Source organism: Lathyrus oleraceus, chromosome 3 (assembly GCF_024323335.1).
Source record: "Lathyrus oleraceus cultivar Zhongwan6 chromosome 3, CAAS_Psat_ZW6_1.0, whole genome shotgun sequence".
NCBI lineage: Eukaryota > Viridiplantae > Streptophyta > Magnoliopsida > Fabales > Fabaceae > Lathyrus > Lathyrus oleraceus.
The window spans coordinates 501,024,134-501,096,222 of NC_066581.1; the positions used below are offsets into that span (position 1 = coordinate 501,024,134).

The 72,089-nt window shown below is 37.9% G+C and overlaps 5 protein-coding genes across 6 annotated transcripts; 3 read left to right on the plus strand and 2 right to left on the minus strand.

Moving 5' to 3' along the window:
• The first annotated feature begins 16,050 nt into the window (after positions 1 to 16,050).
• On the plus strand, positions 16,051 to 19,553 carry LOC127128387 (probable disease resistance protein At4g27220). Its single transcript, XM_051057642.1, has 3 exons — positions 16,051 to 16,199; positions 16,380 to 16,628; positions 16,832 to 19,553. The coding sequence occupies exons 2-3, from the start codon at positions 16,388 to 16,390 to the stop codon at positions 19,492 to 19,494; spliced, it is 2,904 nt and encodes a 967-aa protein (XP_050913599.1). The 5' UTR covers positions 16,051 to 16,199; positions 16,380 to 16,387; the 3' UTR covers positions 19,495 to 19,553.
• Positions 19,554 to 19,912: 359 nt separating this feature from the next.
• Positions 19,913 to 22,335, minus strand: LOC127128388 (protein WHAT'S THIS FACTOR 9, mitochondrial). Of its 2 annotated transcripts, none has more exons than XM_051057643.1 (2): positions 22,168 to 22,335; positions 19,913 to 21,404 (listed from the first exon to the last, which is right to left on the minus strand). In XM_051057643.1, the coding sequence occupies exon 2, from the start codon at positions 21,299 to 21,301 to the stop codon at positions 20,066 to 20,068; it is 1,236 nt and encodes a 411-aa protein (XP_050913600.1). In that variant the 5' UTR covers positions 21,302 to 21,404; positions 22,168 to 22,335; the 3' UTR covers positions 19,913 to 20,065. The 2 variants fall into 2 exon arrangements, with proteins under 2 accessions (XP_050913600.1, XP_050913601.1); XM_051057644.1 differs by lacking the exon at positions 22,168 to 22,335 and adding an exon at positions 21,916 to 22,149.
• A 506-nt stretch (positions 22,336 to 22,841) lies between these two features.
• On the minus strand, positions 22,842 to 28,948 carry LOC127128389 (protein CROWDED NUCLEI 1). Its single transcript, XM_051057645.1, has 8 exons — positions 28,445 to 28,948; positions 27,318 to 27,527; positions 26,915 to 27,168; positions 26,542 to 26,812; positions 26,365 to 26,448; positions 23,885 to 26,037; positions 23,633 to 23,780; positions 22,842 to 23,455 (listed from the first exon to the last, which is right to left on the minus strand). Exons 1-8 carry the CDS (start codon positions 28,637 to 28,639, stop codon positions 23,204 to 23,206), a joined length of 3,567 nt encoding a protein of 1,188 aa, XP_050913602.1. The 5' UTR covers positions 28,640 to 28,948; the 3' UTR covers positions 22,842 to 23,203.
• Positions 28,949 to 31,679: 2,731 nt separating this feature from the next.
• On the plus strand, positions 31,680 to 32,528 carry LOC127131841 (uncharacterized mitochondrial protein AtMg00810-like). Its single transcript, XM_051060735.1, has 2 exons — positions 31,680 to 31,810; positions 31,871 to 32,528. Exons 1-2 carry the CDS (start codon positions 31,680 to 31,682, stop codon positions 32,526 to 32,528), a joined length of 789 nt encoding a protein of 262 aa, XP_050916692.1.
• A 2,869-nt stretch (positions 32,529 to 35,397) lies between these two features.
• On the plus strand, positions 35,398 to 36,867 carry LOC127131842 (uncharacterized). Its single transcript, XM_051060736.1, has 2 exons — positions 35,398 to 35,883; positions 36,082 to 36,867. The coding sequence occupies exons 1-2, from the start codon at positions 35,398 to 35,400 to the stop codon at positions 36,865 to 36,867; spliced, it is 1,272 nt and encodes a 423-aa protein (XP_050916693.1).
• Positions 36,868 to 72,089: the final 35,222 nt, after the last annotated feature.

Sequence of the window (72,089 nt, forward strand, 5' to 3'; positions counted from 1 at the left end):
CATACATGGGATTTTCAAGTTCTTGGACTTTTTAGAAAGGTGAGAACAAGATCTACAACTTTCATGTTGAACAATTTTTCATTTGAAGCTTCTTTGGACACGTGGTCTTGAGGTCAAAAACTTTCCATTTTTGGAAACTTCAATTACAAGTCACTTTCTATTTTTGGCAGTTTTTGTCCTGACTTGATTTTCTTCATTCTTAAGCTTTGAGATGTCAAATAACACTTGTTCCAACATGAATGAAGTGCATCTAACTCATTTCCACCTCCAAATCCATCAGATCATGTACAGTTGACCACAGTTGACTTTTTCATCTGATAGATGAATCTGGCAATGCATAGATCAATCTGAGCTCCAATCTTCAACTGAAATGGCCCAAGGGTGAAACCCTAGCCTCAATAAGCACAATATAACCATAGAATGAACCCCATAACCATCATAGACCCCATCTCCTGATCATGCCCTAATTGGCCCAATGCGACTGATTAGGGTTGACCAATGGTCAAAACCCTAATCTCAAGGAATCTGCTTCAACACTCCTGATGAAATCAAACCATGATGATGATGATGTATCATTGCAATCAAGATGAAAACCAACATCCATTGAGAACCATGAAACCCTAATTTGACAGCCCAATCCTCAGATGGCCCATGATCAGTCAATAAAACCCTAGGCTTGCACTTTTGACTTCTTCATCTTCTGATCAAGACTTGGGATAGTGGCTTGCACAATGTAACCACATGATATGCAATATGCAATGCCTAATGACCTAAAATGATATGTACAATGATAATGCTAGTCCCAAGAGAAGAGGGCAAATTTTGAGGTGTTACACCAGGATCGATGTTATGCGCCTTGATAGGGCCGCGTATGTGTTTGCTGCTGAACTGGTAGTCGATGACAAGCCCTGGTATCACGACATCAAATGCTTTCTGAAGAATCAAGAGTACCCTGCAGGGGCATCCAACAATGACAGAAAGACTTTGAGAAGATTGGCAGGCAGCTTCTTCTTGAACAAAGACGATGTGTTGTATAAGAGGAACTTCGACATGGTTTTGCTCAGATGCGTGGACAAACACGAGGCGGACATGTTGATGCAGGAAGTTCATGAAGGCTCCTTCGGTACTCACGCCGGCGGACATGCAATGGCTAAGAAATTATTGAGAGCGGGTTATTACTGGATGACCATGGAATCAGATTGTTTCAAGTATGCTCGGAAGTGTCATAAATGCCAGATTTATGCTGATAAGGTGCATGTACCGCCGAATCCTCTGAATGTGATGTCTTCGCCGTGGCCGTTTGCAATGTGGGGCATTGACATGATTGGAAAGATTGAGCCGACTGCTTCCAATGGGCATCGCTTCATCCTTGTTGCCATCGACTATTTCACCAAGTGGGTCGAAGCAGCATCATTCGCGAATGTCACCAGACATGTGGTTGCCCGTTTCATCAAGAAGGAAATCATTTGTCGCTATGGGATTCCCGAGAGAATCATTACTGATAATGGTTCCAATCTCAATAACAAAATGATGAAGGAGTTGTGTCAGAACTTCAACATTCAGCATCACAATTCTTCCCCCTATCGTCCTAAGATGAATGGTGCTGTTGAGGCAGCAAATAAGAACATAAAGAAGATTGTGCAGAAGATGGTCGTTACGTACAGAGATTGGCATGAGATGCTACCCTTCGCCTTGCATGGGTACCGCACTTCAGTACGTACATCGACCGGGGCAACCCCTTACTCCCTTGTGTATGGTATGGAAGCAGTCCTACCTGTTGAAGTGGAGATTCCTTCTCTAAGAGTCCTGTTGGATGTCAGGCTAGACGAAGCTGAATGGATTCGGATAAGGTTCAACGAGTTGAGTCTTATCGAAGAGAAGCGAATGGCAGCCATTTGTCATGGGCAGTTGTATCAGAGTCGGATGAAGAGAGCCTTTGACCAGAAAGTGCGTCCTCGATGTTTCCAAGTTGGAGATTTAGTGTTGAAAAGGATCCTTCCTCCTCAGACAGATCACAGGGGCAAGTGGACTCCTAACTATGAGGGACCGTATATCGTCACCAAGGTTTTCGATGGTGGGGCCTTAATGCTTGCAACGATGGATGGTGAAGACTTCACTTCCCCGGTAAACTCAGACGCAGTTAAAAAATACTTCGCATGAAATAGACCCGCTGGACGGTAAAAAGAACAGTCCAGGCAAAAATGGGCATCCTGACGAACCAAGAAAATGAAAAGGTTCGGGCAAAAGTTAAGGATTAAAAATGAAAAGATCGTACACCCGGTAAGTTGAAAACCTGAAAAGGCAACTTAGGCAAAAATGGGTATCCCGGTGGATTGAAAACCCGAAAGGGCGATCCAGGCAAATGTTAGGGATTAAGCGAATGACTGCGTTCTGAGTTAGTTCTGAATCTCATCTTATGTCGATGACTGAAAACTTTCAAAAGGGGAGGAAACAATCTAATCACCTTTTCAGAAGGCTGATCATCTGGAGGATCGTGAAGACGAGCGAGTCATAGCAGAATTGGAACCCGATAGAAATCCATTTCACATTGCCATTAATTTATTTTCTGTTTTTTATCTTTTTTTGCGATTACCTCTTCCTAGGGATTGCTTCCTGATGTAAATGCCTATTCAGAGGCCATTCAATCAATAAAATCATGTTATTCAGTACATCTCTGTGTTCATTTTCATTTTACTATTTTGTTTGCAAAAATGACGTCCGAATTTTTGATAAACATTGCATCATGAAACATAAGAGCTTTACAGGTACATTCTCAATGAACATTTAAAATTGCTGTAATTTTTAACTACTTTGAATCATCTATTCAGAACAGGTACACTCGAGGCATTTCCTTAAGATTCCCAGCAGGTTCTCACTACTGTACTCCCCAAGCGGTTGTTTCAGACTATACACTCCCTAGTAGAGTTAACAGTGCCAGACTGTATATCCCCAGCGGAGTTGACAGTACCAGACTGTAGCTTCCCAGCAGAAGTAGCTGCTCCTCAGAGTTCGATGCCAGATCGATGTTTTCAACCCCAGATCGATGATCTCTCTCCTGGAAGCATAATCTCGGTACCGTATCGGTGTTTGCCCCCCCTGCTGAGTCATCTCTCGTAGATTATGGTTGCCAGAACCACTATCACTTCCCCCAACAACAGGTTTTCAGTGCCATTCTCTCCCCAGTCAGAGTCTCGGTATCTCGCCATTGCCAGAACACCGCGCGGCCGATCATTTCCCCAGCGGGATTCCTTGCTTTAGCTTGGCATTTTCCCCAGCATTTCGCATCCCTGCATGTAGAATCATATTGCATTGCATCCTCCCAAATCGCGTAGCATTTCCATTCTCATGGAGCATTACGTCATTGAAAAATTCAAACATACGCATGTAAGCATAAAACATTCTCGGTATCCCAAGTGATAAGCCAGAAGTTTGTTTCCAGTGCTCGGACTGAAGGTTGTTCATGACTTATTATCCCCGGCATGGGTCGTCGGCCCACGTGCCGCCTCAATTATCATGTTCCCTATTTCTGCCGATGCTGACAGGCATGAAGTTTCCGATATTCAGATCGAAGAAGTTTCCGACATTCAGGTCGATGCAACTTGTGGCATTCAGGCCAAGTTTCCGGTATCCAGACCGAAGTGACATTCAGGCCAATTTTCCGGTGTTCAGACCGAGGCGGTATTCAGACCGAAGTGGCATTCAGGCAAGTTTTTTCCGGTATCCAGACCGAAGTGGCATTCAGGCCAGTTTTTTCCGGTATCCAGACCGAAGTGGCATTCAGGCCAGTTCCCGGTATCCAGACCGAAGTGGCATTCAGGCCAGTTTCCGATATTCAAATCGAAGAAGTTTCCGACATTCAGGTCGATGCAACTTGTGGCATTTAGGCCAGTTTCCGGTATCCAGACCGAAGTGGCATTCAGGCCAGTTTCTGATTTTCAGATCGAAGAAGTTTCCGACGATCAAGTCGAAGTACTTGTGGCATTCAGGCCAGTTTTCCGATTTCCAGATCGAAGTGGTGTTCAGACCAGATTTCCGGTGATCAGACCAACATTGATACTCTCATATTCCAATGCTTAGTGTTCAGACTAATGTGTGGCGTTCAGGCCATGGGTATTCCTGTGTTACCATTTATTTTGGTATCCAGGTCAACTTTCTGTTTCGGTACTCAGGCCGATTTTCACCGTACCAGACGGACTCTTCTTTCGAGATTGCTTCTGACAAGCATTGTTAATTATTTCATAGGGATTCAGGATCAAAATCTGGGTCTTCTTAGTATTTAACCATCTCCCACTATGATCATATGAAGAATATCCTGCTTCATATTCTCTAGTTGAAGACGTTTAAATAGGGGCAGCTGTCATACCCCGATTTTGGTCCTAAATTTTTATGTTTGTTTGGCATGCTTGGCCTAACCTTATGTTGGTTTTATATGAGGATTGGTTTTGATCCAAGGTCATGATGTTGTGATTGTGGATACATCTATGGTCTTGGTCATCTGAACGATCAAGCTTCTTGTGTTTCAAGCCACTTGCTAGTCATGTTATTGGTTCATGGATACTTTGTCAAAACCCTAGTCTTATACCATCATTTCATGGCCCTGTTAACATATATTGCCTGTCAAGTCATGTTCTTTTCAAAGTCAAACATTCAAGTCATAAGGCAAAACAATTTGGAAACCAGCTTCAAACCATTTGTTAATCCATTTCAATCCATTTCATGTCATTGAAAACCATTACATGTGAGTCAATACAAGAAAAATACAAAATTTGGCATTTTTGACCAACTGTTGACTTTTTGGTCAACTTTGACCAAAGTCAACCCAAATTCTTTAAACCCTAAATTTCACCCTAACCAATAATTTCATTTTCCATTTACAAAGAAAATACAAAAAAAATGCATTTTTTGACCAATTGTTGACTTTGGTCAACGGTTGACTTTTTGGTCAACTTTGACCAAAGTCAACCCTCACTTGCTCTTGCCCACCCAACTTGGCCTGACCTTTTTCTTCAATGTGTCATCCAACCCTCATGTTTATTTATGTTCGTTCTTGGTAGCTTCCATCACAAGTAACACATGTGGTGCACCTTGACTTTGTAGCTTTTGAACCATTAACCATTCGCCATTGGCCTGACCCTAACCATGGACCAATGAGCCCCTAACAGTTCAACCATTATCCTTTGCTCATGCCCTTTGGATGCAACAAAAACCTTATACATGTGCAACAAATCCATGGATGCAGATGGTCTAGCCAATGCTGCTGCCACAATCATGTCACATCCTGCTTTGCAACAGCACCATACCATCGTCATCATGCTGGCCTGCTACAACACATCTGCTGCCACAAACTGATCAGGAAATGGCCATGGATTAGCAAGGTTGCATATCATTCATATCAGTCTGCAAAAATATAAATAAGCCCAAGTTAACTGGCAGTCATGTTCATTGCTTGGTACCACATTAAGATACCAAAACCTGTTGCAGCAAACCAAAGCCATGCTAGCATCTAACTGCTTCAACCCAACCTTAAAAATCTGCATTGGAATAACACAGTCCATTACAGTTCAAAGAATCATGGAAGGCGGTTGCAATGCAATAAGGACATTCACATACACATGTACTTTTCAGCAACCACAACACCATGTTAGATTAGCAAACCAATTCAGCAAACAAGAAGACCAACCTTTACCCTGCTAAACTGGCCCTGCATTCACCACAAACAGGTACCATTATCACATAATCATGTACTGTGCTTACATTGTTTGTTTGGACAAGACATTTCAATTGGATTTGGCCTTGAACTCCTCTTGGTAAACATCCTGCCATCATAGTCCTATAGCAGGCCTGACCAAAGCTGATCTTGCCATTTGAGGCACTGTAGAATCACATCCAGGCCCTTGAGAATTCCAGCTTAACCTGGACATTACCTACAACATGTGAAGTATGTCAAGTCACAGATGGACATGGCTGTACATCATTCATTGCAGCATGACCATCACTTGTTATCTGAAGCAAACCCTACCAGTAAGGGAACCAACCAAACATGACATTACCTGCAGCAACTCATCATGGTCTTGCATCCTGCAGTTAGGAAACCAGCTGCAATCTTGAGGCTCTACCAAACCAGCAGGTGAGAGAAGTGGTCAAGTGTGGATGAAATTGGGCTAGACACCATTGGTAGCTGCAACATTCAGAAGGAACCAATCCTGCACCAAAACCAAAACCCGCTGAGAAAAGATCATCCTTTTGCATCCATAGAGCAGTCCAAGACATGGTATGAATTAGCTTGGTCAATGCAACTCAAAATCCATTAGCAATAGCTGACCATTAACCTTGCCCAATGTAACATGCAAAGGTTAAATGTTGCAACCAATGAGACCAACCCCAACCAACTAGCCTAACACCAGCTGCCACTTGACATCACAAGCAGGAAATGCAGAAGAATAAAGGATGGTACCTGAGCTCCTTGTTACCATAATCCTGTTGAACAACAAGCAACTCATTAATTGCCATGATAAGTGTATTGAAATACTACCTGCAACATGTTACCAATCCAATGCCATTTGACCACATTCATCAAAAAAATCAGTTGGTTCTTGTAAGCATCCTTCCTGCAGTGTTGTTGCTTATCACCAAGCTAAGTTAGTAGTCATGATGGAATTCCTGTCAGTTGGAGCAAGTCAAGAGAAAACACAGAAATACAACAGTGAAATGGAGACTTAGGGTATATCAACCATACCTGCAGAAGTATGAACCACTTGTGCAATGAGATAATGGGATGAGTTGTTAACTGTTGCACCATTGCCTTGAGCTATGAGCACAGTAGGTTTGTTTGGCATTGAGAGAAAATCCTGCAGCCAGCATTCCACACTCTCATGTTGCATTGAGAAGGGTCATAACAGGGCACACTTTGGAGCCAAGTGATGTCCAAGGTTGCAACACACTTTACCATGGACAAACCTTGAGTTAGAATAGGAGGAAAACAGGTGAGGGCAAAGGGAAGTTATGCCTTTGGAAACATTGATCCACACACTGCAGTTAATCACCATCAACCAAACACAAGAAGTGAAGATCAGGGTATGTTGCAACAGCCAAACTTGGGCCTGCAGCACACAATGAGCATCAGGATGCTGCAGCAATAAAAATACGCAACAAACAGTTACAGCAGGCCACAGTTCAATGGACAACAACCCTCCATAACAATTCAACAGCAGTGCAATGGCTTACCATTTAGCAGTGATAACTTGGAACCAGTTGCAGACTTGATGTAGTCAATAAATTCATGCACAAACCTTCCACGTCAGTCTACAACCTGAAGCAACATCAAGCTGCGACAAGGAAGCCTCCCTGCTCACAGTCCAACCACAAACCTAGCAAATGTAACACAAATCCTGCAGCAAAACCATAATCTCATGTCAGTTCCATTTCTAGCCTAGTAGGAAGCTCCAACAGAACCTGCACTGCAAAATCACGCAACAACTTGAGCCAACAACATCTTTCTCATCATTAAGCCAAGGCATAGCAGCTGCATTTAAATTCTTGTTGAAAACAGTCAGCTGAAGCAAATTGCCAAACCTCCAAAGCCATCAACTCAGGCATGTGCTACAGCAAAAGAAGGCAAGTGGGACCTATGGAACATCAACCACAGCCTGCATTAACAGAATATGAGCATACCAAATGAACAACAAATCAATGCAATGTAACAGGGCATGGTTTACAAGACCTACCAACTCAGTGTGCACAAGTGCTAGCCATTGAATTTCCTAACTAAGCGCATCACAGGCCATGAACAATTTGTCCCATGAAGTGGATTCAGTGGACATCAAAACTGCAGTAGAAAACATGTCACAAAGACACAATTACCATGATCCTCATACCTGCTGCTACAGTATCCTGTCAACAAATTCCTACAAAGTGATGACAGCAGTCTGCAAAACCAGTGCACCATAAGTCTATGAGGTTGTTGTGTAAAGATTCATTTGATTAAGCTAACAAATGCTCAAGGATTTTCTAACCCGCAATGAGGCCTTTAGACCAAGTCACAACAGTTAGACATACCTCAAGGCCTGCAACAAGTCAAACCAAGCTCACCATTTTTTTTACTGCGGTAAAAAAGGGACACATTAATCAGTCAAATTGCAAAAACCTAAAGTGCAAAACTATTAACCAACAGTCAGAGGGCAAAGTCCAAAAACATCCCAAATTGGTATGAGGTCAAAGCAGAGAAGAAAGTTTGTGAAGGATACCTTTTCTTGAATCTAACATGAAAAGGTCAATCCAATTTCTGAGCATCCAAAGTGCTTTGTAGAGTTACTTTTGAACACAAGGGCACCAATTTGTAACCCTAATTCACAGAATATAAATAGGGAGAATGAATCAGTAAACAAAGAACCTAGAGGCGGAAAAGAGACTAAAGAAAACCCTAATCCAAGAAGAGGAAAGCAACAAAGACCTGAAGGCGAAAATCTGAGAAGGAACCCTAAGATCCCAAAATCAATTACCTGGAGGCCAGCTTCTTCGCGTCCTTCACCACCACCGCCGCGACACTTTGTAAGGACTCTTTTTCTTTCTTGTTATCCTTCTCTTGTTTTGTTGTTGAAAATATTTGTGAGAGTTGAGAGAGTTCGATTCACTGAGTTGGAGAGCGTGAGAGGGTTTTGTTGATGTCATAAGAGGGACGAGAGGTGCGAGTTCGTGAGATTGCCATTGTTGGGGGAAGGTTGAGTTTGTGAGGTGGGAGAGAAGAAGACGAGCCTCTGTTTTCTTTTGTTTTCATTTCTTTGTTTTCATTTCTTTTTTTAATTTAATTTTTTTAATCAAATTTGTTTTGTTTAACAAAGATAAAAGATAATAATAAACAAAAACATAAAAAGGTTTTATATGTTAGTTTTGTTCTTAATCTTTTTTTATTTATTTATTTTTTCATTCCGGTTTATATATTTAAGGTAGTACTTCAGTAGCAGATGATCATAAGTGGTCTGGTGGAGAAGGGCAGTGTGTATATTCTTGAGTAGGGTGGATTCAATACTCATGTGTGGCATTTTTTGGCATTTTATTTCTTTTAGCTATATTATTTTTTTTCTTTTAGCATTTTCGTTTCTTTTTATGTTTATGCCTTTATTACACTCATATGTTCATTTTGTTAATAATGTAAAGTTGTGGTATTTTAATTTAATTCAAAACCATTTTAAAACTATAAAAATCATATTTTTCTCAATTTAATATCGAGCCCATTTTTTACACCCTTGTAAGTCGATTGCTTTTTAAGCATCGCCATCGACCTCACATAGCTTACTCTTGGGCTTTCTTACAATGAGCCGGTTCCTTTGCACTTACACTCATACATTGTTTAATGCTTCATTATTTCATTCTTTGATTATTTGATTCGATTATATACTTGTTTATACCTTACTTGTTTGATTAACTGTGGCCTACTTGTATGGTGTATGAGGCATGTATTATTATTGTTTGTTTGCCATGAACAATCCCCATTTGACAAAATGTACCCCTCTCCCATGCAATGTATAATATTTATTCTTTCATTCTTTATTCGTCTGTAAATACAAGAATTAAAATGAGCATTCGATAACCATTTCAAAGCAAGATCAAAACCTCGATCCAACGTCGAGTAATCATTTTTTCAAAAACCTAACAGAACCAGCACGTATTCATCCACCCTTTTGTAAGCCGATTGCTTTATGCATCGCCATCAACCTTATAAGTCGATTGCTTCATGCATCGCCATCTACCTTTATCCCTAACACTTCTCCTTGCTCCATTCGTCGATTCTTGTTCTGATTAGGTAGCACCCATTAGATAGAACCCTTTGTATGATAACATAGGTAGGATTCCCATATCCTTTTTGTATGATAACATAGTTGGAATCCCCATTTCCTTTGCATGCTAACATTAGGTAGATATTCCCATTTGTAAATCCTAACACTTAAGTACATATTGCATGACAACTCTAGGGCAGAGCTTCCCCACTTCTAGACCTTTCCGAGCGTCTCCGATCTTGTGGCATGTAGTCCGTTCTATTGCAAAGAGGTAACTGCCTAAGACTCGATTCAGCGAGCTGCGACACCTACTGCCAGGACGTGAACACATTGCCCACTCTCCTTTGACACAACTGGTGTCCTCCTTTTGTAAGTCCATGTTCAGATGGCAATCCCTATGTAGGGGAACTACGTCGCCCTGATTCTCATACCAGATGAGGTACGTAGGCAGGAGATCGTGCGAGATCTCTCCGAGCGCACTTTTCTTTCTTTTTGTGTGTGTGCTTGACAGTTATAGGCTTGAGTTCCCGACTCCCTATTAACTTGTTTGGTTGTTGTGTGCTTAGAAGCTGATGTAAGTCCATCGAGTGGCATTCGGGTTTCAGTGTGCGTGTGTTTTGGTTCGGATGCCGATGTAAGTCCAGTGATTGGCGTTCGGGCTCCACGTTTGCCTTTTTGTGTGTGTGTTTTGGTTCGGATGCTGATGTAAGTCCAGTGATTGGCATTCAGGCTCCATGTTTGCCTGCTTGTTGTTTGTTTGTTTGGCGTGCGTGTGGCCGAACAACGGCAACTCTGATTCTCATGTTCAGATGAGATACGTAGGCACAAGATGCGATGTCTTGTCGAGTTTGACTAACGACTAGCAACTAATCCTTGTTTGCTTTTGCCCTTGTTGCGATCCTTTCTCTCGCCCTCGTTGCGATCGAGATCTTCCCTTTCTCTTGCCCTAGTTGCAATCGAGACCCTTATTCCCGTAGTTAGCTGAACTACGTTTTGCTCTGATTCTCATTCCCGATGAGATACGTAGGCATAAGACGCGACGTCTTAGCGAGCACACTCCTCTTTCACCCATAGGTAGCCGAGCTACGAAGACTCTGATTCTCATTCCAGATGAGATACGTATGCAGTGGATGCGACATCCGTGCGAGTCATTTTCTTTGACCCCTTTCTTTTAATAAATAGTACATTAGATAATGACACACCCTTTAGACAAGAAACAAACAAGAGTGGATCCCGTAGAGTACTACGGATGCGTAGGGGTGCTAATACCTTCCCTTCGCATAATCGACTCCCGAACCCAAGATTTGGTTGCGAGACCTTGTCTTTTCCTTTCCTTTCTCCAAGTTTACTTCGAGCATTTCCTTTCCCTCCTTTGGGATAAATAACGCACGGTGGCGACTCTTCTGTCATTTCTTTCTCGCCGGTTGTTTTTTTCGCACCTCTGTATTTTTCGGGCTGCGACAGCAAGCAAGCACAAAAAGATGGCCGCCACCAGCCTTTTGAATATTTGTCAAGGCCTATTTGAGTCTTTAAGAGAGTACCTTACCCGCTTCAATGAGGCGATGATCAAAGTCGTCCACCCCAACTAGAAAATGTTTGCTGAAGCATTATAAAATGGGCTCAGGACAGGACATTTTAATATTCTTTTAGTATAGTCTTTTATCACATCTTGCATGGAAAAATACCTTTAAAAAGAATGTTGACACTTAGATAATTAGGTTCATTTTTTTTCTTTACCATTTAGTCCATTTTCAAAAAATACCAAAAATAGTTTAGATAATTTCTTGATTAGATCAAAGTTTTAATTGGATTTTTTTCTTAAAAAATGATTCAAAGTAGAATTAGTTTAATACATTTTTTGATTAAGATTTGATTAGAAGTTATGCAATTTCTTGACTTTTAGCTCATAATTTTCTTCATACAGTTCTCATATTTTATACCTTTTTACATCATATTGTGCAGTCCTTGGTGTATGTTTATTTGTGGTGTATGCTTGTGAGAATTTTTCACTTGTATGGTTTATGCCCCCCCCCCCCCTTTTGTTAAAATGCTCCCCCTATATCGTGGACATGTAATAGCGTAGGATTTACCTTTCTTTACCGCTTTTCTTTGTATGTTAATAAATAAGATAAAACCAAAACGAATAAAAATAACCTTTTTACAAAAGCACAAAAATTCAATTGAACGCAATGCGAGTACTTGATCCAACGTCAAGTACCTCTTCCATTTCATTCACACAAATTTCAATTTCAACCTTCAAAACACTTGATCCAACGTCAAGTCATTTCCAATTTTTTTTACAATAAATTGGATGAAAAAGGATGAGGTATATGTATTTGTACACACCATTTCTTAATTACTTGGGTTGTTAGGCCGTACTTAGCTTGTGGCTCAATGCTTGTCTTCCATTCAAAAACACTTAACAAATAAACGAGTTTAATTTGGTCCCCTTAGGACGAAAAAAAGAGGTTGGGATGAATTATCCTCTCAGTTCCCGGGTATTCTGATTGTCGGTCGTACTTACCTTATGGTTAGATGCTTGTATCCCTCTAAGTACCAACGATTAAACCCGCCTCACAAATTTCATAAACAAATTTTTTTTGGATGAAAAAGAGAGGTTATGACGCAACTGTCCTCTCAGCTCCCAAGTACTCAGATTGTAGGTTGTACTTATCTTGTGGTATGATACTTGTCTTCGACTCTAAAATCAACCACAACCAATCAAATTCAATTTTCCACCTTAGGGCATTCAAAAAAATTTCACAAAGGACATGTTAGTTCTGTTCTACTACAATACAAACAATGATTAAGCCTCCCATGCGCGAGCATACTTGTAATGTATTCAAAACCTTTTCACAAAGGACATGTTAGTTCCATTCTACTACAATACAAACAATAATTAAGTCTCCCATGCGCGAGCATACTTGTAATGTTTAACTACAAGAATACGATCCAAGCATATCCATTATACTGCAAACAAACAAATGCTTAAGTCTCTCATACACGAGCATACAAGCAACGTTTAACTGCTAGAACACAAACATTAACATCTTCCACTAAAAATAACCAACACATCTGTATTTTCTACCACGAACTACGGAGTTCTGATTTCCTTATTGCACTATAAGGATACGTAGGCACAAGGATCTGAATCCTTGGCGAACACGCTAATAAATAAAATCACTTTCCCCTTTTACCATTCGCAAGTAACCTTTAGATAATAACACTCATTTACACATAAGACAAACAAAACAGTTCTCGTTGAGTACAACAAATGTGAAGAGTGCTAATACCTTCTCCTCGCATAAAATACTTATGAATCCGCTCTTGGTTGCGACAACCATCTTCTAAGAGTTTTATCGATATTTTCCCTTTCCTTTGGAATAAATAAAGTTCGGTGGCGACTCTATATTTTTTGCAACGCGACAGCTGGCGACTATGCTGGGGAAAATCTCCTAAGAGATTCAAGCCCAATTTTGTTCGTTTTCTTTTTGTGATTTGGGTGTTATCTTTATTCTACTTGCTTTCATTTATTACATCTATTGTTTTCTGGATATATCTGCTATATTCTCTATTGTGGGATGAGTTTCTATTGAGTGATGAACCCACTATTCATGCTTGGAGAGAACACCTGAGATAGATTGGTGGTTATGTAGTACTAACTTATCGAACGTAGTTGTCTTGATGGGTTGGTGTGAAGACCCCTCCTAGAGTAGATTCCTCATGAAGTATTGTTGGCTCGTAAGTTATTTTGTGATGACGACAATACTTTCTAGGAGGGATTTGTAAGTCTAGGGACCTTTAGTAAACCTATGACTTTTGAAGTTAAGGGTGACGTCACTTGGAGTAAATCTTCTAGAGGGTATCCTTTGCCCCAAAGTCACTTTGCAACGACAATGATATTCTCATTCAAGCATTTGTGATTCTAAGAACCTTCATAAAGCTTTAGAACCCACATGTGAGAGAATATGGATTTTTGCAGGAAACCTAAAACTCAACCTACCTTGAGAATCATGTTCAGATTATCCAGGATATTGCAAACCTTTGAATATATGATGTTACATACCATTTCATCAAAAAAACTAATTTTAGCATGTGCATTTCTATGGAATCCAAAAGCTTTGGCCTTTGTGGAGCCTTTGAAAGGTTGTTGTGCTCATTGTAAACCCTCTCGTCCATCATGGTGCAAGAGGGAAGCAACTTTGACTAATGATGAATCAGAGGGTGAGGAGAGCGCCACATAAGAGATGTGTGATGTCATGGATGATTTATGCAGCCCAAATTAGCCTTTCAGGGATAACGTCTTCAATGTCCAACAACACTAGTATGAGGTGGATCCTACAAAAAAGAGGTTGAAATACTGGATCTCATGCCACTCTCAATTGAAATATGGGAGGCATCGGTGCCAAAGAATTTCAAACCACATTCTTTGGCTAAGTTTGATGGGCACATCGACCCATATGAGCATGCTTCCTCCATCAACATGCAAATGTCGATCGTTGGAGCTCCTGATTCCTTAAAATGCAAGCTTCTCTCTGCCACCTTCAAAGATGCATCCCTAAGATGGTATATGGGCCTACCTCAGCTCTCTGTCGCCAGCTATCGGGATTTAGTGAATAAGTTAGTCCTCCAGTTTGCAGCAAACAAGCACGGAAAGATGACCACCACCATCCTTTTCAATATCAGTCAAGGCCCATATGAGTTTTGAGAGATTACCTTGCCCGCTTAAATGATGCGATGATCAAAGTTGTATTTTAAAAAATCTAACTGATTGTCATTAGGTACTAATCAATTAGAATGTCATAAAAACATTTATTTCAAATTCCTTTTTTAGTCAACCTCTAGCCTATAAATAAAGGTCTCTTCCCTCATTTCAAATCATTCAGAACCGTGTTTTGACACATACTTCCTCTCTCTCTCTCTCTCTCTCTCTCTCTCTCTCTCTCTCTCTCTCTCTCTCTCTCTCTCTCAACTTTTTCCTTTACTTTCTCTCGCTAATATTTTAGTCGAAGTGCTTCTGCGAGAAAGTTTTTTTGTGAGTGAGGATAAGCTGTAATTCTAGAAGGGTGTAATTTTAAAATTCACTAAGGAAATCTTTTGTATACATACAATTTGAGTATTATCCATTTAAGGATTATTTGTGGGTTATAAGATAAACTTGTAAACTGCTTTGGTTTGGGGATTATGTGATCAAGCCCTTGTTTAGGTTCAAGATTAGCTTGTGTTTAAATCTCTTTATTAGGTTCTTTGTAAGACCGTGGTAAAACCAAGGTATGTTAAAGCTCAGTCCGTCATAAGATCTTGGGTAAGGTTCGAAATTAGTCATTTATTAAAATCATTCAGGTTATTGGTTAGTCCTTGTAAAATCAAAATTTAAGGTTCGTGAGCTCAACCTGCAAAAGATTATAAAATTTGTTTAGAAACTTGAAGACTAACTGGTCTAAAATTCAAATATCGTGTTGAATACATTACGAGAAAGATGTCCAAGTTTATGAGCCATCATAATACATATCTAAAATATATAATGATATCAACAAATAATATTAATTAAATAATAATACCAATATATCGTTAACAATTTATAATGTGTATTGTTTAACTTATTAATTTAAAAACCACATGTATAGATAACAAATTTTTTAATTCTTTAATGTAATAATAGGAGGTTTGATATCTAACTTTTGTTTTAGAATTTAGGGCATTGTCTTTCAATTAAAACTCATTTTAAATAATGAGAACAGTGTTTTGAAGGGTTAATTTTATTATCAATTGAAAGTAAAATATTAAATTAAATTTATTATAATTTAAATATCTTTAAAAAATAAAAAATATATTAATTTAAAAAAAACTTATTAAATCAAAATTATTTAATTTTAAATTTCGTCTTAGACCTCTAGATGTATTGGATCGGCCTAAAAAAACTAAGAATAATTATTGACTTAGAATGTACAAATTATTGTGACTCAAAAAGGAATATATACAAAATATAAATAACTGTAAAACAATTATGAATAATTAATATAATATAATTTTATTAAATGGTAAAACAAGGCAATTAATACATTATGATTTTATTAAATGGTAAAAAACTAGACAACTATTTGTGTAATAGATACACAATTTGTAGCAACTTTAAAATAATACCGATAATCATGTTCTAAAACCTTTGTTTCTCTTTCTCTCTCACTTAAGTGTTGGTTCTATTATTAAGAAACAAAAGAGTTTTACTTCCGTGACGGAAATAATGGAGAGGTATCAAACACTTGTGTATTTTCTGTTTTTGACTTTGTCATAATGTTGAACATTTCCATTATCCACGTGTTTGAGAGTATTCTACTTCATCTCTTTTATATGTTTCTCATACATCATCACTCAAGAGAAAATATAACCAGAGTTTGCTTCTGCTGTTTTGGAATGGCCTTTTAGGTATAATATTCTTTTCTCTTCTGTAATCAAATTTGGTTTATCATCTATGTTACGTACGACTTGTCTGTTGCGACGTTGATTGCGGTCGTCGCGGTAATTTATTCTTTATCGTAAAAACTGTGAATAACATGCGTAGTTAAGGTATATTATATGTTTATACAGATTTTTAACTGTGTTTAGGAAAAGGAATGATGATGAATAGGAAGAAAAACGAGAACTGTTGGATTCACGTTACAAGAGTAGCAAATGGTCGTTTTTGGCAATGCAAATATTGTAATCTTACTTTTGAGGGTGATGCTTCAAGAATTAAAGCACACTTGGGTCTGGATGGAGAAACAGGAAACATTACACGATGCTTCTTTTATGATGGTGATGAACAAGTTCACAACAATCTCGCATCCTCTTCAAATAATCCAATACTAGTTCAAGGTAATTGAGAAGCACTTTTTACTGCTATTCCTTTCTATATTCATGTGTTAATTCTTTTACTTCACTGTCACCATTTTGTTATGGAGATCATGGTTTTAAATTGCGATAATGCGGTCGCAATTGCAGATGTTGCGATTGCGCGCATTGGATTTTTGTTTTGAAAAGGTTAAACTTGATGTAACATATGAAAAACAATGTAACAGGTGAGAAGTGGAGCATACGCGATAGAAGTATCTTTGAAAGTAAGATTAGTAACTTAAAAGGAATGGTTATTGATCTAGAGAATGAGGAAAACGATATCGCAAAACAAACTCAATGGTTGAAGTCTCGGGGCAAAAAGCGCAAACCAGAAGTTGATGTATGGATAAAAGAATCACATGAACTGAAAGAAAGAGTGGGTGCTGTTAATAACTTAGATGACATGAATGAGTTGTTCAAAGATATGAAACGGCACAAGGGAGAAAAACCTCTCACTTTGTCGACTGAATTTGTCGGGAAAGCATTAGACGTTAATATCAAGAAAGTGTTTCATCTTCTAAATGACGATCGAGTTTTTGTTATCGGTATATATGGAATGGGAGGAGTGGGAAAAACTTTACTTGCAAGTCTTGTGGAGAGTGAAATAAAAAAGAAAGGAACTTTCAAACATGTGTTTTGGGTTAATGTTTCTCCGAACTTCACCATCTCAAAACTGCAACATGATATCGCAAAACGAATAGGCATGGAGCTTGATGAAGACGATGAGAGAAGTAGAGCAAACAAACTGTCAACGACGTTGGAGACAAAGGAGAACTCTGTTCTTATTTTGGATGATGTTTGGAAATACATTGATTTGGAAAAGGTGGGAGTTTCTACAAAAGCGAATGGAATTAAAGTGATTCTCACAACGCGTTTGAAACACGTCTGTCAACAGATGGATTGCTTGCCAAGTCATATGATAAACGTGATACCTCTCTTTGAAGTCGATGAAGGTTGGGAGTTATTTAAGGTAAAACTTGGACACTACGGAACACCTGCTATACTCTCCCCTGAAATCGAAAATATCGCAAGAGTTATCGTAGATCGGTTCGAGGGTTTGCCGCTTGGAATCAGTGTAATGGCTAGGACCATGAAAGGGATTGATTACATTGGTCAATGGAAGCATTCGTTGAATAAACTTAACAAATTGGAATCGGGACAAGAGGTGAATGAAGAAGTTTTTGAGGTATTAAAACGTAGTTATGATAATTTGACGGAAAGAGACCTGCAAAACTGTTTTTTGTATTGTGCACTGCTAACTTGTTATGAAGCGTATGACAGAGACGAAATGATTATGAAACTTGTGGACAACGGACTGATAAACGGGAACAGGTGTTTGGAAGAAATATTCGAGGAAGGGTATACCGTATTAGGAAAGCTCGCATCACACAGTTTGATGAGTAGTTGTGAACATTCATATCAATTTAATTTTCAGTTGTCGATAGATACAGCGTGTTATATTATGAAAGAAAGTAAGAGAAATGCTATGGTGAAATTCGAGAACGAATTGACTAAGACAAACATCGCACATGAATGGGCAGCTGATTTAGAGTTTGTTCATATTTGGGCTAGTGACATAGAAGAAATTCCAGAGGGAGTGTCGCCTTATTGTCCGAGGTTGTCGACCTTGATTATAAATCAATCGTCTGTTCGACATGTTCCAGAGAGTTTTTTCAAATGTATGAACACTATAACAATACTCGATCTGTCGTATAGCGAAAAACTAGAATGTCTGCCAAATTGTATCAGTAAGATGAAGTCTCTTGTTTCTTTAGTACTAGTAGAATGTAATATGCTGAAACATGTGCCCCCATTGGGAGAATTGAAGGCATTGTCAAGATTGGTCATTTCAGATTGTTCCATTAAAGAAGTGCCACAAGGTTTGGATAAGCTGCTGAATTTGAAATGGCTTGATCTATCCGTCAACGAGAGTTTGAGTTTCGAATTAGGCTCTTTGAATCTGACGAAATTGCAATACCTTGATCTCCAAGATACTCGTGCAAAGATTTCTATCGAAGATATTCAAAGAATGACTATGTTGGAATGTTTCGGAGGTGCTTTCGACTGCAAACATTACGACCAGTACGTGCAAAGCTATCTTGACATACGATCCGGACTCAAAGCATATCATCTCATATTAGGAAACGTGCACGACGAATCAAGATCTGTTTTGCGGAATAATATTTATTTGAAGACATTTGATCGAAGTGATCCTGAAATCATGACTATACTATTTAGAGACTGTGATCATTTCTCCCACATGCTACCTAAAGATCTTACATGTCTGCATATAGATAAAAATGATCATTGGGTTTGCTTATGCGATGCTCTCTCATGTAACATGACTTCTTCTTTGAAGAGAATTGGAACTTATGATTGCCGACAGCTAGAGAGGTTGTTTTGTTTATCTGATTCTTGTTCCTTTTGCAGCAAGATTCACAAACTTGAAATTTTGGAACTTGAAAGTTTGAAAAGGCTAACCGTCATCGGTGTTGATGCAAGACGGTCTCCGTCATTGGGCGGCATATTCTCTTGTCTTCAAAGTTTCTATATTTCTGAGTGCCATTTGATAGAGAAGTTAATCACACCAATGTTGGTTCAACAACTTCAAAATCTGGAGACAATTTCAGTAAGGTGTTGCAATTCAATGAAAGAGATATTAGCGGTGAGCGACGACATTTCCGACATCACACTTCCCAAGTTGAAAAGGTTGGTTTTGGATTATTTACCACAGTTGAAGATTGTATGTAAAGGGAGTATACATTGTGGATCTTCACCTCCAAAACTCACCATCTCCCACTGTCCAAGTTTAGAACGGTACCCTACAATAAAATGTTGCAAGTTTTAATGTATGCCTACATCGTATAAACTAAACAATTATTCTACTTCCAATAAACCAAATTCTTATGCTTCCTTTTGAAATATCCATTCTTAGTTAGATATAACTTTGTTGGAATACTCTAATAAGACTAGTATTTTTCTTAAGTTTGTTGGAATACTCTAATAAGACTAGTATTTTTCTTTTCTTTTTTTTCAATTCAGTTATTCTAATAATTGTTTGAGATGGTGACTCAATCGTAAAAATCGTGGCAACACCAATGCAACACCTCACGAGACGGAGATACTTGTGTCGCCCTTATTTAGAACTCTCACAAATATAACACTCGATTAAATTTGGTTAGCATCGAATGGGAGCTTCCTTTATGTTTGTAGTTTAATTCGGTTTTAAAAATTAAATCGAAAATTCGTTCACAATTTTTGTAAAATAACACTCAAACACAATCAATAATATTCAATTTTATATTGTTTTCAATCATACATATTTTCCCTCACAAGTGTGAAAACCTCTCTCATCTGCCTTTTTTATAAAGCAACTTTTGAAGTTTTTCTTTCTTATTTTACAAAAAATTTATATGAACCTACTCCAAGGAAAAACCTCCAATCTCATGTCCCCCTTGTTCGAGATCATTTGATTCTAACATGAGTTTTTCACTACAATTAGAAAATCGATTTTTCATCCTCCTGTTCCTCAAAATCACTTCTGATTCCTTCATCAACTTGATATATTTCTTCCTAACGCTCAATAGAGGATGCTTTCCGATAGCCGATTCATTGCAGTAAGCTTCCTTAAGAATGACAGTACATGTTTTATTCCTGAAAGACATGTAAAACATATGGGGATGCCGCTCGAATGCTCTGTGCACTTTCTGTGGAAAGCCAAAATACTTCTTGAGGCAAAGGAGCTTTCTTCGTTCGGCTGAATGATCGATAAATAGGGAAAGCAGTTCGTGAAGAACTCCAATAAGTCTTTTCTCTGCTATATCACTGTTTGGATCCAAATTCGAGAAATCTTCATATGGTGAAATATATGGTAGCTTCTGAAACTCATGTAGCCAGTTTTCAATCTTGCTTTTCACCCTTAAAGCCTTTGATGGAAAAAAAGGAAATTCAATTACATGAGTGGCTCTTTTCATGGCATTCTTCTCCATTATAGAATAAACTTTCTCTCTGCTTTCAAGAGCCAGCCCCTTCAGTCCATCTTCCATTTCTACAAACCTAAAAGATTCATCAAGATTTTGTTCCGCGTGCTGCAAAAAATCATTTGGCAACCCCAAATACCATAGCATCCCTTGAATTATCTTTAAAGGTAGAACATTCTCTTTCGTCATCAATATCATCTTCCTCAACCTGGATCGTAACTCCTCCCTGCTTTCTTCATATACTCTTTTCTCATCCCTGTCAATCTCAGCAGCTTCAGATGTCAACCTAAACCAAGGATGGTTATACTCGGGACCTGTAAACTCTTCAAAAATAGATGGATATTGCCTCATAAATCTTGCAACCTTCACTGGCACATCTAACTGTAATCCCCTCTTAGATACTGCAGAGATAGGGATGCACCCATTCGGGTCCTGGGTGATGCAGTTTTTTAAGGCAATTACGGGCTTCAGCTGAATCGAGTGATGAATGTGCTCAATCGAGTCATAGTATGAATCCTTTTTCCATTTCATGTACACATTCACATAACTATACCTCTGAATGTGCGAGAAAGGAAAACTGGGGATTGTGTAGCTATAGTGCAAGATTGATTCTTCAAAAGGCTTGAGCAACTTTCTAATTGTTTTGGCTGCAGATTTCTCTAAGTTGAATAACATCGAGTAAAAAAACTTTTGAGGCAGCAGTTTCCAGTAAAACGAAGGAAGAACTTTGAACGATATTTTTCGATAATAATTACTTTTGAGAGAGCTCAGTATTGACCTGTAGAAGATTAAAGGATGATTCAGTCGAACATATTTACAAAAGAAAAAGTCTTCATTTGAAAAAAACAAAAAATATCCAATAACGATTTCAAAGTCTACAGAGACCACACCAGATCTTCTCAAAATAAAAAGTTAGCAGTGTATTTTCTAACATTGATTCACATAAACAAGGAAAATAACAATAGAATCAAACAAAAAAGAAAACTATTCCAAAATCAAAGAAAAATAAAATAATCATTCCGCAAGAACTTCAAATTACTCCAAAAGTAAAACAGCAGCCATAACATATGAGATCAAGTTGGTACTACGATCAAGAAGAATGAATGCTTACATGCAGCAAAAAGACTAATTCATCAAATATGCAACAACCACATTCAAAATCATATGTCAAGGAGTACTATTTGACAATCGCTACTACGTAAATAACCTCAGAAGCACATGTCTGTGTCCATGTCAGATACCGATATCGAGACTTGTAATCATTACAATAGATATTTTCAAATTATTACCGGTGTTGACATGCCTGTGTCTGGTATCGGCATATGTGTCTGCTTAGTAACAGTTTTTTTTCAACTTACTGGTTCCACTTTCATAGAAGCTAAATCTGATTCTGGAGTTGTAGAATTGATTTGGACAAGTCTCAAATATAATTGATTTTCTTAAATAAATGATTCTAAGGTGAAGCTTTTGATTCTACAAAAAGCACGATCCGAAAAACACAAAAACGGGAGAGGAACTACGAAGGCAAGATTATTTATTACCTCCGGCACAACGATGGCAGGAATCGGCGTCGCAGCGGTGGAGGAGGTGGGTTGCGACGGGGACACAGTTCAGGCAGAGGTGATACAGAGAACTAAACCGCTTTCTGGTTCAGGTTTATAAACTATGCAAAAACCGGTTCAGTTTTAGGTTCATTTGCACACCCTAAGAACCGATTATTAGATTTTTTTTAGAATTTTAGTGATAGTTAACTTTTATTTTCATTTTTTTTCTTTCAATTTTCTTAAATGATAATGGTTATATTTAATGATGAAATGGGTATTTATTTATTTCACCGATAAAATTGGATTTGATAAAAAAAAGTATATATATTTTACAACTTGGTAAATTAAAGTTAAACTTTCAGTCAAAAAAATTTATGAAAATTCTTTTTCCATTTTTTTTCAAGTAGTAGATTGTCAATTTTGACTCTTTTCTTGATGTATTATTTCATAAAGCTTTTCGTAATTTATGATCCATGATGTATTATTTCATAAAGCTTCTCGTACTTAATAAAAAAAAGTGTTAAAAATATATATAAAAAAATTATTCCATATTTAATTAAAAGGTGTATTTGTTTTGCAGATTCATAAATGATAAAAAAAAAATTTTAGCTCCAAAGTTGAAACCAAACATAGAGGAAGTGATATAAAACAAGTGGAAATGGACACAAGTATTAAAACACAAATTATCGCCCCAAGTTCACACGATGGCTCATTAAATTCAAACTATCACATCTTAGGAAACAAAATACATACATTTGGATACAATCAATTTCCAAATGGAGTGGCTAAAAATCCAATCTCTAAACTAGGAGCTACACTATCAAATGCCTAAAACTATCAACAAATATCCAAAAGGTTTTCCAAATATCCATAGAAACAGAAAATGAAAATGTGCTAAAGAAATTCAATCACCCTTCCTAAGTACCTCTCCTTGGTTATATAGATCTAATTCCAATTGTTAATACAATTCAACTTCTGACATCATCTCTAAAGTTGATGATGTCAAGACACAAACCAATGCTCTGGTCTAGTGTTATGTGGTAAGAAATTTCCATAGCTTCTTCCCTACTGAAGTTTCACCAGGTTGTTGATAATCTTCATCAATCTCGTTCTCCTCGTTCTCCTCCTCCTCATCCTCAACTCCTCGGGATTCACTCCTGTACTCGGCATCATGATCCTCCGCGTCATCCGCTGTTCCGTTCACCTCCTCACTCAAAGCCATGTTGCTTGCAAAAGTCCTGGCGGTATTGTCGAAATCATCATGTGTCTCCACTACTTTCTGAGACTGTAACAAGTAAGCACTTAGCTTGATATCCAAAACTCATCAACATTATAATCTTAATAACAAACACAAACTCTTAAAACTGAAAACTAATTGAAATATGAAATAATAAAAAGAATAAAACAAAGAATAGATGTATGCACAGGGTGCCCAATTAAAAAGCAAATAATCAAGCTTTACCTCATCAAGATCTATGCTGCCACCAATTTCGTTGGTAATGCCGACCGAGTGGGAATGAGAAGCTTCTGCAGCTTTTGCAGGACCAACCTCTCCCTCGCCTTCCTTGCCGCCACCAGACACGTCTCTAACAGATGAAGTTGTCGCTCGACTAAAAAAATCAATGCACATCATGTGCAAGTGAGAAAAACATTGACAATCATCACATCATCACATCACATGCAGTAATAAAATTAAAATTATGGGTATACTCACGTTTTGGGTCGCCTCAAATTATATCTTGTTTCTCCAGCAGTTTGTACAGGAGGAGGAGCAGCCTTCTGTCGAGTCCTTCTGCGCTGTCCTGGTATATCAGAATGTCCTTCACTCGCACTGGCAGTAACTTGAGATGTTGTTTGAACCCGGTTTCGCTTCCTCAAATTTGCCGTTCTTTTTTCGGCTGGTTTTTGACTTTCAGAATCCATGTTGGCAGAATCCTCAGCATTTCCATTTGGAAACCCAGTCTCACGGTCATCCACGCACTCCCCAGGTACTGCCTCAGCAGCTTTCGATTCCCCGAGAAAAGCTTCAGCCTCTTTGATAACAGCTTTTACAGTTTGTGTGCGCTTTACTACTCTGGCCCTTCCCCTGCGAGGTTTCTGCTGCTCAACCTTTGAATCAGTAGGCTGTAAATCATCTGGTGCTTTCGTGTCATTCTTGTCTGGTGCTTCAGTTTCATTGTTTTCTGGTGCTTCAGTTTCATTGTTGCCCTGGTTGTCAATAGAAGGATCATGGTCGGCTTCAACCTCTGTGATATCATTGCCAGATTGTACCCTTGGAGCATCAAAAGAATCATTTGCAATTGCAAAAGACAACTCTGCTTCATTTTCAGTGCCAGGAATTTTCGCTAGTGAATCCTCATCAGTTGTATCAACAGGCAAAGCATCCACATCCCTTAAACTACCAACATCAGAGTCAATCTTTCTGATTGGGGAGATCTTGAAAATCTTAGAGGTGCATTTACGTAGCCAAGAGACAGTTCCACCAGGAACAGGGGACTCTGTACCAGCTGAAGGGGATACTCCAGTATTTTGCCTAGACTTATCCAGATTTACCTCAGAACCACCATGTGTAATATCACCAGCCAATTTCGGAAGAGAAGGCACCTCTAAATTTTCAATGTCAGCAGAAGAATGTAAATTAGACAGCACAAATTCAGAAATTGTTTCCCCGCAGTTTTGGCAACTCTGAAGTTTCTCAACAACATCAATAAAGCGGCGTCTCTCCACAATAAATTGTTCCCGCTGATTTTTCAGCTTCTTGTTGAGGTCAACGAGTACATCTATGTCCTCCTGCATTTCTATCCTTTGCCTTTCAACATGTTTCCTATTCTCATCTGCATCCTGTTTCTCCTTGTCTAATTTACTTCTTTGATGTTTCATTTCCTCCATTTCTCTATTAGCCACTTCTCTCAAGAAATTGATATTACTTAATTCACTCTCTCTCGTCTCCTCGAATAACTTCTTTGTTTCAAGCAAGTCTTTTTCCTTCTGCTCTAACTGATTCTGCATATCAGCTTCAAGTTCTTTTCTCCGCATCTCAAAATCCAGAAGCAGCTGGTTTTTCTCATTTTGAGCTTTCTCAGCTAGGCTTGACTTTTCCAACTCCATTTGAGCCTCAAATGACTCTTTAGCAGAACTAAGATCTTCCAACTCCCTTTGTAGATAGTCTTGTGTGGCCTGCTTCTCATTCTTTAACTTCTCTTCTTCATTTTGTTGTAGTTTTAAAATTTCTTCCTTCTGTTGAAGCAAATTTTTCAGCTCTTTCTCCACATCTGCTCTTTTCAGATCAAGCTCATCCCATTCTCTTTCGAAAGTCTCCTTTTGCTGCCTCAAGTCATCAGCTTCCTTCATCAGTAGTTCTTTCTGAAGCCTATACTGATCAATTTCATGCTTCAGTTGCGACTGCAAACGTATATATTCTGACCTCTCCTCCTCAGTCACTTGAAGATGATTAGTCTCTTCTTTAATTTTCAGCAATTCTTCTTCGTTGTTTGCCTTTAATTTCTCAACTTCAGCCTTGAGACTGAGCAACTCTTCTCTCTCACTTTCTATTTCACCCCTCTCCTTCCCTAAGTCTTTTTCCTCAGACTTAATAGACTTCTCCCGTTCCTTCAAAGCTTTGACTTTTACTTCATATTCTTTCTCTTTCTCCTTGAGCTTCTCTGCTTTCTTTTCCAAGGCTTGCTCCCGTTTTGCAATCTTCTCCTCCTTGTGATTGACTTCACCTTCTTTCTTTTCCACTTCTATCAATCTATTCCTCAATCCATCTTCAAATGACTTTCTTTTTTCAACCAATTCCACCTCAAACTCTTGCTTCTTCACATCAAGAATAGCAGTGTGTTCATCAACAAGCTTCTGAATCTCAACCTACAATGAATCCAGGCTGAAATTAACAAACGAATGAAAATAAAATATAGTAGCTGCATGTCGGCATAACAAATGTTGATGTTCATATAACATTGATTTTATTCTTGAACTGGCAAATTAATATCAGTTCCACGTTTACCAGATTATTCAAAAAGCATACAGTCATACACGCAACCATTGTGTTAACTTTTGGAGGATTTGATACAACAGTATTATACAAAATGAATAAAATTCAGCAATTTACACCGATTCAATCATTGCCTGTTCATCTCCACAATTTCCCATAAAATTATAATCAGAAAATGATCGGCAGGTACAAGAACATACTTTTTCTCTGGCATTGAGCTTTTCCTCCCATGCAGATAACTCCTTCTCTTTGAGATCCAAGTTCGTTCTCATAGAATCACATTCCTGCAATGTAGGATATGGACATTAAAATCACGCGTCAGAATAAGAACAAACAAAAATATAGCTAATCAAAATCACATTATAATTAATATTTACCTTCTCATTGAGAGCTATAGTTGCCAGCCTGCTATTTGCATCATCTTCTTTGCCTCTCAATGTTACATAAGCCGCATCAATGTTCTTTTGTGCCTCTTCAAGGTCCTTCTCTTTCTGCCTACATATTCTGTCAACCTCATTAGCCCTCTGCTCTCTTTCATTGAGAATTCTTTGACCCTTGGACAGCCTCTCTTCGCCATCCTGCAGTTTCTTCTCCCACTCTCGTAAGTCCTCTCTTTGCTTAGACAAAGTACTCTCGTGTGATTCTTGCCTGTTTCATCAATCAAAATAAGTTATATACAAGAATGCAGAATACAAAGAGCAAACCAACAATACGCTCCAAACTGAAAGATGATAGTATTAAAGAGAATACTCTGCAATGAAGGACAATCGCTCCCTTCTAAGTGCAGATTCTTGAGCCTCCAAGTCATGTGATTTCCTATCAATCTCTGAACTCTTTCTGCTAATTTCAGCAAGTTTGGCATCAGCAGAGCGTAACTTGGCTTCTACTTCTAAAGATTTTTCTTCAACACTAGCTATTAAAGCATTTGCTTCAGCTAACTTTGAGTCTGCTGCAAATCTAGTCTTCGCATGCTCTGACCTCATTTCTCGCAGGGCCTTCTCAAGCTTTTGAAACACAAGATTACAAATATTAGCAATAATCAAACTTCATGATAAGAAAAGTATCAACAGTTCAGATACAGACTATCCATAAATAAGGTTTATTAAGGAAGAGCTTGATGCATATGTAAAATTACATTTGTCAAAAAACTTACATCAAGCACACACTCTTTCTCAACACCAAAGGCCTTCCTCAGATTCTCTTCTCGCTTCTCTGCCTCAGATAGAGCAAATAAATGAGCTGCTTTTTCTCGTTCAAAAGCATCCTTGACTTCCACTAAATCTTGATTTAGCTCGGAAAACTTAGAGTTCCACTCCTTTTTCTCAATCAAGAGAAGCCCCATATTGAATTGGTACTCGTAAAGCTGTTGCAGAACACAAATAATCAGGTCAAACCAGAAAACAAACTCAAATAAAATAAAAAGTGCTATCTTTATGATTAAAAAAACACTACAAATGACACAAACTCTTTCCCAGAAATGTTAACTTCATTCATGAAAGATAAATACTATTTCACACGGCATCACTTAAAAAGTTATAGATTATGCACGGTTATCGTTATCCATTAAGCAACATTGTGGGATATCAAACATATAAATTTACGCCTAGTTTTCATGATGGGACGGCCTACAACAATGAATACAACATTGGTTCTCTACTTTAGACTTCAGTAGAAAAGAACTTTGAAATCAAAATGTACATGCGCAGGTTCGGCCCGAGACTCCCCTACAACAATGCATACAACATTGGTTCTCTACTTTAGACTTCAGTAGAAAAGAACTTTGAAGTCAAAATGTATATGCGCAGGTCGGCCCGAGACTCCCCCACATCTCAACCCAGTGTGCATGCTTTTAGCTGCTCGGCATTTTCGAACAAAAATCTCCTATGTCTGCTATTTCTAAACCATGTTCTAGAACATCATAACAAGCTACCGATCCAATTTCACAAACGACATATTTTCAATACCAAAAGCAACTAAACGAAAAAAACAAATCTTTTTCCAAATTTCAAAAACAATCAAGTCAAATATTCCAGAAATTTAAAAAATAAATTAACCAATTACAAAGCAAGATTTCAAAAATACTAAATTTCCCATGACAGTTACAACATATCCCAAGTACTATTTTTCTCTCTCCTAACGTTTACCCAACACTTCAAAAAAACACCCACAACACTCTCAAAGAACAAGTAACTGAAAACTGAAAAAAATTATACTTTAAAACAAAAATGCAAAAATATAATTTAAAAATAAGAAATTAAACAAGATAATCCAAAAAATAACCTCTTTTTCAAGGCTTGAAACCCTCTCAACCAAAACCTCACGATCCAAATTTCCACCATTTTCAGCAAAAGCAACACCTTTCCCTTTCGAACCAGCACCCTCGCCCGAATCAAGACCCGACCCGGTTCCAGTGCGCGCTCCACTCTTGTTCGGCGTTATGGACCGACCCGGCCACAATCTCTGCGGCGTAAACATCACCACCGAAACGAAACTCTCAACTCAACAACAACGAAACTTCAAATCACGAATTCGTCGTTTAACTTCGTAACCCCATCGCGAAACTTCGTAAATCGAAAACGACCGAAATTGAAATACAAACAAGAGAAAAGGAAAACCCTAGTCTCCGGACGTGACCGTAGTTCCCAAATTCCGGTGAATTGAAGATTTGAAGTCCGGTAACGTCTCCAAAAATCTCAAACGGTTCTTTCTCTCTCTACTTTTTTTCCCTTTCTCTCTCTCTTCTTCTTTATCTTTCTCTCTCCCTCTCTCCTTGTATCACGTTCTTTGTCTTTCGTACAATGTTTTATTTTTTTCAGATAACACAGAAAGTACCGGAATGACCTTTTCCTTTTTCCGGGTTTTGCCTATGGAAAAGGGTAAACTGGGAATTACATAGAATAGCTTTTCTGGTTCAAACGTGGGTTCTCGTGTGTATTTATTGGGTGTGACTGTATTGGTCATGAGAATTAACGAAAAGTGGATAGAGATTGGGGGTATTATAGTAAAATGAGCAATTAATTTTGGTTTGAGGATAGGGGAATAGAATATACCCGTTTCATGTGGGATCGAGATGCCACGGTGTGTAAGAAGAGCTGTTAAGTTAAGTTGAGCATTGCTTGTGTCTTCTTTAACTTGTATCACACTTGATTCCATCATCGTTTTTGATAAAAAAAAAAAATTTAAAATGTTATAGCTCATACTTTTAAAACTTGCATGGATAAGTTATTGTTATTGACATAAATATATGTCACAAACAATACTTTATAACATAAAAATTTGAATGTATGCGTCACAGACACAGACGTGATATCGTCTGGAATGAAAATATGTCGAATTTTACGCTTCACAAACAATGACGTGACATATGTATGTGTCACAGACGTGACATCGTCTAGAATGAAAATGTGTCACAGACAATGACTTGGCATCGTCTAGAATGAAAATGTGTGTATTTTTTGTTATGTCATTCTAGCACTTTATGCACAAAATGATATATGAGGAGCTTATCTTTAAACACTTTATGAATAAATAAAAACCATGGCACTTTTTTGTCGTTTAGTGGTTTGTAAAACATAGGCATAAAAGAGGGGCCCTTTGAGAAACGGAAGCCATCAATAAATAAGGACTTTAACCAAAGCACACTGAAAACTCCAATGAAAAAGGTACGTGTAAATGATATTTAATATTTAGTGGATAATGAACCAAACTAATTAAACATTAAATAGTAAATTGTCTTAAGCTACTTGGATAATTAAACATTAAATAGTAAATTGTTTTTAGAAAAAATCTTTGACCAAAAATATAAAATATTTAAGTATTCTTTTACTATGATATTTAAGTGTTTTTTTAGACAATGTGTTAAACAAGATTTTCTCTTAAAGATCTATAGTATTCATTAATTCGAATAAAAAATTGAATTAAATTAGAATCCAAATCAAATCATGATGTTTGGTTTGGTATTTTTTAGTTCGGACAAAAATTGAATCAAATCAATGAAAAACGATGTTAATTGGTTAGAGTAACAGATTTTTAAAATTCTACGTTTGAGCATGTCTTTCCGAACCAATCATAATTAATTAGTATAATATATACTAACGTCCAGACGGGCACTCGCGTGCCCGTCTGTCCGCTTTTTTAATGCACATCATTGAAAATATAAGTGATATTTTTTATTTAAATATAATTTTTAAAAAGTACAACATGTGGAAGTTATTAGTAGAAAGTTACGTGAAAGTTATTAGTAGGAAGTTACGTGGAAGTTAATAATAGTGGTTTTATTGGAAGTTATTAGGTAAATTACACAATAAAATAAGGGTAAAAATGGTAGAAAAATAGGCTACACCAAAAGAAAGTATTCCCTTTATATATTGTTATAGATTATTATTGTCATGGAAACTAATATGAGATATTTAGCTTCACAAAAAAAACGTCATTTGTGATATTCACGGCCTATATGGAGAAACAAGAAAATTAAGGATTTTATATTATTTTGAAAATTTAGTTGATGTAAATTATTGGAAACCAGTTTACCAAGTGCATTCAAATAGTTTACAAGATGAGTTAATCTCTTTTGCATATTGGCAATGGTTTCATCATGCTTCATATGAAAGAGTTCAAACTCTTTATTCAAAATATTGATTCTAGCTTTATTTACTTCATTTGTACCCTCATGGGCAACTTGTAATGTGTCCCACATAGCTTTAGCGATTTCGAAATGAGAAATACAATAATATTCGTCAACTCCTACAACAGAGGTTAGAATATTCATTTATTTCCAATCAATATACCATCCTTTCTCATCTTCCTCATTCTATTATGCTTCCGGTTTAGGTACAACAACACCATCCACATTGGTCATAGTAATTTCAAATGGATCATTTTGGATGACGCTCCATACTTTTCTATAAATAGAATTGATATGGATACGCAAGTATACAATCCTTTCAATAATCATAGTTCTCACCATTGAAAATCATCACTTTATGATACACCTCTTTTAGTTCGGAATCCATAGTCTAATAAGCGAATTTGAAGCACAAGATAAATTGATGCTCGTGATACCACTTGTTAGACGAGGGTACTGATCTATAAAGGGGTTGAATAGATCTCCAAATAAAAAATTTCTTATTAAAAAATCTATTTTGAAAAGTATTTTTCTATGGCAAGCGGAAGCGAATCCGGATCGACTTTCGTCTATCTGAATCGTTATTGATAGAATCGGATATGCGTATAAAGCATAGTAAAACAAATTTTAAAGATGAGAAAATCTAATCAATAAGTTCTATATAATACATTTGAATATAAATCACACTAAGATAAACAATTTCTAATGAAATATAAAAATTAACTTGACTAAGGATTTTTATCGAACACTTAATATGCAGTCAAAATATCAAACACTTGGTGTACAATACACCAAGCTTAATTCTCTTTGTTTGCTTAAATTTAAGCTCGCCTTGAGTCAATAAGATTACTTTTAGGAGTGGCTTGTTTGCTTAAATTTAAGCTATTTCAAATGGGTGTGAAAAGTGTCTTCTTAAATGGGTACTTTAATGAAGAAGTCTATGTTGAACAACCCAAGGGGTTCATAGATACTAACTTTCTCGATCATGTTTACAAACTAAGGAAAGCTCTCTATGGATTGAAGTAAGCACCTAGGGTCTGGTATGAAAGGCTCGCTGAATTCCTTGTCAATAATGGATACAGGAAAAGAGGAACAAATAAGACATTATTTGTTAAAGAAGATCATGGTAAACTCATGATAACTCAAATATACGTTGATGACATTGTGTTTAGAGGGGTTCCGAACCAGATGGTCCAACATTTTGTCAGGCAGATGCAATCTGAATTTGAAATGAGTCTTATTGGTGAATTGACTTACTTTCTTGGGCTCCAAGTCAAACAAATGGATGACACTATCTTTATCTCTCAAAGAAAGTATGCTAAGAGTATAGTAAAGAAGTTTGGAATGGAAAATACTAGTCATAAAAGGACACTTGCACCAACCCACTTGAAATTGACTAAACATGAAAAAGATGTAAATGTGGATCAAAGTATGTACATGAGTATGATTGGTAGTTTAATGTATCTTACAACTAGTAGACCTGACATTACATTTGTTGTAGGAGTATGTGCAAGGTATCAGTCTGAACCCAAAATGAGTCATATTACTCAAGTGAAAAGAATCCTGAAGTACATCGATGAAACTAGTGACTATGGAATGTTGTATTCTCATAATGCAAATTCCTTACTTATAGGATACTGTGATGCAGATTGGGCAGGCAGTGTTGATGATAGAAATAGCACTTATGGAGGATGTTTCTTCTTGGGAAATAATCTTATATATTGGTTCATCAAGAAGTAAAATAGTGTGTCATATCTATGGTTGAGGCTGAATATATTGCAGCAGGAAGTAGCTACTTTCAATTAATTTGGATGAAACAAATGTTAGAGGAATACAATGTCCAACAAGATGTCATGGCATTATATTGTGACAACCTAAGTGCTATCAACATATCCAAGAATCCTATTCAACACATCATAACTAAGCATATTGATATTCGTCATCATTTTACCAGGGATCTTGAAGACAAAATTGTTAGTCTTAAGCATGTAACCATTGAGAAGCAACCGACAGATATTTTCACTAAAGCTTTAGATGCAAATAAGTTTGAAAAGTTAAGGGGTGAATTGGGCATTTGCATGCTTGAAGAATTATAGCAATTACTGGTATGGAGATATGGAAATCAAATTTTCTCTTCCCTTCATTTAATGGTGCACAAAACTCAAGGAATATCATTACAAACCTTCCTTATTTTCCCAACGCACCACCCTAGTTACTCTATCAACATCATTCACACTACCTCCTTTACTATCTCTCTCAACTTTACTCTTAGTCACCCTCATCTCTCTATCTTCTCTTTGAAGTCCATACTTAAAATCTCCAAAATGTCTCAACCTTCTGTCTCAACTCCTAGCAAGCACACCAAGGAAAAATCAAACCCTAAAAATGTTGGTACTGAGATAGATCTCTCGGATGTCATTATTGATTTCGTTCCCCTATCGATAGTTCCTGGCCATGCAACCTCTATAAGGAAGGCTAGAACATCAGCTTTGAGAAAAGGCAAGCCCTCTAAAGTAAGTACCTCTCTCTCTCTCCGTCCATGGCTGCTAGAAATGTTAAAACTCTTGAACTCACTAGTGCTGTAAAGAAACCCATTTCTATGACTAGCCTATACCTTGGTCCCATTAATGTCGAACCTAATGTCGGTGCTTCTAAAGAATGTCATGTTATGCCAAATGTTATGGAAGATGTTGAAGCCTCTGAAACCAGTAATAGACCTAGGTATGTTACTACTTTGAGTAAATCTAGCATGATCATTGTGGACAGAGAAGACATAGATAAGAATATTCGTGTGTTGATATCTAATGTTTTGGGTATTGAACCCAAGATTGGTGTTGTGTGATGCGGTGCTTTCGTAAGTATACGAACGCGTCAGAGTAATATAAAAGATTGTCGAATCCACAGAGACCAAATGTCAATCTATCGTTATCTATTGTTATGGTGTTTATCAAAGGCAATCAAAATAGGTGTTTTTAGAGTGTGCAGTGAAAAGTAAAGTATTGAATGAAGTTTAATTAATAAAGACAGGGTCGAATGTAATTCACATAATCAATTAATAATCCAAGTACTTGCTAATAGAACTACTTATGGGCAATGTTTCCTACTTTGAAAAGAACTAATTTAACGGGAACTGTCGCTTTCGCGTATTCAGAACCGAGTTGTACTCCCTAATCAAACCCTCTTATTGTCACTTATAAAAAGGCGCGCATTGCGTTAGAGAAGTAAACCTATTTTTAAGAAATATAGTATCTTAACTAAGTTGAAAAGTATTATAACCTGGATTTCTTAACCAAAAGAGGTTCTCACGAACCAGACTCTAAACTTATAAACGCGTCCGAAAATAGTTTTAAAATCTCTTTTCTTCTTAAATTAAAAACTCCTAATGAACTAAACAAAGCGCTTTCGCTGTTTTTGAAATAGTTAAAAACAACTAAGTTTAGATAGACGTTGGACGGCTTTCGATCTTACCCAACGGAATTGAAGTGCGGGAAAACTTAAGTTGAAAGTTAAAATAACCCTTAAGTGCTTCTACGAACAATTGTACGGATTATCGGTTCAATTACGATCCTTACATTCTAACCTTATAAATTTAGTTAGACATGGTAAAGTAAAAGTGCATTAATTTAAATAAAAGTAGTGCGAGTGCGGAAAGTAAATAAAAGTAGTGCGAGTGCGGGTAATAAATAAAAGTAAAGTGAGTGCGGGAAATAAATAAAAGTAAAGCGAGTGCGAGAAATAAATAAAGTAAAGCGAGTGCGGGAAATAAATAAAGTAAAGCGAGTGCGAGAAATAAATAAAGTAAAGCGAGTGCGAGAAATAAATAAAGTAAAGCGAGTGCGGGAAATAAATAAGATAAAGACAAGTAATAAAAACCTGCTCCAATCGGAGGGTTGAATAAATTGCAAAGCGGAAATGAAAATGGCGACAGGATTAACTTCCTTCCAAAGTGCTCCAAACTCGATTACAGACTCGATCACAGACTTGATTACACAATTGTGGTAACACTCCAATGCGAAGCGATTACCACTTTAAAATACTGAATATATGCCTAAGTGAAACAAAGTTGCTCTGAGTTTGCCTCTGTTCTAAGTTTGGATCTTCCTCTGCTCTAAGTTTGGATGCTTGAAAAAGTGATTTCGAGTTTTTATTTATAAGCAAGTAAAAAGATGGAAATGACAAGGATGCCCTTCAACTTGAAAATGGGAGGGAAAACTTTTCCTCTTGTGGCGCCCGCCACAAGACCATTATGAGGCGCCTTAGTGGAAGTAGTAGGGAACGTGGCAGTTGAGGGAAGTTGAGCTTGGACACGTCATGGCAGGGTCTATGGCGCCAGCCATGGGGGAAGTCACAAGTACAAAATGCTGAATTTTAGGGGTTTTGGCTCTTTTTCGCTCCTTTTTTCGATCGGGGCTCCGATTAAAGTAAAAACCTGAAAACAAAGAAAAACATAGTAATAACACAACAAAATAGCAATAAAACAACTAGAATGCATGTGAAATCGGAGTCGAAAATACGGTAAATTTCAGTGTTATCATTGTGTCGGATGTCTCCACATCCTTGGCCCAACCTGATAACACTACTGAAACCCCTCTAGATAAATTTGATGTCAATGTGTCTACTGTCTCCTGAAAAATCGAAAGATAAAGAGGAGTCTGATGAGATGTCTAGTGATCTAGCTGACAAAGAAGAAAACCTTATAGAGAAAAAGGATCAATCTACTAACATAGTGAATATTGAGGATCTGAACTCTGATGATATTCCCATTAGTCAAAGACTGGCTCCAGGAATAGCTAAAAGGTTGAAGAACATAAAAGGTCAAGCTATTGAATCCTCTAACATGCCCTCTAAATCTCTTAGGAGAAGAACAAGTGTTGGCCCTACAAAAAAATGGAGCAAGGTTGTTACTCATGTTTCCAAGAAGAAATCTCTTAAGAGGAAGGAAGTTCCTTCCGAGTCTAGTGAATTTGTCCATGATGTCGAACACAATGTTCAGGACATCGTTTCTACTGCCAGAAAGCAAGCTTTTAGGAAGAAGATTCCAACAAATATTTCCGAAGTTCCAATTGATAACATTTCCTTTCACTCAGTGGAGAATGTAGAAAAGTGGAAATTTATTTATCAAAGAAGACTAGCGCTGGAAAGAGAATTGGGCAAAGATGTTTTTAAATGCAAATAGGTGATGAGTCTAATTCAAGAAGCTAGATTAATGAAAACTGTAATTGGATTTGGCAAGTGTTATGAAATGCTTGTTAAAGAATTTATTGTGAATATCTCTAAGTAATGTGATAAAAAGAGGAGCAAGGAGTTTAGAAAAGTGTATGTCAGAGGAAAATGTGTGGATTTTTCTCCTGAAATCATAAATAGGTTTTTGGGAAGAAATGAAGAAGAACAAGTTGAAGTGGAAGTCTCTGACAATGTTATCTACATAGATATTACTGCTAAACAAGTAAAGGAATGGCCAAAGAAAGGGAAGATGTCAGCAAGTGATTTGAGTGTGAAGTATGTTGTACTTCATAGAATTGGAGATGCTAATTGGGTGCCAATTAATCATACTTCTAACATTACTACAGGATTGGGTAAGTTTATTTATATTGTAGGGACCAAGTCAAGTTTTGATTTTGGATCATATGTCTTTGATCAAACCATGAAGCATGTTGTCTCTTATGCTATGAAGATGCCAATAGCCTTTCCCTTATTGATCTGTGGTGTTATAGTGAGTCAACACCCAAGTATTTTGATCAGTTCTAATAGTATATGCAAAAGAAACCCTTCTTTATCATTACATTATAGACTATTCACTAGGAAATATGTTCCATACATTGTCATGACATCTGGCCAAACATCTTCCAGGCATACTACTAGAATAGGTGTCCTTGCTGAGCTAAAAGATACATGCAAGACCTTGGATGAAACTATTAAAACTTGTACTAAGAGGAAGAGAAGGCTTGGAATTTTGATAAAGGCCTTGTATGAAGAAGAAGGAAATTTGAAAGGTGATGGAACATGTGAAAAAGATGCAAATGAAGAAGGCACTGATGCAACTGATGATGAAGAAACTACCAACAGTGATGTGGACTGAAGCACTCTGACTCTGGTTCTTCTGTGTGTTGATTGCACTTCTGTTTTTTGTGGGCTATGCCCTGGATATTTATGCACTTTATAATGCTCTTGGTTTGTAACCTATCTTTTGATTGTTATGTTAACTCTGCTATTTGGTTGTGTTTGTCAACTTTTTGGCTAAAAAAGGGGAGTAGTTATTGTGATTGATTAGCTTTGTAGTTATGTTTGATTGTTTGTTAGCCCGTCCTATATTTTGTCCACTTAAGAGGGAGCACGTATGGAAGGGGAGTAACTCTTTCCCCCTGGATCTGCTACTCAAGGGGGGCTTTTTTTTTGCCTATGATGATATACTTGTTTCGAGTGGACTGTCGGTGATAAAAATTTCAGGGAAAATGTCTTGACATCCTAACTAAAGAGAATTTATTTTTCTCTTAAGCAGGTTCTTCGTGTGAGAGTTTATCTTTATGGTGTGAGGCAATGTTCGTTTCTGCTGCGCTTGCCTCTGGTCTTTTGAGGGGTGAAAAGGATTTTAGTTTTTGTATACTTGTATGATGGTTTGTCATTGTGATCCATACCCTAATTCTTGTTGGTCTATGCAAAGGTTGTTTTAGCCAAAAAAATTCCAAAGGGGGAGATTGTTAGGTCAGGTATGTAGTGATTAGCTGCATTTTGGAAAAACAAGTATTCTAGTCAGATGTTGAACAAGATGTCCTGACATGTTAGTTCATTAGTGGAGTGTGACCGCTTTTAGTATCTTGTAAGATTCATTTCCTTTTATGAGATATCTGAAGACACGCTGAAGATTTAGTTCGCAAAATATGTGAGTCAAGTAGAGCGTTTTCTAAAAAGCAAAAGATTATTTTGCCTCGACTTGTTTATGAAGTAAAGATGTCAAAACATTTTAGAAAACATCTGATCTGATTGAAATCAAACATGCAGAAGATTATGCAGAGTCCTTGGATCTTCTATGAATCAAGCCCGGAGCCCATGTCATTTAAATGATTTATATAGATCATTCCTAAACCTAAGAAGGTATCGAAGCAACGCTGAATATTGTTTGTGTTAGGGTTTAGTGTCTTTGAATTGTGTGAGCCATTCAAGTATCTCCTTGATACTTGAATTGGACCTGGTTTATTGAGTTATAATTGTCAATCCCTCAGAAGCTTTTAAGAAAGAATGTATTGTGTATTTTTCTGATATAAGTTATTGTCTTTGTTGTATGGTCAAAGGGAAGTGAGAGGGATCACATATCTAGGAGAGTCCTAAATAGAAACGTCCACGGGTAGAGATTAGGTGAGAAGTTTGTAAAACCTGAGGTTGTTTAGAACTTCAAACTAATTCTGTGATAATGAATTTCCTTCTTGGCTTGGTAGCCCCCAAATGTAGGCGGTGTTGCACCAAACCGGGTTAACAATTGCTTGTGTTATTTTCTTTCGTACTTTTTTTTAAATCCTAATATTGTTTGTGGTGTGACAATATGCTGACCCTGGTGTCGTGACATCGTGTACAACATCCAGGATTTGCATACCAGAATTTTAGAAACAGAGGATTCTAACTTTGTTTCTAAGGTAAAATATTTTTTGTGATAATTTCTTAGACGTTTTTAGGGTTGGAGAAGATGAAAATCGTGCTGGAAATTTCAGAAAAACAACAACTTTTTAGTAACGCATTAATGCATAATTTTGATAATAATTTTCAACTCGTAAATCATTTTGGGAGGAGGTTTAAAGCATTGGGTAGCTAAAATAGAGGGCTATAACTTTGTTTCAGGAATAAAATATTTTTAACGATTTTATCAGAGGTTGGTAGTAGGTGGGAAAGAAGTGTATGATGTGACGAATATGGACGAGGTCCGTATTGACAAATTATTTGATGTGTTATGAGGGATTGAGATGATGTGTTTGATTATATTGGTAGTAGTCTAGAAGGGTGGATTACGTTACGCATGGTTGCAATTATGTGATTGATTGTGGATCACTAAATATTATTATAATTATTGTGTTAATTACATTATTACCATGTCATACATCCATTGTTGATATGTTGAACAAGATAAGTCATAGGTCTGAAGGGGGACGTGTAGCGGTAAATTCATGACCATCAAACTATGGATAAGTTTAACATCAATAAAACCATAGTCGCCACCGCGCTTTTATTGTTTCCAAAGGAAAAGGGAAAAGTACGAACAAAACCCAAAGATAAGAATTTTTCAAATCAAAACTAATAAAATGCCAGAGATTACAGGTAAGGGGGTTGGTTACACAGAGGGAAGGTGTTAGCACCCAAAGTGTCCTAGGTACTCCTAGGGAGCCCTTTTTTATGTGTGTATGTGTTTTTGGTATAAAATGATATTTGGGAAAAATAGAGTGTGGGGGATGAGAAAAGAATTCATTGATTATATTTTTGTGTTTGACAAGACCTTCGGTCTTGTGCCTACGTACCAACACAAAAATGAGGGATCAAAACCTCGTGGTTCGTGGTAGAAATTTCAAATAAGTTTATGAATTAATTTTAACAAAAAAAGTTTAAGTAAAAGGGCATAATAAACAAAAAATTTGAATGAAGTTGTTAGTTCTTTTTGTCTTTTGAAATTTTAAGTCAATATGATTAAGTTTATTTACAAATTTGATTTAAGAAAGAGTTTGAAAATTCGTTGGCATAAGGCCAAAGTTTCTAATTTTAAACAATGTCTAAGTTTGAAGTCACAAGCAAAGAAAGTTTTTGAAAAAGGGGAGAGAGATTTTGAAATTTAAGAAGTGGGAGGAGATGAAGAGACTATCATAAGCATAAATTTAAAATTTAAGAGTTGAAAAGATCTGACCAATGGGATGCAATCTAACAGACAAGAATGTCATATAGAAAACCCACTTTACCTTTGGACTTTGAATCAAGCAATAATCAATCAGGAAATTAGCAATACCAGACATCATGAAGATCAAGGCATCAAATAAAGATAGCCATATCCAAGCAAGAAAATCCCATAGCTAGCAGTCTTCTTTGTCTTCTCGTGTATCAAATGAAATATTCCTTGATCAACTCAGAATAAAGCATTAGACACAAGATCAAAATAACAGTTAACACCAAGATAATGTAGCAGATGAACTCAAATAAATCCCAAGACTTGCATCAGATGAAAGTTCAGTTCACAATAACTTGATCTCAGAATGTTGGCATTGGCCAAGTCCTATTTGCATTGGGAATGTTGCCTAGTTCTAAGTCCATAAGTTCGGATCAAGATCAACAGTCCACCAAACAATTTTTAGGGTTTTTTGTTGTTATTAGGTATTTTAAGGTCCTAAGACCACAAACAAAACTAAAACACACAAACAATATATACAATCACAAGATATGGCTCAAGTGAGCAAAGTGAAAATGACATAAACATAAACAAATTAAATGAAATGCAAATGACAAATGAATGATAAATGACTGGAATTTAAATTGCATAAAGTAAATGACTTGAAAAAGTAAAGTAATATTAGCAAGAGTTAGTCAAAAGTTAACAGTATTTTGCTTTTTAATTGATTAAGTCATTCTTTGGAGAACACTTAATCCTTCATTCGCAAGTGTAGATCATTGAACCAAGACATCTTCCATGAGAAGGGCTCCAACTTGGATAATTCACAAGTATGCCACTAGCTCATATGAAAGGAAAAAAGGTCAAGTCTCCAAACAATACCATGAAGAAGGGGAGGCTTACAATCCCACTTACTAGAATGTTATGGCTTGAGGGTCAAATTTAGCTCTATGTTAAGCAAACGTTATTGGACTTATGTAGAAGTCACAACTATCTGAGCCCTGACAATAAAAATTTAGGTGTTAATGCATGTTAGAGATTTGGTATAATGAACCAAACTCCTAAAACATACCACACACTAAAAGAAAATATCAAGAAGGATGGACTTATCTCATCCATACTTGTATTGGTTCATCTAACACAAGGTCATTAATGAACCAATAAGCCTTAGGATACTTGAGATTTTGTTGGTCAATGAAAGGAATGGGAGAGAATAGGGATGAAGATGAAAGGGGATGGGAATGAGAGAAACACGAATTGGTCATGGGAGGAATTTTATCAAATTAAAATCATTCATTCATTTTGGGAGATGAAATGTACATTTCATTAATCCCCTAAATCCAATGATTTTAATCCAACAAAAGTCAAATCAATCTTGACCAAGGCCCAAGAAAGTAGTCAAACATCAAAGATTATAAAAATGGCTCAACATAATTTTTACACATTTAATCAATTAAAAATCAATTTAAATATGCATCAAAATACAATTTAACTTGGTCAAAACCTAAAATCTCTTCAAAATACCAAATAAATGTGTCATACCCTAAATTTTACCCTGACTTTTTTCACTCGCATAAGCATCGCATAATCGATCCATTTTATCGTGCATTTCATCAGTTAAAATCATTCATAAGGGTTTAGATGAAAAGGCATAAGTTCTAATATTTTATCTGGTCTTTTATTGACATTAATTCAGTTATCTGTTGATTAAGAAGTTAAAAGACTTGATTTCTCAATCTCAGTGCATCATTCATTCCATTGCATCGTGTTTTCAGAGGTTCCGAGAGTGATAATCAAAAGTGTTGTCATCATCTGAATCTTTGTGAGGTTTTGTTTGTGATCGAGAATCAGAAGCAAATGGTCCAAAGGTGGTTCATTTGCATTTGATTATCCATTCATATTTTTTTCAGTAAGTGAATCGGTGCTTTCACCGGACGTTTGCATTTTAAACTCGTCACAACATGCATATGGTTCCGCATAATGTTTAAAATATCAGCCAGATAATTTTTTCGGATCTACAAACAAACCGGTTGAATCATTTCCCAAATGTATGTCGAATTAGTGGCCAAACTTTTTCAAAATTGAGCTTTCAGACGTCAGTTTTATTAATCTACGTTCCACGTAGTTTAACCTGGTGTGCTCATTTTAATTTTTCGACTACATTTTCAGTCGCTTTTTTTGCCCGCCTGAGCCTTTTAACCGGTCATTTTTTATTTTAAAATTTGATCAAAACACTGTATGTTTTTGAGAAGTTTATTTCGCGTTAACAATTTTGGCGCTTTCAGTTTAATTTTTCGGATATTTTTTTATTTCTGTACCAAAATATTCGTAATAATTAATTTGAAATTTCTATACTTCCATTTTCAATTTATTCCAATGACTTTTATTATTACATTTTTATTAAAATAATAAAAAACAACAATAAAAGATTTGGTTTATTTAGTCATTTATCCTTATATTTTTTTAAGCATGTAGATTCACATGGGTAACTTTTGATGTCTTATGGTAATATATCCTAGTTAAACTCATGTACATGTTCATTAGATGCAACTGAGGTGAGGGGACGAGAGACCACAAAGAGATGTCCTCAATTCCAGCTGGAGGTGTTGATTTTTGTTCTTGAAATTTCACAAACGAGATATTTTGTGAAAAGGTAAACTTTTATCCTAAAAGGACTACCTACAACTTCCACTTGACTCTTCACACCAACAATAAAAAACTAGTATATTACCTCTCATCACAGATACATAAAGATCTCTTCTTCTCTCTCGTAATATAACATAGCAATATCATCATTTCATTCTAAAAAAACCTTATTTTCTCTTTTCACAAAAAGTTCATAAATACAAAAGCAATAAAAACTCCATAAACTTCTTCATTTCCGACACAAAAACAAACCTCATCATCCTCTACAAAACAATAACAACAATCACAAACCACCTTCATCGGGCAACCCCCACAACCTTCGACGGGTTCGCCTTCACCATCCAAAATCTTTTTTCACCGTCGGAAACGACAACTTTGTCATTGGAGGCTGTGTGGTATGGTCCTACCTTTTTAAGTCTTTTTATTGCCTTTAGTTCTTGTGTTTATATGGTGTTTCCTTGGGTTTAAGTTTTTATTCTGTGTGTTCATGAGAAAGAGTGAGAGATTAGAGTTTGGTTGGATCCACATGTTTATTCATTATTTATTAATTTGATGATTGTTGTTGATACAATAAAGAAGATTTATGTTTAATGTTGGTAAGGTGGATGAGAGTTATTTTTATGAATGAAGAGTCTTTTTTATGAATGAAGAGTCTTTTTTAAAAAAAATGCATAGAGAGAGACCGAGATCAGGGGAGAGTGGGGAGAATGATTTTCTCCTTCTTCTGGTTTTTGCATTCGTAAAGAAGAACAAACTTCATTGTTATTTTATTTTATTTTTACTAACCTCCTTCGCCACGTGTCACTTGTTGGGTGGATAAACCTTGTTCTTTTTTTAAATTTTTTTCCTCAATATATCTCTCTGTTACAAGACTCACCCCACGTTTTTGTTTTTTTCTTTATTTTTCTTTCTTATTTTTTTTTATATTTTTTTTATATCATACTACATAATTTATTATTACTATTATTATTATTAGTATTATTATTATTATTTTGATTATTATATTATAATAATTATTGTTATTATTTACTATCATTTTCATTTGTTGATTATTATTACTAATTATTATTGTTAATAATTATTATTACTATTACTATATTATTATTATTATTATTATTATTATTATTTATTATTATTATTATTAATATTATTGTTAGTTATTATTATTTTTTTATTAATTATTATTATTGTTAATTATTATCTGAGATTATTATTATTATTATTATTATTTGTTGATTATAATGTTTACTCTAAATTGTTAAAAACAAATTCGTGTTTTGGTCCCGTCGGTTTTTCACAGATGCGTTGCAGTTTCGGAGTTAAAATTCAATTTAATTTTAGAAACTCCTTAAATGCATAAGATTTTGTTGACCAATCTCAGATAGAGTGATTCCTATATGAATCACTTTACGATTTCTTAACATGACGCTAAACTATGTAGTTCAATTTCTAATTTTTACTTCAAGTCCCTTGGCTTTCTCTTGGGCTTTCTTACAACGAGATTCTTTTATTTTTTCCAACTGTCTTTCAAAGTTTGTATCATTTAATTATTATGTCGCATCCCCATTCAGTAAACTGTAGCCCCATTCCCGAAAAGGTGTGATAAATTTACCGCTTCCATTTATTTTTATTATATCAGTTCATTGATAATTCCAAGATTAAAATAAACCCTTTTTTAGAAAAGAACAAAAAACTACTCAACCCAACGTCGAGCAATTTTCACAAAATCATAAATTGTTTACACTACCCACTTCTCTATCATTTTCAAAACCCTTCAATCATTCCATTCGATTTTCAATTCAAACGCAATTAGTAAAAACCTCGACCCGACATCGAGTGTTTTGAATCTGAATAGGAAAAAAACTTAATCGTAATTAAACACCATTTCATTTAAGATGAAAATGGGGATAGTCTCGAGCCTTCGATTCCTCTCCTCAATTACTTGGATATGAGTAGCCTTACTCGACCATTCGAGAAATTGTCATCTGTTAAAAACTTCTAAACCCCCGCCACATCCAAATTATTTTCCTAAGTTAACTTCTGACACTTGATCCAACGTCAAGTCGTCCCCCTATTTTTAAAAGCTTTTCACAATAAAAATGGAAGAAACTGATTAAGTTTAGACTTTCTCTGTTTCGAATGTTAGGATACTGTTGTAGAGCTCAATGTTCAAACATTCGTCTTCCATATTAAAATACAATAATTACTAGAATTAGGTCATTTCTCTTATAGAAGAAAAAGATTGATTGGGTATCGACCTTCTCTTTTCTGATTATTTGGACACTGTTGTAGAGCTCTTTGTCTGATTAATCGTCTTCCGTTAATGAACTTTGACCTAATTTGCCACATATTTTCATAACAAATTATTGGATGAAAAGATAGTGATTAGGCTTAGGCCTCTTCCTTTTCGAGCATCTGAGTACTGCAGTAGAGCTCCCGGCTTGGATGTTTGTCTCCGCTTAAAATCAACTCTAACTCATTAAACTTGTTTTCCGCCCTTGTGCGACTCCGAAAACATTTTCAGAAAAGAGTATGCGACATCTATTTTGATGCAAAACAAACAAAGAGTTCAGCCTCCAAGAGTGAGCAGCAAGTAAAGGTTTAATCGCTCAAATTTGATCCAAGCATCACTCTTTTTAAAAGCAATTCACCCAGTAGTTCTCTTTGGGTAGAACTACGTATGCCTTGAGTTCTTCATAGCACCTGGAGATACGTAGGAGTAGGATTACGAAATCTTGTCAGGCACATTAATATTAAAACCCCCTAAGTCTTTCCTTTCATTCTTTCTCTTTTCTCGCTCGATAACTAGAAGTTCGCAAATGATATCACGCTAACACTCTAACACGAAACTAACTAAATGGGTCCCATCGAGTACGATGGATATGAGGGGTGCTAATATCTTCCCCTTGCATAACCGACTCCTGGATCCGATTTGGTTGCAACGACCATTTCTTTTTGTTTTTCGTGGGTTTTATCGATATTTCCCCTTTCCCTCTTTGGGAATAAATAAAGTTCAGTGGCGACTCTGTTTTGTTTATATTTCGAGCGTTCCTTACGCTCGGGGAGTTTTCGCGCCGCGACAAAATGGCCAAGAGATTTATCCTAGGCCAAATAAGGTCAAAGGACCTTAGACAAATTTTTTTATCATTTTTGAAAAGGCAGAAGTATTTTTAAATAATAAAAAACATGCACAAAACATTTAATTCATGAAAAATATCAAAATTAATCCAAAAAATAATTTTAATTCAAAAAATGAAAAAGGAAAATATTCAAAGATTTTTGGTGAAAGTCCCATATTTTTGGATCAAAAATGAAATTAATATGAATTAAACAAAATAAAAGGATTAAACATAAAATAAAAAAATACAAAAAAAAACAAGGGCCATCAGATCTCCCTCATTTAATTGAGGTGAAAGATCTGATGGCCATGCGCGCGCTATCCACGATGCACCTCGGTCAAAGCATCACATGCATGGTAATTACAATGGGAGGCTCAGATTAAAATGTTTGAACATGGTCCAATGGCTTTGGACACGCCAACACACCACCAGAGCCCTAACTTCGGTCTTCTTCTCCGGTGGATCTCACCGGACTGGTCCACCACCAACCACCACCAAAATGAAAAACAAGGACATGAATTTAAAGAAAAAATGCTCAGGAGCTCGAATCTGGCCTCAATTTTCTCCAATTCCAAGTATATCAAGAGATACAGGGATTTGAATTTTGAGGATCATGAACTGAGTTGCTTCGATTTAATTTCAAAGCAACTCAATCTTGTTGCCTACATTGGTAGGACTTCAGCCAACGAAAAATCACAAAGAATAGTGAAGAATTGAGAGAGAATCGAAGAGATGAAAATTCTGAAAAATCACCTTCGAATGAGCTTCAACCTTGCTTGATCTTGATCCCAATTGTGCTTGTCTTGGCTTCAAAAGCTTGCAGGAAAGGAATTGAGGCAAGGAAAAGCTTGGACTATTGGAGTTTCAATCTTAAAACATAATGAGATTTGAAGCTCGATTTTCAAATGAAAACCTTCAAGATTATCCTTTAATGGTGAGGCTTTGGATTGCATGTTCTAAACTTGGGCATGAAGTCCTTAATTCTGAGCCAAGAGGGTTGTATTTATAGGCATTGTGATTCATTTCCACACACTTCCAAATTTTGCCAAGTTTAGCAATTTTCATTGCATGCTGCGTGTGATAGGCCCATCAAGTGATATACTTAGGTCCAAAATTTCTTGTGAATCATGCTGAAATCATGTCATGTGCCCATGCATTTTATTTTGAAATGTGAAGGTGAAAATCATCCAATTGGTCCCTTGGAAAGAACCCATGCGCAAGTCCTTCATTCTTGTGCCAAATGAGGTAATCTTGGACTTTTTGGAAAGGGGAGATCAAGGGGAACAAATTTAATGTTGAACAATTTTCCATTTTAATCTTGGATCATAATGAATGTTGAGGTGGAAGTTTGGAAAATCAAACATATTTGAAAATTTTCCAAGTACCAAGCCAAATGTTCACTTCTTCCACCTTGAATAACTTTTTCTATGGATTTAAAATGGGAAAAGTTACTTTATAAAAGTTGTATCTATTTCAAATATATTCAATTTGGTCACAAATTTGACCTCATTTGGATTTGGCATGAAGGCGTTATACATTTTAGAAGTTGAGGAAAATCACTTGTTCAATGGTAATGGCCCAAAATGACCTATAATCTTTCCTCTTGGCACATGCATTTTCGAGTTGAATTTTAACTTATTACAAACATCAAAGTTGAAAAGAACATCTTTAATTTGATCATGAAACTTGAATGGCTTTAATCTCATAAAAATTGAGCAAGTTATGGTCCTTGGAAGTTGGCCTCCTAACTAGGGTTCTAACAAAATGACCTATAATCTTTCACCATACAAAATAACTTTCCAAGAAAAACTAGCTCTTGACTTCAACATAAAAGTTATTTGGAATGTCATAAGGAGTAACGTTTCGCTTGGAATAATTTTCATATGACAAAAATTGTAGGACATATGGTCTAGGGAACCCTAGTTTTGACCAGTTGACTTTCTCTGGTCAACCACCATGCACCATCTTGCAAACTTGACATTCTCTTGATATTTGAGACTCATGTAGGATCATATATGTGTAATATGATGTAATGTGAAGTATACATTGAAATATTTGATCAAATGTTGAAGAAACTTGCTGAGGAAGTCACACAAGATACCCAAATGAATTAGGGTTTCCAAGGCAAACAAGCTTCAAACTCTTGACGAATTCTTGATAAAAATGATATGTGAAAACCATGGCGATATATATATGATGTATAGAGCCAATTTAAACCATATATTGATTTATCTCCTTGCATTGAGGGTCTTAAACCCTAAATATGAGCTTGATGAGGCCTTGGTGAACACACACATTACCTACAAAAGAAGTAAATTATACATAGACATATTTTTGGCATTTTTGTTAGTAAAATAATGAAAAGCAAAGTATGATACAATCAAATTTGCTTGGTGATATATCCCAATGCAAACCCATTGAGTGAGGGGTAAGGAGGATGCCAACGTGTGATCCCAAAGCTAACGCATATGATGAGATGTCATAAGAAATCTTAGGGCCAAAATTAGGGTATGTAAGACCCCAATTTTGACCCTAAGATCCCTCATACAATTTCATCATATGCATTAGCATTGGGATCATACCTTGGCATCCTCCTTACCCTTTTTTTTCATTGGGTTTGTTTTAGGAGAGATCACCAAGCACCATGTGATTGTATCATACTTGTATATTTATCATTTTACTAAACAAAATACCAAAAATATGTCTTTGCATTTGCCTAACTCTTTTGTAGGTAGGGCATGATCACCTTTATCTATCAAGTTCACATCTAGGGTTTAAGACCCTCATTGCTAAGAGCACAACCAAGGAATGATCCATAAAGTCTCTAAGCATAACATATGAGTCCCCATGATCTATACATGTTATTTTGATCAAGTTTTCTTCAAGAGTTTGGAGTTGATTTGCCTTGGAAACCCTAGTTTGTCTGGGTATCCTAAGTAACTTCTTCAATAAGCTTCTTCACCAATTGATCAAGTTTCTAAAGGGACATTCAAAAATTAATCATCTTATGCATATATGATCTACCATGAGCCTAAAAAGTCAATAGAATTGCAAGTTAGCAAGTTGGTTGATGGTGGTCGGCCAGATGAATTCATCTGATAAAAACTGGGTCTTCATAGACCATATCTCCTACAATTTTCACCATATGAAAATGATTACAAAATCAAAGTTACTCTAAATAACATCCCAAACAACTTCCATGTTGAAGTCTAGAGATAATGTTGCTTGGAAAGTCATTTTCTATGTTGAAACATTATAGGTCATTTTGTCTAAACCCTAATTTGAAAGTCAACTTCCCAAGGCCACAACTTGCTCAATTTTTATAAGATGAAAGATTTCCAAGTTTCAAAATCAAATTCAAGATGTCAAATTCAACTTTGATGTTTGGAGTTAAAGCTAAATCAACTTTTATGAGCATGTGATATGAGGATACATTATAGGTCATTTTGGACCAATACCATTGAACAAGTGATTTTCCTCAACTTCAAAAATGTATAACTCTCTCATTCTAAATCCTAATGATGTCAAATTGGTGACAATTTTGAAGGTCTTTGAAAGAGATACAACTTTAATGAAGACACGTTTCTCATTTGAAGCTCACATAAAAAGTTTAGTAAGATAGAACATTGAGGTATATGACTTGACACTTAGAAATTTTTTCAACATGTTGAAATTTCCAAACTTCCACCTCAAAATTCACCTTGATCCAAGTTCCAAATGGAAAAGTGTTCAACATAAGAGTTGTTCCTCTTGATCTAAGTGTAACACCCCAAAATTTGCCCTCCTTATTCACGCATTCATTTTTAGGTCATTTAACATTAGATACATTGCATTTCATCATGTCAATCGGGATTAGCTCCAAGAAGCTTGAACATCATCCAGGACACTTTGTGGGTTCTATTTAGATGATCAGTCAACACAAGGGAAAGACTTGAGTTACTTCCAACAGGGGTCTATTCGTCAGTCAAAACGTTAATCTTACAGGAGCAAAGGTTTGTTCATGAGCTGTCATGCTCGCTAGGCGAAGCCCACGTGTTTTAAAAAAAAAAGAAAAAAAGAAATAAATAAATAAATAAAAGAAAAAATCTCAGACTTGGACCTCTCTCAAAAGCCCACTAAGCTACCAATATTAGGCTATAAATACTAGAGTTTTCATTGAAACAAAACCCTGGACAAAACCTGGAGAGAAACCTAGATAGAGAGAGTGAGAATTAATCTGCAGCAACCTCCAGGCAACTCTGAAAGGTTCATTCTGACTCACACACTTTCAGCTCAAGCAAACCCTAACATTGGTTTGCAAATCCAACCGTGCCATTTGATTTCAACCGATCTCTCCAATCAGGTTTGCCCTTATTCCCATTACCTCTGTGCTTTGAATTTGAATACTCTGAATGTTTGAGGTATGATGGATGAATTTCATTAGGTTTTTTCCCACGAGTTCATAATTATGTATGAATGTATAAATAATGCCTTGAATGCTTAATCGTTTAATTTCTGAAGTGTATTCCACAGGGTTTGAGGTTTCTGAAACCATACTGTTATCCATGAAAAATCCAAAACCCGCAGGCGCTCGCTAGCACCTTCGCTAGGCGAGCACGCAATGACGCTTCACCAAGCCTTCGCTAGGTGAGACAGTAGCGATCGCGACAGTAGCATTTGCTTTTTTCTGTTTTGCTCTAATCTGACTTACGTTTGTCATAGCATGTTTTCTCCTAATCCTTATCGTGTTTCACTAACCCTTTTGTTAAGTTTTTGTGAAGGCTCACATGACTTTTGCAGGGATAGCTCGCTGGATATTCCACTTTGCTTGTGGGATACCATTTGGGAGATTTATTCTAATTGCCTTGTTGGCACGTTTACTTTATACATGTTTGTTTTGTATGTGTTCGTATCCCCACAGGTAGCGCGGTTCCTTCGTCAAGGACTGCCTTTTTGCATGAGCATCCCTAACCCTACCAACTCATTGATTTTTCTTCTCCTAAGAACACGTTAACTCCTTCTACTACAGGCGAGTAAGTCTCCAAAGGTCAAGCATCCGGTAGATTGCGTAGTAACGTCGTTCGTCCAAAACCCAATCCATAACCCCGTAGTTAGCCGAACTACGTTTTGCTCTGATTCTCATTCTAGATGAGATACGTAGGCATAAGATGCGATGTCTTACCGAGCACACTTCCTTTTAACCCCTAGGTAGCCGAGTTACGAAGACTCTGCTTCTCATATTCAGATGAGATACGTATGCAGTGGATGCGACATCCGTGCGAGTCATTTTCTTTCGACCCCCCCTTTTTTAGTAAATAACACATTAGATAAACCCACACCCTTTAGACAAGAACTACAAAAGTGGATCCCGTAGAGTACTACGGATGCGTAGGGGTGCTAATACCTTCCCTTCGCATAATCGACTCCCGAACCCAAGATTTAGTTGCGAGACCCTGTCTTGTCCTTTCCTTTTTTCAGGTTTACTTCGAGCGTTTCCTTTCCCTCCTTTGGGATAAATAACGCACGGTGGCGACTCTCCTGTCTTTCTTCGCCGGTTGTTTTTTGTTCGCATTCCATTTTTCAGGTTGCGACAGCTGGCGACTCTTCTGGGGACCCGGTTTCCCTAAGCGAGTCCCTCCTAGGTTTTGTAGGTTGTTTGTTTATTGGGTGTTTATTCTTTTGTACAATTATTTATCTTTCAGCATTTACCTGCTTTATTGCATTGTGTACATATGACTGCCGTATCTGCTGGTTCTCTTTGTGAGATGAGTTCTATACCCGAACTCGAGTGCAATTAAGATAGGAGAATGGCATAGTCTTGTTGACTTGTGTGGAGTTATTCCTTAGCAAGTTGACTTGCAAGCCCATTCACTTGGTGGAGGTCATGTTGAGATCAATAATGTCACACAAGTAAGTTGTGGTTAGACATTACTTTTTCCAATATAGACCTTAGAAGCCAAGGACCTTAGTTTACCAAACCCATCTTGGCCTATTCGTAGGATGTAGTGCGAAAGTCGTTCAAGTGTAAGATTTGATACGGTTGTTACGCGATACTACACTCATAAGAGTCTCTCTTGAGAATATTTTTGGAATACGAGTAGTCGTTCCTCCGATAATATCCGAAAGATGGGATTATGACTATGGGAACCTTTTGTAGAACATGTTTGGCAGGTTTAAACTTTAGTACACTCCCTTTGGGTGGTTCTTAACCTAAACTCCATGCTCGTGACTTACAATAAACCCTTGATTCATGGTCGATCCGTTCAGGTATCCTTAATATTAATGAAACTTGGGTGTTGATAAGGTGTAAACCATAATCTACCAAAATGGATGGTTGATATTAAGGATAACATGATCCATCCCATGACCTTTGTTTGGTGTGCTTTGCTTGATCCTCTTAATTTCTCTCCGAGCAGTGCAACCTGACAGATGTTCAAGCGGATCCAGCCATCCTGATTGACATGCCATTGCATTGCATAACATCATTCGCATATTTGCATCCAACATCTCATGCTTATTCATTTGCAGGGTATTCCCTTTTTAGGGGGGGGGGGCTTAAAATTGAATAAGCAGTGCATCGTATACCATGCATACTAACCCTTGTTTGTTTTGCAGGTGTCACCGCAGTGTCTAATGTTTGTTCCCTGTTTCAGGCAGTTATTGGTCCCAAGCGAGTTCATAGGTACCCGACAAAGGAAAACCGTCCACGACTAGCAATGGACCAGATACAAAAAGAATTGGCTGATATGCGTGAAAGGATGGATCAGTTCATGACATTGATGACTGGTATGGCAGAAGGCCAGGCGAAGCTGAAGGAATTGGTTGAGCAACCGAGGCCCGATCCAGAGGTGGAAATACCAAGTGCTGAGGGGAACCCTGGTAACCCTGGGAACGCTGATAACCCCGTGAACACTGGAAACGCGGGTAACGCAAATGTTGATGGAAACCCGGGTAATGTTGGCAACACGGGAAATGTTGGGAATGGTATTGGCGGAAGGTACAATGTGAATCAAGGGATTCGGATTAACGGGCGCCCCGTTACTGAAGATTATCAGTATGATCAATTCTCTTTGCACGACAAAGCCCTCGAGACCACTCGCCGTATGGATGAGCTTGCTGAGAAGCTCAAATCTTTGGAGTCTCAAAATTCCTTAGGTTTTGATGTCACTAATCTTGGTCTGGTTCAGGGAGTAAGGATCCCTCACAAGTTCAAACCCCATACTTTTGAGAAATACAACGGGGCTTCTTTCCCACGCACTCATCTCCAATCTTATCTGGGAAGGTTGGGAGCTCACACTGAAGATGAAAAGCTGTGGATGTACTATTTTGAAGACAGTTTAACTGGAGCTTCTCGTGAATGGTATTCTCATTTGTCTCGTACTACCATCAAGAGCTGGAAAGAGTTGGCAGAGGCTTTTGTCAAGCAATATCAATACAACTTGGACATGGCTCCAAATCGGACCTTGTTGCAAGGAATGTCTCAGACTGCCAAGGAGACCTTTAGAGAATATGCTCAGCGTTGGAGACAAATTGCTGCGTCCGTCCAACCCCCTATGTCTGAAAGGGAGATGGCGGACATGTTCATGAACACTCTTCAAGGCAATTATATTGAGAGATTGACTTTTTTCCCGTCAATCAGCCTTGCAGAGATAGTGATTGCTGGAGAAAGAATCAAGAGTCTGTTGAAGATGGGCCGAATTCAAGACAACAGTGCTTCCAACTCATCAGTTCCCAAGAAACCGTTTGCTGGTAACGGTCTGCAAAGAAGAGAAGGTGAGACCAGCGTTGTGTATGCCGGCAGAGGCAGGGGCAGAGGACGCCCTAATTATTATCAAGATCAAGTGGCCGCAGTCACTATTCCAACACCTATTCCTCAACCGCAGTATCATCCGCAACAGCAACCCAGGTACAACAATCAACAACAAGGAGGTAATCCGGGTCAGTAAAGACACTATCAACAACGTCCAAGGCAGGCGGACCGGGTCATTGAGCCAATCCCAATGCCTTATTCTGTATTACTTCCCAAGCTGATTGACATGAATCTGGTTACGTTGAGAACTCTGGCCCCACCGGTCGATCCCAACAATCTGCCTAGAGGTTATGATGTCAACGCCAGATGTGCTTTTCACTCCAACGCACCTGGCCATACTACAGATAATTGCAAGGCTCTCCAGCTAAAGGTACAAGATTTGAGAGATGCCCAGACTATCAATTTTTCTCTAGTGCCTAATGTTGTCCAGAACCCGATGCCAGCCCACGGCGCGCGAAGCATTAATGCTGTTGATAGTGGGGAAACTTTGAATTTGGTTTCTGATGTGACTAAAGTGAAGACTTCGCTATCGGTGGTCAAAGACCGACTCTTGAAAGGACAGATTTTCCCGGGTTGTGGAGAAGAGTGCAGAAATTGTCAAGACGCCTAGAACGGATGTGATAGTTTGAGAAGGGGTATTCAGCAGCTAATAGATGAAGGTTGTCTTCAGTTCGACCAGACCCGTCCAGTGAAGAATGATGTGTCGACAGTAACGTTTTATTTCACTCTTGAAGAAATATATGTTCCCGAGAGACCCGCTCCGACAACAATATATTTCCCAGAAAGTCCAGCACCAATTTACTCTGACAACCCTCAACCGACTTTGGTTAGTCCGGTCACCATCACGGTACCAGGACCTGTTCCGTATGAGAAAGACAGTGCTATCCCGTGGCACTATGGGGCTGATATCTACTGCCAGGGGAAGAAAGTTAACGAAGAAGACATTGACATTGGTAGCTCCGCTGTAGACAATGTTGGAGGAATTGGTGGCTTCACTCGCAGTGGACGCCTATTTGCACCATCAACATTGCGCACGAATGCTGAAGCTGAGGCAGCTGCCAAGGCTAAAGGAAAACAGGTATCCACCGAAGAGGTTACTACCGAGGAAGCTCCTCCTAAGATCGCATTCGAGAAGGAAGTGGATGAGTTTATGAGGATTATCAAGAAAAGTGACTACAAGGTAGTCGACCAGCTAAATCAGACATCCTCAAATATCTCCATTCTCTCACTATTGATGTGCTCTGAGGCACATAGAGCAGCCTTGTTGAAAGTACTGAATATGGCCTATGTTCCACCAGAGATAACTGTTAACCAGCTGGAGTCGGTAGTTTCAAATGTAAACGCTAGCCATGCGCTAGGTTTCACCGATTATGACCTAACATCTGAGGGTAGGAATCACAACAAAGCCTTGCATATCACAATGGAATGCAAAGGGACAGTGCTTTCCCATGTTTTGGTTGATACATGCTCTTCTCTGAATGTTCTTCCAAAGAAAGCCTTGATGAAGTTGGATTGCGACGACGCCACACTGAGGCCGAGTAATTTGGTTGTGAGGGCTTTTGATGGCTCTAAGCGAGCTGTTTGTGGCGAAGTTGAGTTGCCAGTTAAGATTGGACCGCAGGTATTCAAGAGTACCTTTTATGTGATGGATATCCAGCCTGCCTATAGCTGTTTGCTAGGTCGTCCCTGGATTCACGTTGCCGGTGCTGTTACTTCTACTCTCCACCAGAAGCTCAAATATGGACTAGAAGGTCAGATCGTCACTGTCTGTGGTGAAGAGGATATTTTTGTTAGCCACCTGTCTACGTTTAAGTATGTGGAGATGGATGGCGAGATGCATGAGATGCTGTGTCAGGACTTCGAAGCCATAAACATCAGTGAGATCGTGCCCGAAGCTGTCCTTTCACCTGAGTCTAAGAAGGTTGGGACTTCTATCTCTTCATACAAGCAAGATGTTGAAGTGGTTAAGGCTGGTAATGCCCAAGGTTGGGGAAAATTTGTGGAGCCAATCATAAAAGAAGACAAGTTTGGATTGGGGTATACTCCGGGGTCTCAGAAGAATAAAGCCGATACTTTCTCCAGCGGGGGTTTGGTTTCTCCCCACACCGTCAATGTTGCAGATGAAGACAAGGCTGACAACGACTATGACTTAGATAGCTGGACTCGCCCGTGTGTCCCAGGAGAAAAGCTCGACAATTGGTCGTCTGAAAAAATCGTCCGATTTACTCTACTGAAGGAGTAATTTTTATTGTTTTCCTTTTATCACATGCATAATAAAGTCTTACACTTTGACCAAGGTGTAATGACTCATCTGTAGGGCCATCCATTTAGTTACATTTCGCAATTATTTTCATCATCAACAAAGGACAGCTTTTGCAAACAATTTTGTGTTCTCTTTCTTTCAATTATTTTTACTTTTACAAAAACGGCAATGTTTCTTTTTCGTTTTTTTTTCCAAAAAACACCTCGTAAAACTGATCACCCGGATCTCACTACTAACGACACTGCTATGGCCAAGTATGACTTCGACAATCCTATCTATCAAGCCGAAGAAGGGGCTGAGGAAGATTGTGAATTGCCTGAGGAGTTAGCCAGGTTGTTGAAACAGGAGGACCGAGCTATTACACCTTATCAGGAAGTGATTGAGACCGTCAACATTGGTACCGAGGACGACAAGAAAGAGATCAAGATTGGGGCCAGTCTATAGGCCGAGAGGAAAAGACCGTTGATCATGTACTTGACTGTGTTAGAAAGGTCAATGGGTTGTGTGCTCGGTCAGCATGACGAGTCAGGTCGAAAAGAGCATGCAATATACTACCTTAGCAAAAAGTTTGCCGACTGTGAACAAAGATACCCACTGCTCGAGAAAACTTGCCGCGCTTTGGCATGGGCTACTCGCTGACTAAGACAGTATATGTTGACTCACACGACTCTATTGATATCAAAGATGGATCGAGTCAAGTATATTTTTGAAAAGCCAACGTTTACCGGAAGGGTTGCTAGGTGGCAAATGATGCTGACAAAGTATGACATCCAATACACTTCACAAAAAGCCATCAAAGGAAGTGTCTTGTCAGACTATCTTGCCGAGAAATCGATTGATGATTACCAACCTATGAGGTTCGACTTTCCTGATGAGGACATCATGTTTCTCAAATCGAAAGATTGCGAGGAACCACTCCCGGAGGAGGGGCCTGACCTTGAATCCAAATGGATTATGATGTTTGATGGGGCGGTCAACGTCAATGATCGCGGAGTTGGTGCAGTGTTGATCACACCGGAGGGGGTTCATATGCCATTTTGTGCCAGAATAACTTTTCCCTGCACCAACAATGAAGCCGGACGAAGCAGAATGGGTCCGTTCTCGATACAATCAGCTGAGCCTAGTTGAGGAAAAGAGACTAGCAGCTATATGCCATGGCCAACTATATCGGAGACGGATGAAGAGAGCATTTGATCAGAAAGTGCGCCCTCGGGAGTATCAAGTCGGTGAATTGGTACTCAAAAGAATTCTTCCTCCCAACACAGATCACAGGGGCAAATGGACACCGAACTATGAGGGTCCATACGTGGTTAAAAGAGTTTTTCTCTGACGGAGCTTTGATGCTAACAACCATGGATGGCGAAGACTTCCCATCCCCTGTCAACTCAGGCGCAGTTAAAAAATACTTCGCATAAAATAGACCCGCTGGACGATAAAAAGAATAGTCCAGGCAAAAAAAAGGACATCCCGACGAACCAAAAAAAAAGAATGAAGAGGTTCGGGCAAAAATTAGGGATATAAAAATAAAAATGTACACCCGGTGAGTCGAAAACCCGAAAGGGCGGCTCAGGCAAAAAAGGGTATCCCGGTGGATTGAAAACCCAAAAGGGCGGTCCACGCAAAAGAGGGAATAAGCGAATGACTGCAACCTGAGTTCACCCGTGTTATATCACCGTTTCATTCAATCCGACAATCTTCGAAGGTTAAAGATCGTCTAATCATCCACTTCAGAAAACAAGATGAGCAGAGCGTCTTGAGGTCATACGAGCCATAGCAGAGTCGAAACTCAGTGGAACCCCATTTCCACATTGCCATTAGGATAATTTCTCTTGTTCAATTTATAGCGATCGCCTCTTTCCAGGGATCAGCTTCCTGATGTACTCGCCTATTCCTGGCACAAATTTTTCAACCAACAAAAGTCGAATAATTCAGTTAAAAAGCCTCTTTACTTTTCATTTATCAGTTTGTTTGCAAAAGATGTCTGAATTCTTGAGGAAACATATTGCATCTGAATATAATGTTGGCTTTTGCAAATGACTTGCGCAGGAAAACAGTCAAAATTGCTTTGAATGTGCTTAATCCCGGATGGTGAATTCAAACCGAGTAATCCCCCGGGGCATACGTGTATTTTTTAGTTACAGGTTACAAGTCACAGGAACCGGATGCCAAGCCGTGAATCCCCATCCCCAAGTGGTTGACAAAGTCTATCCTCAGCAGAGCCTATCCCTAGTAGAATGGACAGTATCCAGACCTTATATCCCCAGCGGAGTCGACAGTGCCAGACTGTATCTTCCCAGCAACAGCGGAGTAGTTGCATACCCAACAGACAAGAGGGTGGTGTTCCCATTGTTCATCTCGTTCCCCCAGCAGATTATTTCTAACAAATTTGTTTTAATCCCCAGCTTGAGGACGATTAGCAAGTTCATATCCCCAGCAAAGGTCGATTCCTACGACATTTCCCCAAGAAGTGCTTTCCTCACAGACTCTCCTCGCAGAGCCTCGCCAAACAAAGTTCCCATAGTTGATACTCCCCCAGCAAGGTTAACTTTTCAAAAGGCCAATTTATTTTTGGTGGCTCATTGGTCCCGGCAGACGGATCATTCCCCACAGAGTATTCAAGGATTGATACAGCGATCTGTTACCTACCGAAGTTTGCTTCCCCAAACAGATTTCTTTTTTTGCACCATGCATAACATTTGCATTTGCATTTGCATGCATATCAAACATACACATAAGCTGATAAACAGGTTCTTCAAAGCAGACTGAAGAATTGCTTTACAACCAAAGTCATGAGATCCAGCCAGAGGGTCAAGTATGGGTGATCCAGCCTGAGGGTCATTTTGAAGATCCAGCCTGAGAATCGTGTTCCAGTGATCCAGCCTGAGGGTCATTTTTGAAGATTCAACATGAGAATCGTTTTCCAGTGATCCAGCCTAAGGGTCATTTTGAAGATTCAGCCTGAGAATCGTTTTCCCAAGAGTCAGCCTAAGGTTCGTTTTAAAGATTCAGCCAGAGAATCGACTACGAGCGTTATTTCCCCAACAAGCCAGCTGGAGGAATAGATTGACAGCTCAACAGAAAATCAGCCTACAAGAGGATCCAGCCCGCTGATCGCATTTAAAAAACAAAGTCTAATCGAAGAGTCGTTATAACATGTTCTAGCTTGAAGAATATGTACGAAGCCCAAGAGTGGGATATTCTCGAAGCTGCATATCTAACATGAAGATTGGGCACAGATTTCGAAAGAGAGTCAACCAGCGCATGCCTCAGATGCGAGATCCTGATGATGGGATTTTATCATCAAATCAATCCAGATCTAGCCAGAAGATCGAAGTCAGGTCTAGCCCGAAGACCGGAAATAGATTCAGCCAGAGAATCGAAACAATTCAGATCTAGCCAGAAGATCGAAGTAGATTCAGCCAGAGAATTAAAGAAAATAGATTCAGCCAGAGAATCGAAATAAAGGAGATCTAGCCAGAAGATCGAAGAAGATCTAGCCAGAAGATCGAAGTCAGGTCTAGCCCGAAGACCGGAAATAGATTCAGCCAGAGAATCGAAACAATTCAAATCTAGCCAGAAGATCGAAGTAGATTCAACCAGAGAATCAAAGAAAATAGATTCAGCCAGAGAATCGAAACAAAGGAGATCTAGCCAGAAGATCGAAGAAGATCTAGCCAGAAGATCGAAGAAGATCTAGCCAGAAGATTGAAACCGTATCCAACCCGAGGATCAAAATTAACATCCAACCAGAGGACTAAATTGAGTATAGATTCAGCCAGAGGATCGAAACTGCAGATTAAGTCAGAAGACTGATTCAGATTCAGCCAGAGGATCGGAAGAGAAATAAACAACGCGGTGTATTTCAGCATTTTTGTGGTGTTCTCGGAGCGCAAATTTTTGGTCTGTCTTTGGTATTCAATCACAGCTCACCCTGTTTGTCTGATAAGCTGTTCGCTTTCATCCTGCTCGGGTTAGCTGATGACTGAATAGGGGCAGCTGTAACACCCCAAAATTTGCCCTCCTTATTCACGCATTCATTTTTAGGTCATTTAACATTAGATACATTGCATTTCATCATGTCAATCGGGATTAGCTCCAAGAAGCTTGAACATCATCCAGGACACTTTGTGGGTTCTATTTAGATGATCAGTCAGCACAAGGGAAAGACTTGAGTTACTTCCAACAGGGGTCTATTTGTCAGTCAAAACGTTAATCTTGAAGGAGCAAAGGTTTGTTCATGAGCTGTCATGCTCGCTAGGCGAAGCCCACATGTTTAAAAAAAAAAGGAAAACGAAGAGAAAAAGAAAAAAAATAACGAAAAACAAAAAAAAGAAGAAAAAATAATAATAAATAAATAAATAAATAAAAGAAAAAATCTCAGACTTGGACCTCTCTCAAAATCCCACTAAGCTACCAATATTAGGCTATAAATACTAGAGTTTTCATTGAAACAAAACCCTGGATAAAACCTGGAGAGAAACCTAGACAGAGAGAGTGAGAATTAATCTGCAGCAACCTCCAGGCAACTCTGAAAGGTTCATTCTGACTCACACACTTTCAGCTCAAGCAAACCCTAACATTGGTTTGCAAATCCAGCCGTGCCATTTGATTTCAACCGATCTCTCCAATCAGGTTTGCCCTTATTCCCATTACCTTTGTGCTTTGAATTTGAATACTCTGAATGTTTGAGGTATGATGGATGAATTTCATTAGGTTTTTGCCCACGGGTTCATAATTATGTATGAATGTATAAATAATGCCTTGAATGCTTAATCGTTTAATTTCTGAAGTGTATGCCACAGGGTTTGAGGTTTTTGAAACCATACTGTTATCCATGAAAAATCCAAAACCCGCAGGCGCTCGCTAGCACCTTCGCTAGGCGAGCATGCAGCGACGCTTCGCCAAGCCTTCGCTAGGCGAGACAGTAGCGATCACGACAGTAGCATTTGCTTTTTTCTGTTGCTCTAATCTGACTTACGTTTGTCATAACATGTTTTCTCCTAATCCTTATCGTGTTTCACTAACCCTTTTGTTAAGTTTTTGTGAAGGCTCACATGACTTTTGCAGGGATAGCTCGCTGGATATTCCACTTTGCTTGTGGGATACCATTTGGGAGATTTATTCTGATTGCCTTGTTGACACGTTTACTTTATACATGTTTGTTTTGTATGTGTTTGTATCCCCACAGGTAGCGCGGTTCCTTCGTCAAGGACTGCCTTTTTGCATGAGCATCCCTAACCCTACAAACTCATTGATTTTTCTTCTCCTAAGAACACGTTAACTCCTTCTACTATAGGCGAGTAAGTCTCCAAAGGTTGAGCATCCGGTAGATTGCATAGTAACGTCGTTCGTCCAAAACCCAATCCATAACCCCGTAGTTAGCTGAACTACGTTTTGCTCTGATTCTCATTCCAGATGAGATACGTAGGCATAAGATGCGATGTCTTACCGAGCACACTTCCTTTTAACCCCTAGGTAGCCGAGCTACGAAGACTCTGATTCTCATATTCAGATGAGATACGTATGCAGTGGATGCGACATCCATGCGAGTCATTTTCTTTCGACCCCCCTTTTTTTAGTAAATAACACATTAGATAAACCCACACCCTTTAGACAAGAACTACAAAAGTGGATCCCGTAGAGTACTACGGATGCGTAGGGGTACTAATACTTTCCCTTCGCATAATCGACTCCCGAACCCAAGATTTGGTTGCGAGACCCTGTCTTGTCCTTTCCTTTTTCCAGGTTTACTTCGAGCGTTTCCTTTCCCTCCTTTGGGATAAATAATGCACGGTGGCGACTCTCCTGTCTTTCTTCGCCGGTTGTTTTTTTTTCGCATTCCATTTTTCAGGTTGCGACACTAAGCTTTCCAAAGAGTCATCATTCATTCATTTTGGACCAAGTTTGCTAGGGATATGTATGGTTTTAACAGGTCTGCATCATTGGTGGAAATCAAAGTTCAAATGATCACATAACATTGCCTTGCCATTCAAGCTTCATTCTAACCTCATTTCAGATGCATATAGACCTAATTGGATTGCTTCATGGGCCTGTACATTCCCATGCAAGCTTGTGCATGACATTGCCAAATTTGGAAGGAAATTCAAGTGTGCAAATAACTCTTCCAAATGCTATAAATATGGACCCTCTGAGCTCATTTTAACGGATCCCTGCGCGCCAACTTTACCCCCTCTCTTCAAACCCTCACAATTCAAAGGAAACCCTGATAATTTTCACTTGAAAATTGAGTTTTAATCTCATTGTTTGGATATTCAAAAACTCGAGGATCCAAAGCTTATTTCCATTCCTAATCCATTTCTGCAAGTCATTGGAGCAAGATTAAACAAGAATTGAAGCAAGGAAGAGCAAGTTCTGCACAACATTGAAGGTATTTTCCAGAAATTTTCTTCTCTTCTATTCTCACTAAATTCTCATCAATTCTCTTGAATCTTTGGTTGTCTGAAGTCCTACCAATGTAGGCAAGAAGATTGAGTTGCTTTGAGGTCAAATCGAAGCAACTCAGTTAACACACCTCAAAATTCAACTCCTCATATCTTTCTATATATTTGGAGTTAGTTAAAATTGAGGTCAGATTCGTTCTCTACGCCATTTTTTCTTTCAAATCATGTCCTCCTTTTTCATTTATGTGATGGTGATGACTAAACCAGTTAGGCGAGGTTCGCCTAAGAAGGTGACCGAAGGTTTAACGCCGGTGATGTGTTGGCATGGTTCAGAGCCATTGATCCTTTTCAAATTGTTTTAATCTCGTTTGTTGCTTGTAAATACCACTTGTGTTACGCGTTGACTAGTGACTATGGTGGAAAGCGCACTTGTAACCACTTGATCTGCCACCTCAATTAATGAGGGAGATCAAGCGGTCCACATTTTTTTGTATTTTCTGATTTTCATTTTATTCCTTTGATTTTCATTAATTCATATTAATTTTAATATTGATCCAAAAAATATGAGAGTGTCACCAAAAAAATTTAAATAAAATCCTCTTTCATATTTTGAATTAAAATTATTTTTTTGGATCATTATTAATATTTTTCATGTTTTAATTGATTTTATAATTATTTATAATTATTTAAAAATACTTTTAAGTCTCTAAAAATTCTGAAATTTTTTCTCCAAGGTCCTTTGACCTTGTTTGACCTATGAAAAATCTCATGGCCATTTCTTTGGTGTTTTGAGGAGGTTTTAGGAATTTGACAAACCATATTTAATTTAATGCATTATTTTTAGTATTTCTAAATTGAATAAATGCCAAATAATTTTATTGAGCCATTTTGATTGTTTGTATAAGTTTGACTTGTGTTGTTGGGCCTTGGTCAAGGTTGATTTGACTTTGTTAAGTTAAGATCATTGGATTTAGGGGATTGATGGAATGTACATTCCATCTCCCAAAATGAATGAATGATATTAATTTGCTAAAAATCCTCCTTTGTCCAATTTGAGTTTTGATCCATTCCCCTCCCTCTTCATCTCATTCCTCTTCTTTATGCATTCATATCATGGACATATGATATCTCCATATCCTAAGACTAGTTTATTGCAAAATCAACATAAGTATGGATGATATTAGGCCACCACTTTTGCATATTCTTTTTGTGTGTGGTATGTTTCATGAGCATAGTCCATTATACTATGTCTCTAACATGAATCAACACCAAGATTCTATTGCCCGACCTCAAATAGTTCTGACTTCTACATAAGTCCAATTACATTGCTTAACATAGCGCTAAATTTTTGATACAAAAGGCATAGCATTCTAGTTAGTGAGATTGTAAGTCTCCCCTCTTTCATGGTATTGTGTGGAAACTTGGCCTTTTTTCCTTCCTTTGGAAGATGTCTTGGTTCAAGGATCCATGCTTGTGATAAGTGGGTTGAGTGTTCTCCAAAGAATGACTTAAAATAAAAAGCAAAAGTAATACTAACTTCTAACTCATTAACAACTAACATTTAATTTCAAGTCATTTACTTTAATGCACTTTATTTTTAAGCCTTATTCATTTGAAATTATTCATACCATTCTAATTGTTTATGTTAATGTCATTTTAACTTTGTCCATTTGGACCATATTTTGTGATATATTTTGCTTGTGTATATTGTGTTTATTTATGTGGTCTTTGACCATTATTGTACATAATAAAAACCAAAACCATAAAAAACATATTGTGTGGACTGTTGGTTTGATATGAGACAATTGGACTTAGAATTTAGGCAACACTCCCTATGCAAAGGACTTGGCCCATGCCAACTTTCATGTAACCAAGTGCTTGTAATCTGAAACTTCAACTGATACATTATTGAAGATCCATTTGAGTTCATCTGTAACATGATCATTGTGAAGCTGTTATTTTGAACCTGTGACTTATGGCATTGTGGAATTCATCTGCTACATTGGAAAATTTGAAGAAGATCATGGAGTTGCTAAGCTTGGATATGGCTATCTTTATTTGATGCCTTGCTCTTCAAGTTAATATTGCATGCATTGTTTGTTGCTTGATTCTAATGTCCAAGGGAATTTGGGTTTCTATATGACATTCTTGTCTATTGGATTGCAGCCCATTGGTCAGACCTTTTCAACTCTTAACTTTTAAATTTATGCTTAGGATTAGTCTCTTCATCTCATTCTCACTTCTTTAATTTCAAAATCTCTCCCTCCTTTTAAAAACTTCTTTGTTTGCACTTGTTTTTCTAAACTTAGACCATTTTGCAAACTAGAAACTTTGGCCTTATGCCATTGCATTTTAAACTTCTTTTCTTAAATAAACATGTAAATGAATTTAACTATACTTGACTTAAAGACTTCAAAAGCCAAAAAGAACCAACCCATTCAAACCATTTTTTGGGCCTTTGTGCCTTTTAAACCTAATTTTTTGTTAAAAGCAAAGCTTCCACTTTGAAATTTGTATCACGAACTACGAGGTTTTGATCCCTCATTTTTATGTTGGTACGTAGGCACAAGTCCGAAGGGCTTGTCAAACACAAAAATATAATTAATGAATTCTTTTCTCATCCCCCCATTCTACTTACTTGCAAACATCATTTGTACAAAATACATATGCACACAAGAAATGGCTCCCTAGGAGTACCTAAGACACTTTGGGTGCTAACACCTTCCCTCTGTGTAACCAACCCCCTTACCTGTAATCTCTGGCATTTTATTAGTTTTGATTTAAAAACTTCTTATTTTTGGGTTTTGTTCGTACTTTCTCCCTTTTCCCTTGGAAACAATAAAAGCGTGGTGGCGACTCTTGTTATTTGATGTCTTGCTTATCCATAGCTTGATGATCATGAATTTACCATTATAGAAATTAAGTGGTGACTCTGTTGGGGAGTAGTCTCTAGTGGGTTTAGCCTACTTTTGTGTGTGTATATAATTGCATGTTTGATCTATGTATATTTTTTGTGTGATATAATCTGCTTGTTTGGCTTGGTGATCTCTTAGTGGTGAGATAAGTTCTAACCCGAACTTGAGTGTAATTAAGATAGGAGGATGGTATAGTCATGTTCGACTTGTATGGAGTAGTCCTTAACAAGTTGGCTTGAGATCCATCTGCTCAGTGGAGACCCTTTTGGATTTGGAAATGTCACACAAGTATTTATGGTTAGGCATTACTATCTCTGATTTGGGGTCCAAGAAGATGAGGACCGTAGAACATTTAACCCCTCTTGGCCTATTCAGGGAGTAGTGTGGATACTGTTCAAGTGTAGACTTGATAACAGTTATTACGTGATACTACACTCAGACGAGTTTCTCTTGAGAATATTATGGGTTGATGAGTCTGTTATCCTAACCTGTAATATCTGATAGATGGAATTAAGACTCTGGGAACTTTTTAGAACATGATCTACATGCTTTATCCTTAGTTCATTCCTTTGGGATGGTTCTTACCCAGACTCCATGCTCGTGATTCACAACAAACCCTTGATTCTTGGTTGATCCAATCAAGTCTTGTCAATATCAATGGAACTTGGGTATTGATAAGGTGGAAACATTAATCCACCAAAATGGATGATGGATCTTGACAATGACTTGATTCATCCCTTGACCTTTGTTTATTTGCCTTGTGTGTGATCCCTTATTTGTGATTGTTGCATTCATGCATTTATGCGTATCATAACATTCATCACACGAAAATTTCAAGGAACTGAGGTGTTATTTGCAAATATTTTCAGACCATGGATTATGGACGAAGGAACACTAAGAAGTACAATTTCAGATGTCCCGACTTAAAAGAGTTAAGGAAGTTAGCATCTTTTGTATTAGATCCCTTGGACTTCAAGCAACATCATGGGAAGCTTCTATCTATCTGGTCTGTTGATGTGGTCGAAGGACTTTTGAGTGTATTGGTGCAGTTCTATGATCCTCTCTACCGTTGCTTCACTTTTTCTGATTATCAACTTGTGCCTATGTTGGAGGAGTATGCCCATCTCTTGGGAATACCTGTTTCTAACAAAGTGCCATTTAGTGGATTGGAAGAGATTCCCAGATCTCATATTATAGCTGAAGCTCTTCATCTGAAGGAGTTTGAGATAGAGGCTCATTAGGTGAAGAAAGGAGGATTGTTTGGATTGCCAGCTGATTTCCTCATCAAGGAAGCTACTGCCTTTGCTCAAGGCGTGTATTATGGACGCTTTTGTCGCTATCTTTGTGTTGCTCATCTATGGATTAGCTTTGTTCCCTAACATTGACAGTTTTGTTGATGTTAACGCCATTAGAATTTTCCTGATTGGGGATCTTGTGCCTACTCTGTTAGGAGACATGTACTTCTCTTTGCATTTAAGGAATTCTAAGGATGGTGGAACTATTGTCTGTTGCATTCCTCTTCTGTACAAGTGGTTTATTTTGCACTTGCCTCAAACACCTACTTTTGTGGAGAAAAAACAATGTCTACGGTGGTCTTAGAGACTTATGTCTCTCACTAATGATGATATAGTTTGGTATGATCCTTCTCTGAGCAGTTTGGAGATTATTGATAGTTGTGGTGAACTCTCTAATGTGCCTCTCATTGGTACACAAGGAGGAATCAACTACAATCCTGCTTTGGCTCGTCGTCAACTTGGGTTCCCCTTGAGAGACAAACCTAATAACATGTTGTTAGAAGGTCTTTTCTATCAAGAGGGTAAAGATCCCCAACATTTGAAGCAGAAGATTGTGCATGTTTGGCATAATGTGCATAGGAAAGAAAGATCCAAGCTCGGTCCGCGCAATTGTGTAGCTTTGGAAGCCTACACTACTTGGTTGAAGAAGAGAGCTTTGGAGTTGAAGATGCCTTATCCTTGTGAAAGACTTATGTCTATGGTTATGGGTGAGCCATTAACTCTCCCTAACCAAGATGTAAAGGAGTTGGAAGACACGCTCGCCAAGATGAAGAGAGAGAAAGATATGTGGGAAGAGCGTTTCCATGCTTTGAGCAAAAAGCATGAGGAGTTGCAGCTTGAGTCTAAGAACAAATACGCACTTATTGAGCTACTTGAAGACCGAGTTACAAAGAGACAGAGAGAGCCAGAGGTTTCATCCTCCTCTAGCATGCCTCAGCCTTCCGTTGCTTGGAAGAATATTGTTGATCAGCTTGTCCTCGAGAAGACTTAGATGAAGGCTTCTTTTGAGACTGAGATTCGACGCATTCGAAGGAAGTACGCGCCTACAACCAGATCTTCTGACGTTGTTGTTAGGGGTCCTTAGGATGACTAATCTCTTTTTCTCTTGTATTTTTCATTTGGTTTCTGAAATTATACTCAGTGTAATACTTCTAATTATATAAATAAAAGAGATTTTTATGGTCATATCAAATTGTTGCAATTGCTATTATATCTATCTATATATATATATATATATATATATATATATATATATATATATATATATATATATATATATATATATATATATATATATATATATATATATATATATATATATATATATATATATATATATATATATATATATATATATATATATATATATATATATATATATATATATATATATATTTGCAAATAATATAGTAAGTTCCTTGAAAATAAAAATAATCAAGCATTGCATTTCATGCATCATTTGCATAAATAGGTTTCTCTTTCGCCAAATGTCTCATTGGTGTTTCTTCTGTGCTTCAGCCAAGTTGACTCATTGGTACAATACTCGCACCAATCACTCCAGAAACATGGAACATCTTGAGCAAGAGAATAGAGACCTGAAAGAAGAGATCGCCCGCCTGACTGCCATGATGGAGTCAGTTCTAGCCGCGCAGAGCCAGTGTTTACCAACGCCTGCAACTCCTCCTCCTCAGAGGACTGTCATTTCAAAGGTGGCTACTTCCACTGTTCCCGCAACTGCAGCTCATTTCCCGCCTGTTATGCCTGCCGGATTCCCGTGGGGAATGCCGCCAAACTTCGTGCATGAAGGTTTGGCACCTACATTTTCTTCTATGCCGGCATCTAGATCGGTCATGTCTGTGCCACCGCCTGTAGTGCATACCTTTCCTCGCGTGGAAGACACCATTTATCATTTTGAGCCATCTGAGGGCCCAGACGTATATAAGAAAATGGATGAAATGAAAGATCAATTTCTTGAGCTGCGCAAGGAGTTGAAAACGTTGAGAGGTAAGGACTTTTTTTGGGAAGAGTGCTGCTGAATTATGTTTGGTGCCGAATGTGAAGATTCCAGTGAAGTTCAAAGTCCCTGACTTTGAAAAATTCAAAGGGAATACATGTTCGATCAGTCATTTGGTGATGTATGCCCGCAAGATGTCTACCCAAATAGACAACGATCAGCTGTTAATCCACTACTTTCAAGAATGTCTGACCGACGCTGTGTTAAGATAATATATGGGGTTAGATAGTGCGAGCATCCGCACTTTCAACGATTTGGGTGAAGCATTTGTTAAGCAGTATAAGTATAACGTTGATATGGCTCCCGACATAGATCAGTTGAGATCGCTGTCTCAGAAGGACAAAGAAACGTTCAAAGAGTATGCTTAGAGGTGAACGGAACTCATTGCCTAAATCAACCCTCCTTTAGAGGAAAAGGAGATGACCAAGATTTTCCTAAAGACCCTTAGCTCATTTTACTATGAGAAGATGATTGCCAGTGCCCCCAGTGACTTTACCGAAATGGTAAACATGGGGATGAGGCTAGAGGAAGGTGTTTGAGAAGGACGGTTGTCAAAGGAGAAGGTATCATCCAGCAAGAGATACGACAGCAGTTTCGGTAAGAAGAAAGACAATAAAGCCAACGCAATAACTAGTGGGAGGCAGATAAGGCCTCAGATCAGAAGAAGTCAACCACCCCATCATCATCATCATCAAGTATCTTCAGTAATTCCCGTTTTTCAGCTAGTCAATCAGTACCAGTTCAACAACAACGTCAACAATAACAACAACAACCACAAGAACGAACAAACACCTACAACAACAATACCAACAATCATCAAGAACAAACTTTCGAGAGGAAAAAAGTCTCTTTCGACCCGATTCCTATGACATATGCAAAGCTCTATCCATCATTGGTTCTCAAGAACCTGCTACAACCGAGAAATCCTCCGCAAATACCTGAACCACTTCCATGGTGGTACAAGCCTGACCTCCGTTGTGCTTTTCATCAAGAAGCACCCGGACATGACATTGAAAATTGTTATCCACTCAAATATGAAGTCCAGAAGCTAGTAAAAAGTGGAACGGTGTCTTTTGAGGACCGCGCACCCAACGTGAAAGCTAACCCACTGCCCACTCATGGAAATTCATCTGTCAACATGGTAGATGGCTGCCCTGGGGAGTTCAAAGTGTTTCATGTCCGTTTTATTCGAAGGTCCTTGCTGACGATGCATAAAGATATTTGTTTGGTGAGCGATTGTGAGCATGACCATGATGCTTGTGCTATCTGTAGTGTTAACCAAAGAGGTTGTAAGATTATGAAAAGAGACATCTAGTGGTTGATGGATGAGGGTATGATCCAGATTGTACAATCCCTTCACGTAGATGACGATGTGAATGTGATTGTTCCTGTGTTTAAGAATCTCGAGAAAGTGGTGATTCAATATGATAGCGGCAACAATAACATCATCAGCCAGAGATCGATATCACTGTTGGTTATACGGTTGGCGGGTCGAGTCCTGTACGCATCCGATAAGGGTGTTCCTTATCAGTATAATGCAACTATGGTGAAGGATGGTCAAGAGGTTCCATTACCTACAACCAATTCTATCGTGAACATTGTTGATGTTACTAAGGTGACTCGCAGTGGTCGAGTGTTTGAGCCGGTGTTCCCAAAGGATGTGGAAGATTGTTCAGTCAATAAGAAAGTGGAAGTGCCTGCAGCAGATCCAGTTAGTGCTTCAAAGCGTCAGTCTGGTGAATCCAACAGTTTTAAGACTAATGATGATGATGAGGTACTTCGATTAATAAAGAAAAGTGAGTTTAATATGGTGGAGCAGCTTCTCCAAACCCCCTCAAAAATTTCAGTATTGTCTCTGCTTATGAATTCAGAAGCGCACAGAGAAGCACTGCAAAAAGTTCTAGAGAAAGCGCTTATGAAACATGATGTTATGGTGGATCAGTTTGATCATATTGTGGCTAACATCACTTCCTGTAACAATCTCAGTTTCTGTGATGAGGAACTCCCTGAGGAGGGTAGGAATCATAACTTGGCTTTGCATATCTCAATGAATTGCAAATATGACGCTTTATCCAATATGCTTGTTGACACCGGATCTTTGTTGAATGTGATGTCGAAGTCAACATTATTAAAGTTGTCATATCAAGGAGAGCCTATGAGGTATAGTGGCGTAATCGTAAAGCTTTTGACGGTTCACGCAAAACAATGATAGGTGAAGTGAACCTTCCAATGAAGATAAGTCCGAGTGATTTCCAAATTACTTTCCAAGTGATGGATATTCACTCGGCCTATATTGTCTTTTGGGAAGGCCATGGATCCACGAGGCGGGAGCTATTACCTCCACATTGCATCAAAAACTCAAATTTGTCAAGAATGGGAAATTAGTCATTGTTGGCGGGGAAAAGGCACTGTTGGTTAGCCACATGTCATCTTTCTTTTGTCATCTTGTCTATTACTATTGAAAAGAGAGTTGGGGCACCTATGTCCTCCTTGAAAAATGCAAGGAAGATTGTTGAAGAAGGAATTGTTGATCAGTGGGGGTGAGTGATAAAGGTCGCCGATAACAAAAACAGAACTGGTCTGGGTTTTCAGCAAGGATCGTCAGCTGTTAGATCAGAGGATATACAACTCAGCTTCCGTAGCGGAGGGTTCATTCATGGCAATGAACAACACTTAGCTTCTGTGCTAGAGGATGACGAAGAGGAAGACTGCACCAATTTTGTGACGCATGGAAAGGCTTACGATAATTGGACTATTGTTGATATTCCTGTTATAATGCATCGATCTAAGTAATTGCTTTTATTTGTTTTAAAAATCCTTCTCCTATGCCTAAGGGAGAAGTGAACATTGTTGGGCATTTTTAAAATTTGATCATCAATAAAATTAACTTTATTCATCCATATCTATGATGTTTTGTTTTTACTTTTTGCTTTATTCTGAAAATGGTAATCACAAAAAACATAAATAAATAAATAAACTTGTCCATCTGCATAATATTTGGTCACAAATCACTTCTCTAAAATCAAAATATCAAATTATTATGCAGGTTGGTTTCTAACCCCATTGAATACAATGATCCTTCTCCTTCTCCAAATTTTGAATTCCCTGTGTTTGAGGCTGAGGAGGAAAGTGATGAAGAAGTGAGTGATGAATTGTCTCGTCTTCTTGAGCATGAAGGAAAAGCCATTCAACCATTCGAAGAGCAGGTTGAGTTAGTCAACTTGGGTTCCGAAGATGATGCGAAGGAAGTCAAGATTGGGTCTCGACTGCGTCCAGATGTTAAGAAAGGGTTGACTGATCTTCTCCGAGAGTATTCAGATGTTTTTGCTTGGTCCTATCAAGAGATGTCTGGTTTAGATTATAAGATTATGAAGCATAAATTTCCGTTGAAGCTAGAGTGCTCGCCAGTCAAACAGAAGTTGAGAAGAATGCATCCTGATATGGCAGTGAAGATCAAAGAAGAAGTGCAGAAGTAGATTGATGCTGGTTTCCTTGTTACCGCAGAGTATCCGCAATGGGTGGACAATATTATGCTTGTTCCAAAGAAAGATGGAAAAGTCCGCATGTGCGTTGATTATAGAGATTTGAATAAACCCAGTCCGAAAGATGATTTCCCTCTGCCACATATTGATATGTTGGTAGACAATACTGCTAAATTCAAAGTCTTTTCATTTATGGACGAATTTTCCGAATATAATCAGATCAAGATGGCACCTGAAGATATGGAGAAGACCACATTCATTACACCTTGGGGAACATTCTGTTATAGAGTGATGCCTTTTGGTTTGAAGAATGCTGGTGCAACTTACCAGAGAACAATGACTACTCTTTTTCATGATATGATGCATAAAGAGATTGAAGTCTATGTTGATGATATGATTGCTAAATCTATTGATGAAGAGGAGCATGTTGAGCATTTGTTGAAGTTATTCCAGCGTTTGAGGAAGTAAAAACTCCACTTGAATCCCAATAAGTTCACTTTTGGTGTTCGTTCTGGTAAAT

Excerpts from the sequence above, each read along its gene's own strand:
- LOC127128387 (XM_051057642.1), top strand. The coding sequence starts at position 16,388 with ATGATGATGAATAGGAAGAAAAACGAGAACTGTTGGATTCACGTTACA. Across the intron at positions 16,629-16,831 it reads TAATCCAATACTAGTTCAAG|GTGAGAAGTGGAGCATACGC; the intron begins GTAATTGAGAAG and ends ACAATGTAACAG.
- LOC127128389 (XM_051057645.1), bottom strand. The coding sequence starts at position 28,639 with ATGTTTACGCCGCAGAGATTGTGGCCGGGTCGGTCCATAACGCCGAAC. Across the intron at positions 27,169-27,317 it reads AGAAAGAGTGTGTGCTTGAT|CTTGAGAAGGCCCTGCGAGA; the intron begins GTAAGTTTTTTG and ends GTGTTTCAAAAG. Across the intron at positions 26,449-26,541 it reads CTATAGCTCTCAATGAGAAG|GAATGTGATTCTATGAGAAC; the intron begins GTAAATATTAAT and ends CCTACATTGCAG.
- LOC127128388 (XM_051057643.1), bottom strand. The coding sequence starts at position 21,301 with ATGTTATTCAACTTAGAGAAATCTGCAGCCAAAACAATTAGAAAGTTG.
- LOC127131841 (XM_051060735.1), top strand. The coding sequence starts at position 31,680 with ATGGGTGTGAAAAGTGTCTTCTTAAATGGGTACTTTAATGAAGAAGTC. Across the intron at positions 31,811-31,870 it reads AAAGCTCTCTATGGATTGAA|GAAAAGAGGAACAAATAAGA; the intron begins GTAAGCACCTAG and ends TAATGGATACAG.
- LOC127131842 (XM_051060736.1), top strand. The coding sequence starts at position 35,398 with ATGTGTCTACTGTCTCCTGAAAAATCGAAAGATAAAGAGGAGTCTGAT. Across the intron at positions 35,884-36,081 it reads CCTTTCACTCAGTGGAGAAT|AGGAGCAAGGAGTTTAGAAA; the intron begins GTAGAAAAGTGG and ends TGTGATAAAAAG.